This window comes from Rhinolophus sinicus, linkage group LG13 (genome assembly GCF_036562045.2).
Source record: "Rhinolophus sinicus isolate RSC01 linkage group LG13, ASM3656204v1, whole genome shotgun sequence".
In the NCBI taxonomy this organism is placed as follows: domain Eukaryota; kingdom Metazoa; phylum Chordata; class Mammalia; order Chiroptera; family Rhinolophidae; genus Rhinolophus; species Rhinolophus sinicus.
Window position 1 is genome coordinate 37,946,143 of NC_133762.1, and position 64,911 is coordinate 38,011,053.

At 47.3% G+C, this 64,911-nt stretch overlaps 2 protein-coding genes across 2 annotated transcripts in view; both read right to left on the reverse strand.

Annotated features, from left to right (window-relative positions):
• The window catches only part of BPIFA2 (BPI fold containing family A member 2), a 9,750-nt gene extending 2,266 nt beyond the window's left edge, over positions 1–7,484 (reverse strand). Inside the window, exons 1-6 of the mRNA XM_074317789.1 lie at positions 7,443–7,484; positions 6,470–6,639; positions 4,666–4,810; positions 3,904–4,011; positions 2,854–3,006; positions 709–790 (exon numbers count right to left, since the gene is read on the reverse strand). Coding sequence (XP_074173890.1) covers positions 709–790; positions 2,854–3,006; positions 3,904–4,011; positions 4,666–4,810; positions 6,470–6,626 — 645 coding nt within the window. The 5' untranslated portion in view covers positions 6,627–6,639; positions 7,443–7,484. The remainder of the gene's footprint in view (positions 1–708; positions 791–2,853; positions 3,007–3,903; positions 4,012–4,665; positions 4,811–6,469; positions 6,640–7,442) is intronic.
• A 25,052-nt stretch (positions 7,485–32,536) lies between these two features.
• BPIFB4 (BPI fold containing family B member 4) lies at positions 32,537–60,136 on the reverse strand. Its single transcript, XM_019715874.2, has 16 exons — positions 60,031–60,136; positions 58,998–59,060; positions 58,196–58,709; positions 57,113–57,217; positions 56,161–56,304; positions 53,187–53,250; positions 52,664–52,724; positions 51,452–51,543; positions 49,570–49,773; positions 48,120–48,173; positions 45,453–45,623; positions 43,167–43,234; positions 41,358–41,400; positions 39,558–39,621; positions 37,455–37,531; positions 32,537–34,159 (listed from the first exon to the last, which is right to left on the reverse strand). Exons 1-16 carry the CDS (start codon positions 60,134–60,136, stop codon positions 34,136–34,138), a joined length of 1,854 nt encoding a protein of 617 aa, XP_019571433.2. The 3' UTR covers positions 32,537–34,135.
• Positions 60,137–64,911: the final 4,775 nt, after the last annotated feature.

Sequence of the window (64,911 nt, forward strand, 5' to 3'; positions counted from 1 at the left end):
GAGTCAGCCAGCACTGCTGGCTACAGGACCACACTTTGAGTAGCGAGGTTCTAGTTCAGTGAATCACAGAGCCATCTGCAGGATTTTTCTTCCATAAACCCAGATTCCTAGCCTCCTTACAGAATGACTAATTCAGAATCTCTGGAATTTGGGACACACAGTATATACAGTTTTGTATGATGCCCAGGAATTCTGCGCATGGTACATAAGATTTTGGATGATGTGCAGATGAAAAACCTATTTTATAGGCCTGTGTTTATTTTTAAAATTAATTATATGATAAGTGATAGTGATTTCCGTTCATGGCAGGGATTTAAATTTCCTTTTGAAAATAAATGTATTTAAATACATTTAAGTAAGCAAACTCTGTTGATTACAGAAAAATATTAGCTAAAAAAACACATTGGTAATACATGGATATGGCAAGTGCCTAAAGTTTGGGACTCAGTGATTTCAGCTGTCAAGCTTCTGCTCCCCAGGCCTTCTCCCTACTACCCACCCCAGCCCTTCCCCCCAGGCCCCTCCAGGCTGAGTAAAGGAGGGCCAGTGGGCCAGTTCCAGCTGACAGCCCAGTGAGAAATTTACACTTCAGAAGGAAAGAGGACCAGAAAGCACAGCCAGGCCTGCAAATGTCACATTGACTCCCCACCACCACCACCACCACCACCAGACCTGGCTCTGGGCCCCCAGGAATGGAGGAGCACGCACCTGCTTCTCTATCAGGAAGGACACAGTCTTGCTCAGGAAGCTGGCCATCGTGTCTGCAACCTTTTTGGTCACATCACTGTGGCTGCAAAAGAGAGGGAACTCATCAAGCACGGTCAGGAGGGCAGAACAGCTAAGCAGCAGGGGTGGGAGAGGGTGGTAGATGGCAGAGCACCTTGAAGGCGGGTAAACAAACTCCAGGCACTCTGAGATGCCTTTATAAGCACAGTGTCTCTATCCATCACTTAGAACCCCATGTCTGACCAGCCGCTCACCCCAATACCTCATGAGAGTCTCATCACAACCCCATTCATTCATCAAACAATTATTTACAGAGCAGCAACTATGTGCCAGGGACCAAGCTAGGCAGGGACATAGGGATGGGCAAAGCACCAACCTGGTACCAAAACATTAAACGAGTCTTGTTAAGCCTGGCTCCTCCCCACCTTCAGCTCTCAGAGTAACTGTCATCTCCTCCGGGCAGCCCTCCCTAACTGCTCACCTCAGGGAGGGCTTTGTATCATAGTTCCCTGTTAAGTGTGCTTGAGGGCTCTTTATTGATGAACTGAATGCTTGCCTGTCTGCCTTTCCCTGAGGATAATATGCTCCGCAAGAACAGGACCCTTGTTGTTATCAATCAGTTCTACGGTGCTAAGAACACTACCTGCCTGGCTCATAGCAGGTGCTCAATACATTTTTAGCTGAAAGAATGAATGAAGTAAACATACAATTAAATGTATAATGGTAACTTGTGACAAGTACTCTGAACGGTGAGAGTAGACACCTTCGAGAGAGAATCGGAGGAAACTTGTTGTAGATCCTAAAGGATGAGAAGTTTGTGGAGTGGGGTGGGGGAGGTGTTCCGGGTAGCCAGAACACATGTGCACAGGTCTGGAGGTGGGAAAGAGCGAGTTAGAGGCACAGAGCAAAGGCCAGCATGTCTGGAGCAGGGTGAGCAAGGGGACAGTGTAGTGATATGAGGATGGAGCCAGATCATGCAGAGCCTAAGTGGCAATAGGAAGGGCTGGGATTCCATCCAAAGTGGAAAGAAAAGCCCTGAGGGGATTTGGAGCAGCAGAATGGAATGCCGTTTTACATATACACACACTGAGACCCAGAGGGCGTCCTGCAGGGCTCATGCTTGTGAATTTTCATCCCAGTCTGTCCAAACTAACATTAGGCCATGGAGCTTTTCTTTAGTTTTAGGGAGATCTTTAGGCAACATGTGATCAGATCCCTTGTGGGGGTAGGGTGGATTCACTTGTGCTCATGGCCCAGCCTTATTCCCTGCCAAAGCCAACCTGCCCCAGTCCTCAGCTTCCAGAACATTTCTCCTCTCCCAGCCACAGCCAAGGTTGCCCTTTCTCCCTCCACCTTCTTCCAGGAGCCAAACCTACTCTTTCAATCACATAGTTTAAGATGTAGATTTTGTGGATTAACAGGGATCAATGATTTAAATGAAGAGGATTAAGTTTTCAAGGTCCCATTTCAGAAATTTTCCAATGGGTGGAGAACGATTTGGATACAATCTGCAATTAGAGCCCGTGGTGAGCACGTACTCCTCTTCCTCCCTCCCAACTGGAGGCAGAAAGGTAAATATAGTTGTTGTTATTGTTGATGATGATGATGGTAACTGAGAACATTACATAACAATGAAGGGGTAATTCTTCAAGAAGACATAGCAATCCTAAATATGCATGCACCTAACAGTAGAGCTTCAAAAAGCAAGAAGCAAAATTCTGATAGCGCTGAAAGATGAAATAAGCAACTTCACAACACTCCTGTCTCAGTAATGGAAAGAACAAGGAGACAGAAAGTCAGCATGGATATTATTACTGAGAGCTTAGTATGTACCACGTTCTATGCTGAACACTTGTATTTTCTCATTGGGTCAGCTCAGCAGCCTATGAGTAGGTATTACTGTCATCTTCAGTTTACAGATGTGAAAACTGAGGCTCAGCGAGGTTAAGTTGGTTACAAAGTTATAAGATAGTGGCAGAGCTGGTATTTGAACCAGGATCTGTCAGATTACAGAGTCTAAACTCTTTTTCACCACATGTGCCACCTCCCAGGTATAGGGATAGGGCTGAAATTAGGGGTCCTCAACTCCTCTGAGAGCTCAGCTCTACTGAAAAGGATGGACCTTACCTGCCCTGCAAGGTGATCGAAATGCTGTCTGGGTCACTGCTGCATTCTCCCAGGACCACTTTGGAGACGCCAGTCTCGGCATTGGTTTCAATTGTGACACCAGTCAAGAGGTCCAAGGAAGCCTTCAGGTTGACTGTCTGGCGAACAAGAGGCCTGCAGGAAATAAGATTCACAGTGAAGACAGTTCTAGAAGGACCTTCACATTGCCAACATGGGTTCTTCCACCTGTGTGGACATTATCCAAAATATCTATGGATAATGTCAACATTGTCCATATTCTTTATGGGATTAACATATTTACATTAGGGGCTTCTTCTCCTGACTATGTGGGTTTGGTTTATATGAAATTTTTATATAGCACCACATTAATAATTAAAATTATAATAACAGCTAACATTTATTGAGCACAAATTGTGCGTTAGGCAGTTTTAAAAGGTATTTTACCTGTATTAATTAATTTAATCATTACAGTAATACCATGAAGGAAAAGTACTATCATTATCTCTATTTCAGAATGCAAAAACATTGGTATAGAGAGGTTAAGTAACTCTCCCAAGGTCTCAGCTAATGAATCATGGAATCAAAATGCACTTAATTTATAAAGATTTTATCCACAGGTGCTCATTTCCCTATCTCTCTCTTTTACACCAATTACTATACTTTAAAATTGTATTTTTCACGCGTGCCCTTTATGGTATACTATACATTACTGTATGCATTTATCTGTAATGTCTCTGCTATTTAAAGAGCATCTTGAGAGACAAAATAATGCTGGAGAAACTTTGCCAACAAGTTATAAGTGTTCATGTCTTCTCAATTTTTGCAAATTTTACAGTTAGATAAATGTTTTGATTCCAGATATATATCTTTAAAAACTTTTAAAGGTTAGAATTTTAGACTGGAAAGACCCCCTCACTTATAGATTAGGAGACTGAGGCCCAAGGCCACAAAGCAGTATGAAAAAGTGCCTGATTCCACTGTGGAGATCCGTCAGCTATGCTGCACTGCCCCCCACCCCACCCCAAATCCCAGATTCTCACGCGTACTCACAAGATCAAGGTGACATCAGCGGTGATGGGGAGCCTCAGGGCAAGGCCTTTGCCGTTAGGAGTCAATTCGGCTTTGACATCCACAATGTGGGCATTGCTGATTTTCAACCTGCAAAAAGCAGAATTCCACCTTGTCACTCCTCATGACAACCATTCGCTGAGCACTGCTTTAGCCAGCCTTGTGCTGGGCATTTGGGCCTCCCTACCCATGCCTACTTCGGTCTTTCCCGCAGCCCTCTTCAGAGGTTTGGTTGGCTCCATTTTATGGCATGGCATACGAGGATCAGACAGAGGTGATTTCCCCCAAGATTCAAAAGGGGAATAATTGCCAGAGCCATAATTTGAACCCAGAACTGTTTGACTCCACGTGTAGAGCTAGCGGGTGTGAATTCCAGTTTTCTCTCTCCTGAGCAGATTCAAGCTTTTATTCTCAGCTATATTTGGAGAAGAAAGTCTCATTACTTGGAAAATGGAATTCAGGCACCAGCAAATAGATGGAGGTGAGAATGAAGAGAATCTTCACCCTGACCCTAAAATTACAGAATGTGGAAGCTGGAACCTATGCAGTGCCCAGATTGGCCCTGTGACCCCACCTTTAATTTACTCAAGTTCTGGTGGACATGGCCTTAGACCAACCTTAGCTCTGGAGGAAAAACAAGGTTTGTCACCTTTCTGTCTTTCATCTTAAACTTACATATCCCCACCAAAGATATGTGTTCCATTTTCTAGGAGCAAAGATCTCCACCATGAAACACCAACTCACCCCAAAGACTTATACTTAGATGAAATGATGTTAGAAATGGCATCGTTCACTGTTTTTTCAACTTCCTGGAACTTCTGCTTGGCCAGTTGCCAAAGCTTGGATTCCTGAAGCAAGGACAACTCGATCTTCAGTTTCTCAAGGGTAGCTGAAAAAACAATTGCTATTTAGTGTTAGGCACCACTTATGAAGCAGTTACTATGCGCCAGGTACTAGATAAGACTATTTGCCTATGTTATTCCATTTAATCTTTGTAACAACTTGATGAGGTAGGTATTGATATTATCTACATTTTACACATGAGGAAATAAAGAATGAGAAGTTTAAGAAATGTGCCTAAAGTCACACAGCTACGGAACCCCTGTTCCTTCCGTACTGCCTTCATATTAATATATACTCATTATTCATCAACAAAGTCATAAATCAATTGACCAGGAAATTGATAATGATTGTACACCAGATTCTAGTAGTGACTTGGGGGACGATTGCTCTAAATGAGATGTCCACTCAAGTTTGAAAAACTAAGTCAAACGAAATGGGAGAGTAAACTAAAATACAGAAAATCTAGAATCAAGGACAAAATATGGCTCTAACTCATAAAAGTGGGAGTCCCAGGATAAACGCTTTGCAACAGGCCCAGAGAGCAATAACTCATACAGGAGCGGGAGGACAGAGTGTCTTAATGGGAGGTCTCCAGAGAAAAGAAGGATTAGACAGAATATATGACATGGCAGATGTAAAAGAGTGCATATTAAAAGAGTTAATGAATGATATGTGTGTAAAATAATTCAAGGCAATCACTAACTCAAGGAAAAACAAAAGACCGTACAAGAAAAAATATATAATCATAGCACTGCAACTTGTCTCTGCAAAGGACAATATCTACCTAGTTATAGCGATGCAAATAGAAAATGCCAACTTAAACAAAACTATGTCTGGTCCTATAACTCACTAGGTGACCTTGACCCAGACACTTCTGTTTCTGAGCTCAGTTTTCTCAGCAGTGAAATGAGAGACTGGGTCCCTTCTGTATCTTTGAAGGTTGACTGAGCCCTGACAAGATTTGAAAGGCAGTCACTTACAGAAGTTACTATAAAGGATGCTTGTCAATGTGCTGTTAATATTTCCAGAAAATGAAAAGAAAGCAAAGTTATTTTAAGAAATCAGAATAAAAAGGCGATGCAATTAAATATAAAAGTGGGTATACAGTTACCTAGTCTAGGTAGAGTTAATTTCCAATTAGTTAACACAAATCAATAAAAAAAAATTAAACAACCGGACAGGATAATATGCTAAGAATATGAACAAAATGTTTGTTAAAATATGTAAAAAGCTAAAAAATATTTCTTAAATGAGTGGATTCTTCCATAGAGAAATGTAAAGTGAAATGAATTACGATCTTTCATCTATGAGACTGGCAAAACCCTTAAGTTGTCCATACCAGTGTCAAGGGAGTAGGAAGAAAAGTACTGTCATCGACTGTTGAAGAAAATGATAATTTAAGGGATCCTTTGTCAGCATCTACTATAATTTAAAATGTGCGTGCCTTTCCAACTTTTGAAATCTCACTTTTAGGAATTTATCCTATGCATATATTGGAAAAAGTTTACCATGATATAATATGTAAGAGGATATTTATTTAAACATTGTTTGTTTATAGAAAAATAATAAGTAAATCAGCCAGGAACTGAATAACCAACCACCTTTCCCAGGAAACCACCCATACAGGGCAGCCCCTGGTAATGCAGGCATAGCATTTAGAAGGCCGGCTTCTGGGTGCCACCTGTTATCAGCCTTGTTGACTCACCGTCCAATGTTTTGTCAACAGTCTCAAGTCCTTTATCGAGAGCAGGTCTCACATTGCTCACAATATCATTCAGGTTGTTGCCAAGATCCTCGAGAACAGACCCAGAGGTCCCCGTGAGCAGGCCGCACAAAAGAACAAATTTCCAAAGCTGAAACATCTTGTCCTGACACCTGGACATTCATAGGAGAAACAGGAGTGAAAGTTACCCGGAGGGAAAAGGAATCTTCAATGAGCACTTACCACTCTTACACTTAACATTCCTTTAAGACGGATGTGATTGTCTCCTGTTTTACAGATGGGCAGGCCAGGTAAGAAAGCTAGAGAAACTTGCCCAGAGACACACCCCCAGTGAGTGGAGGAGCTGCGATTGGAAAAGTCACACTTGACTACAAGCCCATGCTCTTTACACAAAGGTCCTTTCCACATGCTGGCTTCTTTGCCTGAAACATCTGTCTTTTTCTTTGCATTTTTTACCTAAATTACTTCTTATTGATTCTCTGGCTTTAGTAAGACATCACACCCTCTATGAAGCCCATTCTAGGCCCCTCCTCAGAGTTTAGGGTAGGGGGCTCTGTCCCACCACTTTCCTGCTTTTGTTCTCGGATCAGAGTCCTGCATACCAATTACCTGATGACCTGTCTACCTTTACCATTAGGCTGTGAAGTCCTTAGAGGAGGAACTGTGAGTTATTTCACTGCTGAATCCCCAGCCCCTTGTAAAAAGCCTGCACCTAATACAGTACAACAGATCAATAGTTGCTGAATAAAAGTATGAACAAATAAATGGGCACCATATCATGACCCTGCATTGCCCATCAGTTTGACACTTCTCTGAATATAATCTATATCTATCTCTTAATTTTCTATATTGAAAATGTTACCAATCCAAGCAGCCCTATCCCTCTGCCTCTTGCCCTCAAAACCTTCAGAAGACTGCCTTGTAAGGTACCATCAGGGGGAAGCCTGTCACTCACAGGTTTGGAGGAGGATGCTCACGGACACTTGTTCCTCTGCACGGTCTCCTGGGATTCTTCTAGGTGGTGGTGGCCCTTATATTGGTGGCTACAGGATGGGAGATTGCCCATGGAAGCAAGCCCTGGTTCTGGGGCCATCCAAGGAGAGGCCAAAGAAAATAACCCCTGTTCAGGGTGAGCAGAGAGACTTCCATCCAAAGGTCACCTAGGATGCTTGAATTGGAATGGATGGATATGGGGAGGACCTTCTGCCAAGACTAAGACCGATTCTCATGGAGCCTCCAGCTGCCAAATTGGTGGCCATTGTGGGTGAGGGTTGGGGTAAAGACTAAGAGTGGGCAAATTAGAGAATTGTTAGTGAGAACCTATCGTGATCATCCATCTTAATTCTGTCATCATTTGGAAACTGAGGCTCAGAGAGGGGAAGCAACCAGCTTGAGGTCACCCAGCAAGACATGGACAGAGATCAGACCAGAACTGTGACCTACAGAGAGTCACAGTCAGCAAGCAGAAAGGTCATTCTGCCCTATCCTTCTCGGTGTCTGTGTGCTTTCTACAGCATCTCTCACAGTGGAGCCAGCCTCCATTTGAATGGTTGCAATGATGGGGAGCTCACTACTCTTTAAGCCTACCTATTCCATCTAGTTGGTAGAGTTCCTCCTGAGAGTGAACAAAATCTGCCTCCACTTTACCTCCATATGTGGGCAGCAGTGAGGCCCAGAAAGGTTAAGCACCTTGCCTGAGGCTGCACAGCCAGTGTCAGGAGACACACACCACAGCTTTATCCCTGGTGTCCGTCTGCACACTTGCCCTATCCACTCTACTCAACACAGCAGCCAGAGGCATGTCATTCAGCTTAAACCTGAAGTCCCACCATGCCCTGTAGGCGCCTGTTTCATCTGCTCACTGCCTCTCCAAACTCATCTCCAACTTCTCCCTCCGGGCCCCTACCTGTCTTTCTTCTATTCCAGAAGATTCTGACCTCTTTCCTGCTTTGGGCCTTTGCATAAGCCATTCTCTCTGCCCAGGACTTTCCTCCCCAACTGTCCCTAACTCTTGTTGTCACCTCTTCAGAAACTCCCTGACTGCTGACCTGAGGTGGCCCCTCCCCATTATCCCTGATTTCAGCTCCTCGATGGCTTCTTTCACAGCAAGTCAACACAATTTGATTTTTTTTAAACTTTTTAAAAATTGATTTTAAGTGTGTTTTTCCAGGACCCATCAGCTCCAAGTCAAGTAGTTGTTTCAATCTAGTTGTGGAGGGCTCAGCTCACAGTGGTCCATGTGGGGATCGAACTGGCAACCTTTTTGTTAAAGGCACTGCACTCTAACCAACTGAGCTAACCAGTCACCCCCACAATTTGATTTTTTAAAAACTTGTTCTCCACCCTCAGCAAATTGTTACCACTCTGTGCTCTGAGGCTTTCCTCATATGTAGGCTTCAAAGACTCTGACCTGTCTCTAGAATGTTCCAAACCTCTCTCTAAGGCATCCTATGAAACCAGTCACTACTTGGGAAGGTGGTGAGGTCCCCATCACCAAATATGCTCAGAAATTGAAATAGATAACTGCTGAGCTCCTGTGGGACTTGACGTGACTATGAGCTGTGATTCTAAATTTTCTTGGTCTATTTGTTCAAAGACCACTGTGGCACATTTTTATGATTCTTCTTCTTAGGTTTTCTTTCTACCTGAGTCCAGATGCCCCACATGGATATCTTTCTCTTAGGCTTCCTATATCTTTCCTTTTCTCAGCCTCCCAATCTCCCAGGACCCTAATTTCGACGTGCCGTGGCCCCCTGGAGCCACAGAGTGCTGGGTGCTGTCTCTCAGCACAGACTACGCCCCGAACAAAGCCAGCGTCCCCCACTGGCACTGGCCGCCTGCCTCACACAGCCAAGCTCTGAGGTAACACTAATTAGAAGTTCTCATTACCTGGGCATGGGTCTGGGAAAGAGGAACCTATCCTCTCACATGCAGCTCAAAAGTCCTGCTATGTAAGTCGCCATTCTCAGGGTCACCCACGTCTCTGCAGCTGCACTGTCCCCAGCTCACATGAAGACAGGACTTTGCCACACCCTCAGGGGCCCCTGTCTACTAAAGCATTTGGGTGACCCTCAAGTCTGGTCTACACTAGGCAAAGCTCCCGAAGTGGGGAGCAACCGTGCCCCCTTCTTCCTGAGGTCCTCTGGATCCCACTGCTCATAGTGTGTGTGGAACTCTTGAACAAGCTCATACATACTCACACGTATGTGTATGTGCATGTCCACACACATGTGTGCCCATGCATGCAGGTGACCAAGGCAGCAAAGCTAGACTCATACACAACATCTCCCTGCCAGCAACGAGGAGAACTTTTTACAGAATCATGGAGACACGTTACCACTGTTCTGAGTGAAAGGACTCCCTACCCACAAAGGCGGATTTGGGTCTCCCCAGCTTGCCTGGGTCTGTTTTTTCCCTTAGATACTTTAGATGCTATTATCTGGCAAAGCCCATTGGAGAATGAAGCAAATACTAAAGAAATGAGAACATATATAATTCAAGTGCCTGGATATAGCTTTGCCCGAAGTCATATAACCCCAGATTTTTCACTTCTAATACATTTCTCCCTCCCTCTTTTTTTATTTTTGCTTAAGCCCCTGTGAATTGGATTCCTGCCACCGAAACTCACAGCAGTCCTGACTGACGCACCCATTTGTAGACTCACATCGGTCTCCTCCCTTCTGGTGGCTGCTCGAAGGTCATACACGGCACTTGAAACATCGCAGACACCAAAGCCAGAGGAGAGCTTAGAGTTTATTAATTTAACCTCCTTGCTGGGAGGTTTGGGAAACCTATAGCTCAGAGAAGGAGAAAGGCTCATCCAAGGTCACACAGTGACCTTCAACCCCTCTTGTTTTTCTCTTTTATTGCATAACTTTTCGTTTTGTTGGAATTTTCTACCCTGGGCTATAGCCTTAAAAAAAAAAAAAAGATTGAACAGAATTACCTAGGAAACTTGTTTAAAATACAGATGCTTGCTCTCCAACCCTAAATAATCTGGGTGGGAGGCTCTGGGACCCCAAGAGTGGCCTGTGTGCCCTGGGGGTTGCCCCCTGGGGGTTGTTGACCAGAAATGGGAATGACTGGACTAGATGACTCAAAGGTGCCTTCTGCCCTGAGTTCTATGAGCTGTGACCCCCATCCCAACATCTGGAGCCCCAGCTCAGCTTAGACACGATCCTCAGAACCCTGCAGCCCATGTGCACAGCACTTTACAGTGTAGCCTGACGGACCCATAAGAGCACACTGTTGATAATAACAACTGCCATTTATTTGGTACCTGCTGTGTACCAGGTGTTTTTCCTACTTCACCTGGTTTCATCCCCTTATAACCTTGCAGGGGCTGTTACTGTCCCTGTTTTTTGGATGAGGAGTGTGAGGCTCAGAAGGGAAGGACACCTTGCTCAAGGTCGTGCAGAAAGGAAAGAGCAGAGCTGGAAAGGAAAAAAATTAAAATCTTCCTCCTGGCAGATTGAGAACTGCTTGCTATTCCAGCTCATGGCCTTCTGGGGGCAGGAGCGAGTCACATTCTTCTGCCCCCAGTGCCCAGCACCCAGTAGGTGCCTGGTAGGGCCTGGTGCTTTAGGTACTTTCGCCATCAGTCTTCACGACAACCTGTGAGGAGATTTTGAGCCCCATTTTCCACTTGAGGAAACTGAGATTCAGAAAGGAGAGGTGGTTTGCCTGGGCCTCACAAGGACAGGAACTGGACATTTGGTTCCCCAGGGAAGGCCCTTCCCCCAATGTCACAATGAGGCCAGCTGGCAAGACAGGAAAGTCCTTGGGCTTCAATATCCTGTTTATCCCCCAGCCTCTGCTGTTTGAGTTGGTTGTAACGCCTGGTGCATTGGGCCCATGTCAACCTGAAACAGGCCACAGGAAACTCAGGTAGGTGCCCACTTGGCATTCAGGCACACTGGCAGAGAGCTCAGGGACATTCTGTGCCTGTCTCCTCTGCTCACCCACCTGAGACTCAGCAAGGACCAGGTGGGCCTGTCCTTCATACGAACATGGGCAGGGCAAAGGGTGGGGTAGGGCTGGTGGCTCGGGAACTAGCTTTCCTCACGCTGACCATGGTTCTACTATTAGAGCACAGAGCAGGAAGAAGGCAAAAGCGTAGGTCCCCAAGTCTGGGCTAGGACCTGGAGTACCCAGTTCAGTAGTTTTACTTGGTGGCATTGGACCAGTCATCAAGACTCTCTTCCCTGGCTGCCTGGCACCCAGTTCCACAGTGTCTGAGGCACTTCTTCTTCCAGGTGTCAGGCACAGAGCTGAGGGCTATGCTGAAATCTTGTGAAGAGAGTTTTTTCCACCCCAGGAACACAGCCCAGGGAGCCGAGTGTTATGTGGTGATTTTAGACCTGGTGTTGGCCCCAGGCCTCAGTTGCCCCATCTGTAAAATGGAGTCAACACCCCTGTGCCTGGATTCCAGTGGCAAAATGGAAATCAAAAGGGTGCCCAAGGGGCTCTGAGGGGGGGTGGTCAGAGCGTGGCTCTAGGGTTGGGTTCGAATCCTTCGTTCTCGCTGTTGTTGGCTGTATGACTGGATGAGGGGTGTCATCTCGCTGAATCTCAGGTTCCTTATCTGTGAAATGGGAAGAGCAACAGGACTTACTTCCCAGGAGTGTTGTGAAGATGAGGTGTGATAATGCTTGTGGAAAGGTTAGCACGTGGTAAGCCCTCAATACACGTTAACAACAATGATGGTGTTATAATTATTGTTGGTTTCTGGTCACTTCACTTCTCTCCACCTCAATTTTCCCACCTATATGTCAAAATTAAATGAGACAGGCATCCAATATGATTAGTGTTCAGTTAACAGCAACTACACTTCTCATTTTTGTGTGAAGTGAGGATCTGATGAGCTAAAATGAGTCAGGCCTCCGGGATACCAGTGTCTACCAATTCTGGCTCTGTTAGCTGCTGGTGTATGTGTGACCCTTAGTAGGCACATTTCCTGAGCTTCAGTTTCCCTTCAGGGCCAAGTTAGGGAAGTCTGAAAACTGTGATCTCATGCACGACTGTGATTGATTGCAGGGACTGGATGGAGAATGCTCCTGGGCTTGGAGGGAACGATCGATTAGTGATGTCTGCCATGAGTTCAGGGGAGAGAAGAGAGAAGCACCACTTTGTCAGTGCCGGACTAGGGGATCTCTAAAGGTCCCTCCAGCTTGGTGATGGGCACATCTACACTGCATGCTCGTGGACGGTAGGACTCTGGTGCTGGGGGATGGAGGAGGAGACCCCAATCTGGATTCCAGTCTTGGCTCTGCTAATAACCTGCTTTGTGACTCTGAGCAAGACGCTCGTTCTCTCATAGGGTTTCAGTTTCCTACCTACAAAATGAAGGGCGCACGCAGAATAGAAATTCCCTGCTAGACAGCTGACTCCTTGGGCTCTGAGAGGCAGAAAAGAGCATCAAGGGGCTACTTGCTGTGTTCCCACCATCCTGAGGGAGCCCACACTCTTGCTCTGGGCAGGAATGCCACCAGCTCCTGGGGCATGACCACTTCCTGAGGCACAAGAGCCCAGGTCACAGGGCATCATTCCCAGGGCCTGGCATACAGTACACACTCAATAAATATTTATTACAGCCTGCAGAAGCATTTTTCCCCTTATTGCGAATTAATTTTAAATGGACACATTACTTAATCTGTTCATTTTATAAGCCTGATTTTAGAGTTAGCATTGGAGATGTGTCCCAATCTTATCCCTTGTTGGCTCTGTGACAACAGACAAGTGCCCTAACCTCTTTGAGCCTCTGTTTTTTGTTTTTGTTTTTTACCATAAAAGGAGAATTAAAATGGTTTCTACCTCACAAGAGCTGCTGTGGGGACTAAATGAGGACATGTCAATAGAAAGCCCAGCCCAACCCCAGCTGGAGAAGGTGTTCCATGAATAATAGCTACTATCATTGTTATTATTACTGTAATAAATAGTAGTGAGTAGTGACCTAGCATAGAGTTTAGGAGCCCAGGGAAATCGGGAGGGTGACAGGGGCAGTGTGTGCAGTACTTACAAGCATGACAAGCCTGGGTTCAAATTCTGGCTCTGTCACTTACTCGCTCCATGACCTTCCTCAGAAACTCAGCTTACTCATCTGTATAGTGGGTGCAGTAAGTATACCTACCTCGTAGGACTGCTCTGAAGAATACACCAGTTAACATCTATAAACCCTGGTAAGCACTCTCTAACGATTTGTTATTCTCATCCTCCCTCTAGAATGTTTGAGTCCCTGCTGTGTCCTCAATGCCATAGCAATGCCTTGTTCAATAAATGCTCATTTAGTTGTGTTTATTATTATTATACATGGACTAGGGACCTTGCCCGTAGGTGACTTCCCTCAAGGGAGAGTGCTGTTGCTCTGTTTCCACATATTTCCATGCATTCCTGCCTCTCCACAGACATTTGGCTCTTCCTTTGTGACCCACCTCTCTTTTCCTCTCTGGTCCCTCCTTGTTGCTGGCGACCCTAAGTCTGTGTCATAGCTGAGAACGTGGACTTGGCTGACCAGGAGTGTTTCTCCCCTCCACTGGGTGGCCTTGGGGATCCCTAGCCTCTCTGAATCTGCTGTTTCTCTGTTCTGGGCGCTAATGCCAGGCCCACTGCTTCTCCAGTTTGCTGTGATGGTGCAATGAGAGGAAGCCAGTCTGGGGCTGGCACAATGCTGGGCTGCATTCGTGCCCCTTCCCGCCCAGACACTAACTCTCCAGACCCTCCAGGACCAGGGTGTGGGAGACCACGAAGGCTCTTGGTGGTGGGTGGAGAGGTTGGAGTTCTGAGAGGTCATCTGCCGTGTAGCCGGGCTCATATGAGTCATCCCGGAAAGAGAGGCAGTGGCAGCTCCCCGTGCATTTCACCCCTCTCCCCGCTCCAGGATACAGGCAATCTCTTGTGCGGAAGGGATTTGCCTCTCAGGGACAAAGGCCCCAGCCATGAGGGTCGTGGGATGAATTTCTCATTGAAAATCTCCAGCGAGGCATTAAAGATTAACTGTCTCAGGCATGGGACATGTTAATCTCGGTGTGACACCTCAGAGTAACTATTAATCCCCAACCGTGGCAGCTTCCTGGTTCCACTGAAGCAGCCCTTAAGCTCTGAACTGGTGTCTTTTTCCAAACATGGCTCAACTTCCTGGCAAGAAATTTCCATTAAGGTCATCCAGTCTCCTGAGACCAGAGAGGGCCAGCGAAGGGGCTGAGTTTGCACAGGGGCAGGGGCACAGCTGGGCTGAATCTCTGCCTCAGGACCCCCCTACCCCATTCCTTCCCCACAATGACAGACATATAGATGTGCCCCCACCTCCCGTCCACCAAATAAAATTTATTTATTTTACTATAAAAAGTCTGAAAGGACTGTCATTTTGTTTTTTAAATCAGTCAGGTACAAATAATTCACCCAATTTATAATAGGCCCTACTTTCTCACAATTGAGCTGCGTTCTCAGGAATTCTTGGCAAATAAGAAAGATCAAAAGAACAAATGTTTTCAAATATACTGTCATTTTTATGACGGCTGCATAGAACAATTAATAAAGTTGTCATAATGTTACAGCCTGAAGACCTTTAATTAAAGTTCCAGAAATTTTGACATTTCTGATTTTGGAGGTAACACATTTTGTTTTTTCAACTCTCAAAAATTTTCCTAAGCCCTGAGCTCTGCGTCTAGAACACTGATTAGGTTAAACAACTCCCTCAGGTCCTGGCCCCTAGAAAATGGGGAGCTACTTCCCACGGCCTGACTGATGGACAGGGGGTCTTGTCCCCCCACCACTCCTAGGCTGGGGGCTTCTTTCTCCTGTTCCATGAAATGTTCCCTGAGCACTTGGCCCAGTCTCCCAGAGAGAATTCAACACACAGTTGGAAGCGTCTGGCTCTTTCCCTGAGTATTTGAGGTCTGGACACTTTATTTTTTTTCACCTTGGGTCCCCCAGAGTTGACATAGAGTCTGGTCTAAAGTAAGAATCAAATGATGTTGGTGGGAAGAAAGAAGGAAGAGCAGATGGAGAGAAGGAGGAAAGAATGAGAGAGGAGAGAGGGAAGAAGAAAGAGGGAGCGGGAGAGGGAGGTTAGCTGTGTCCCACCAAGCCAGGAGATATCTGAGGGTAGAGACCACATATTTCTGAGGTCCCAGTGCCCAGTGCAGGACCTGGCTTGACTAACTGGCATTGACTGACCGTCTATCTGTCTGACTGACTGACTGAATGAATGAATGAATGAATGAATGAATGGGCAAAAGAGTGAGATCAGCAGCCCCTTGACTTGAGCAAGCTCTAAGTCCCTCCTGGCCTAGCTGAGCTCCCAGCACTGGACCTCTTCATCTGTCCTCACTCTGCGTCGTACTCCAGATCCCTTCTGCAAATTGATCCAGACCTCTCATCCCTCTATCTCCTCCCTTCATTCATTCCCTCATTTGTTTATTCATTTAACAAATGTAAATTATTTTGTTCTGGGATCATTCATCCATTTGATAGTCATTTATTGGGCACTTCCTGGGTGCCATGTCCTGTGTTAGGGTCAGAGATGAGTGGATCTTGGTCCTTGTCCCAGACATGGGCCACTGTCCAGGGTAGCAGATGAGACACTGTGATCAGCTCAAGACTGGTAGGAAAGCATCGTCTCGTCGTTTGCTCCTTCAAACAACTGAGACAGGTAGTATCCCCGTTTTATAGACAAGGAAACTGAGGCACAGAGAGGCAAAGTGAATCACCTGTGGTCAAACACCTATAAAGTGGCGGAGCTGGGAAGTCTGGTCCCAGAGTCCATGTTCTGAGCCCCTCACTTTATACTGTCATTTATATCCTGATAATTGGCAGCCCCCGTGGCCCGTGTGAGCCCTTCAAAGATAGGAAGCATTTTGATTCATCTCTGTTTTCCTAGCATCACCCAGGCCAAGGCCTGTATCAGAGGAAGCACTTCATAACAGTGCGTTGGTTGAAGACATGTGTGTTAGTCCTTTCTCCTCTGCTAAATTAGGTTTCCTCAACGTTAGGTATCGGGCTCTGCTGTCTTTGTGTCTCTAAAAGCCAGCCTACGTCCTGGTTTGTGGTGGGTCCCAACAAACACTATTTTTAATTAAAGTGAAAAGATTAAGTTAATTGATAGGCTGACCAACTGGCTGAATAGACGAATGTAGGGGATGAAACCCAGAATCCAGCAAGAAGAATGCAGAATCCCATCATCTGTCCTCCCTCTCTCTTCCTTCCTTCCTTCCTTCCTTCCTTCCTTCCTTCCTTCCTTCCTTCCTTCCTTCCTTCTTTCCTTCCTTCCTTCCTCCTTCCCTCCCTCCTTTCTTTCCCTCCTTCCATTCTTCAGCCTCCCATTCTTCCATCCATCTGCTCATCCCATCACCCATTCATTCATCACATATTAAATATTAATGGCGCTTCTGTTCTGGCCCTGCCCCATGCCAGGCTCTGGGCCCCAGAGAGCACTCACATGTGCGTCCACCCTCGACCCCACCAGCAGTAGGTGGACGCAAACATACATACTGACAATAACTTTCCACAAAGCAGGTAACGTCCTTGAAAATGTCTACTTGTTGAAAACCCCATGCAAATGGTCAGAATTTTCCCTCTTGCTGCTTCAGTGTCTCTCCCTGGCACAGAGCCCAGTTCTGAAGAAAACCCTTTATAACCACTGAATTGGTTTGAATTGAGTACTTTGGGACTTGAAAGAGGATATGATATGACATTACGGTGTAGCTGAAGACAGATAATAATGAAAGACAAAAATTGGTAAAATTCCCAAAGTTGGGGTAGCTCTGAGTGTGCTTGTCTTGCAGGGGCTTTTGGTAATTTCAAACCTCAATTTGAATCCTAACTCTGACGCTTTCTAGCTTTGTGACCTTGAGAAAGTTACGTCTCTCTCTGAGCTGCCATTCCTCATTTGCAACATAGAGATCATGATAGCCCATTTGCTAAAGTTGATGTGAGGATTAGATGAGATTTAAGCCTGGAAAGCAGCCCAGTGCCTGGCACATAGTAAGAGCACAATAAAGATAATTCAACAGCGCCATGCCCGGGGGGGAGGATTAAGGGTGGGAAACAGCACAGGGTCTCGCTCCTGACCTTGCTTCTTACCAGCTGTCTGATTTTAGGCTGGGCAAGTCAGGTCTCTGAACCTCCTCTCCAATCAAGTGCTGATCCTGGCTACAAGGGACTGGGGGTGCATTAATTTAAAAGAATGCAAAGAGTCCTGGAGTGTTAGGTGGAAGCCATTCAATTAAAATGGGGGGAGAAAGTATGAAGAAAATAGCAGCGCTCCCTGCCTTTCTTTGCGGGACTCAGGTCTTGTGGGATCTCGACTCACCACCATTCTCAGGCTTCTCTGTGTCTTTTGGACCATCCCCAGGGCCTGCTCTCTGGCCTCCCAGACCTGCTTTGCATCAATTCCTCCCAGTGCCCAGAGCCGGGATGTCACACCCCACAAATCTCCCCATCCTTCAGGGTGCCTCTTATGTGAAGCCCTCTTTGACTCACCCAGCTGCCCCTTCTCACTTTCTGCCATCTGGTTTTTGAACAGGTCTCTTTCTTGCTTATACACACACACACACACACACACACACACACACACACACACACACACATGCACACACACACACACACGATTGTCAACTTTGGGAGGCCAAGGTCTGTCTGGGATTCATCTCTTATTTCTCACTATGGCCGACACAGAATGAGGTGAAATGTGTTTGTCAATTCCATCTGTCAGGATTATTTGGGTTGCTTGTAATGGAAAACACAACCCAAACTGACTTAAATGTAAAAGGGAACCCTTGCCTCATGTAACTTGAAGGTCCATGAATTTCAGGCGTGGCTGAATCCAAGTGCTTCAAAGGAATCTCCCGGACTATGCTTCTGTCCATGACTTGGCTCTGCTTTCTTTTTTATTGGCTTCATTCTCAAAATGACACCTCCCGGCCCCCAAGGGGCGGCAGAGACGGCCACCAGCAACTCCAGGCCCACACCCTCTTTCTTTTTTTTTTTTTTAGAAATCAAAACTCTATTTTATAACTACAAGAGGTTATTTTTTTAATGCACAACAACATATTTATCATTTGTTTTTGTTTTTCTTAGTTTCAGGTACACAAAACAAAGTAATAGTTAGACACTTATCATTTATATCCCTCACACTGTGTCAACCCCCCTCCCCCCATCCACTATCCCTCTGACATCGTACACAGCCATTATATTATCTTTTAACGACTCTAGCAGAAAGAAGTTATCTCATTGGTCCAGCTGGGGTTGCATGCTGAGCTCTGAACCAATCACAGTGGCCGGGGTGAAGGAATACACTGAGTGGCCAATATGAAAACATTATACCTGCAAAGAAGGCCGAGGTGCAATGGTCAGAGGGGCAGGAGGACAGGCAGGGGAGCATGGCCAAGGGAGGAACTGGTTTCAAGGAGGGGGAAGGGGTGTCTGTACTGCAGTCAAGTAAGATGAGGTTGACAAGTTTCCACTGGTTTCCTGAACATGGAGCTCGTTGAGGATCTGGTGAGGGCTGGGTTGTGGGGTGACCTTCGGAAACCAGGTGGGTGGAGGGCTGGACGTATCCAAAGCAAGCGTCCTGCTCCAAGGGTGACCCGTGGACCAGTAACAGCAGCCTCTGCAAAGGGCTTGTTGGAAATACAGAATCTTGGGCCCCAGCCCAGAATCGCACCAGAACCTGCATTTTAACAAGGGTTCCAGATGGTTCTTGTGCATGTTCAAGGGTGAGAAGCACAGGTCTGAGGAACTTGGCTGTGAAGGGGAAGAGAGAGGGAAGAAGGGAGCTGGAGGGAGTGGGGCATCAAGCGAGGGACCTTGATTCTTCCTAAGAAGAAAGAGACTAGACAGAGTTTAGTTGTGCGTTCTTAACAATGAAAGAATTTAACTTTTTGCTCACAATTTGAAATTTCATTAATATTTTGCAGGACACTATTTTAAATTTGCATAAGTCAGATTAACATCAAACGTGATCTGAATGTGTTTATTGTCTGAAGGAATGAATGTCCTGGTGGGGATGTTTCCTGACAGCCTCCCACTGCAGATGCTTTGGCAACTGGCGGTGTCCCCAGGGTGATGGGTTACTGGACCTAGGACACCAGGTACCGTGGGCCCTGCCCAGACTTGGGCGAGCATGCTGAAGTTCGCGCCACTTCCCTCTTCTCTCCCTTCTTTGCCCCCCCATCTGGCTCCATGTGACTCTCCTCCAGGCCCACAGGGCCCTCAGGTTTTTCACAAGGATGGTTCTGGCAAAGGAGATTGAGAAAACAAAGCTGTCATGTGTGTGACCGGCCCAGCATGGCCTTGTGAGCCACCAGAGTCAGCGTGTCTTCAGGCCATGGGCCCCCATGACATGAGGGAGGCCTAGAGAGGACAGAGCTCTGGGGCCACTTTGTGCAGGGTGTGGGGAGACCCTGTGGGGCTGGGGCCCCCCTCTCACTGCAGGGCTCCCCACCCCCCAACCCTGGTACCTCCAGGATGTGGTCTCTTGTCTGTCCCATTGTGAGTTTCTCCTCAGGGCAGCCATAGAACCAGATTGGTGACAAAGGACCCTTGTGTCATGTATCCCAATTTCTTAAGGTTTCAGTGGGGAAACTGAGGCCAGAGCAGGATGGGGTACTCAGCAAGGACACGGTAGGGCAGTTGTAGGCCAGAACAAGAACCTAAGACGTCTCTCTTCACGGGGGCCCTGGACACCCCGCATATCCTTCTGCTCTCTGTCAGGAGGCCTGGGTTTGAATACCGCTTTGCCTCATTCTAACTGTATGGGAAGGGGCTAGGCAGCCAACCTCTGTAAGCCTCAGTCTCCTTATCTGCAAAACCGGATATTAACAGCCACCTCCTAGGGTGGTTGTGAGAACCACATGAAGTGATCCACGTCAGGTGTATAGCACAGGGCTGGACATAGAACAAAAATAGTTACTAATCATAGTTAGTAGACTTTAGCTATTTGTTTATTTTATTCTATGCCCAGTTTTCAAATGGGGCCACTAAGGCACGGAGTGGTTAAATATCCTAGTAGGTTGAAGACCTGGGGTTTGTGGCCAAGAGTTCTGACTCCCCAGCTCACACATTTGGTCATAAGCACTTCTCTGAGCTTCAGTTTCCCCATCTTTAAAATGGAGCTAATGAGGGATGGCTTTGAAAATTAAACGAGATCATGAAAGCAACTCACTCTGCACAATGCCTGGCATAAAATGTACTGCTTTATTCAAATATCTTCGTAGTCTCAGTGTAAGAAACTTGGATTAGCAGCGTCATGGCTCCACCTTGTGGTGTCGTCTGGGAACTGCGCTTCCATCACCCAACCCCTACCCACCCTGGGAGCGAGCCCTGCCTGTATAATCCTTGTCACTCCTTCTACATGGCGGTGGAGCCCCAAGGCTTTACACCTGTTTGGGGGACCTTTGAGAAAAAACTACTTCACACTGATGGATTTGGGGACAATAGGAGTGGGTATGAGAAGAAACAACTTACTTTTAATCAGCCAGTTAATTAATGAAAAAGGCTGGGAAGCATTTGTCCTGGAAAAAACAGAAAGCCCACGTTAATTGAGCACCTACTGTATGCCAGGCTCTGTGCCTCTCATTTAATCCATGCAATGACATTGTGATACAGGGATTACAGACAAGGAAGAGGAGACCCAGAGATGTGAACAGCTTTGCCCAGGTCATACAGTGAATTGGTGGCAGAGCTGTTCCTAAAATCTGGGCTCTTGACACTGACCCTGGACAGATGAGTGCTGGGAGGCAGGGGAGCTGTTGGTCCCAAAGTTCCTGAAGTTCCTATTTTGTGGAACAAAGCACATTCCCCCCAATTCAGGACTTTCCATGAAATTCAGGACTTTCCATGAGTCAGGGGGGTGGCAGGCTTGTGTTAACCTTAGAGGAATCTCAGTTCAGAGTTGAGGCCACCATGTGTCCCAGCATTCTGGGACCCCCATGTATTGTGATGCCAAGAAATTAACTTGATTGTTTGCTTTAAATATTTAAATCAAGGGCAAAGGGAACAAACCACTAGTTTTTTAGTTTTTTTCTCTGTGCTGGACAAAAAAACAGAAATGTTCTTATCTAATTATTATCCTATATTTCCTGCATACCAAGATACCATTGATTAATATAGACATTATTTAATGTGTCACTAAGAAATTTTTTTTAACTGCCAATTAAACTATGGCACATGTGCGGACAGTCCCAGAGAGCAGTTTCCAGGCTCTCGGCCTCACGTGGAAAGGTGAGCGAGAGTCAGAGAGTCAGAGGTTATTAGGTGGCCATCCGCTGTGACTAGTTGGCCATCAGCTGTTACCGGTTAACCATTAGCCATTAATATAACTTCCGTGGCTACTCTAGGGGGTGGGTTGGTTGGCAGAGAAGTGGACGGCAGATTGCGTATCGTGTGGCTCCTGCTTCCTGTGTCTCCAACCCAGCCGTCAGCGAGAATATAGTGGTATGACTCCCCTACCTATGGCTCCGTGGGTGTTCCTTTCCGGCCTCACCATGTCCTGCGTTCTTGTGCAGGGAGCGGGACCAGAGGCCCTGCGTGACAGCATAGTATTGAATATAAGACACATGCCAATTTTAACAATGTTACCACGTGGGGAAAGGTACGTCTTGGAAGTGATGATCTATGATAACCTCATGTGAGTACAATAACTGTCCTCATCTGATAGGTGAGAAAACTGGGGCATGGAGAGGGACAGGGGACCTGCCCAAGGTTCCACAGTCAAGCAGCAGCCGCGCTCGCCTCCTCCAAAACCATGGCACATGCGCCCTCTCGATGGCACAGCTGTGGGTCCGTTTGCCTGGCTGAGGCGGCTCCTGTGAGCGATGGGGTAGGGCCACCATTGAGCTAGGCTCAGATGTGAAGAGACGGCTAATCTCAGAATCCTCAGGAGAGAACCAGCTGCTCCTGCTGGAAAGTCCAGGCAGTAATAGAGCTCAGACAACGGGGGCACTTGGGAAAGAGAAGAGTGTCGGTTCTTAAACAAGAGTGGACGTCTGATGAAGAGAGAGGGAGAGAGGTGGCAATGGGAAGGGAGGACAAGAGGAGACACAAGAGATCAAGTTGACTGAAAGGAAGACTCACAAAACTCAATTCACATGTCCCTGTCACTCACTGCCTTTTCCAGGTGAGGGAGATTATTCCCAAATTGTTGGAAAATGCATTGTAACCCCAAAGCCCCACCATTTTCTAGCATGAGAGAGTAGCACATTCCCAGCTTGGCAGGTAGTAATTCATCCACCCACTCTTATCTCCTTCTCGCCTGCTTTACCGTCATCTCCCATCATCAACACACCTATCCACCTAATGTTCTCTGCCTTCTTCCCTCCCCCACTGCTTTTCATCCATCCATCCTCTATAGTTTCCTTTGTTTCTCCCTTCACTCATTAAATTAATCCATATATTATCTATTCACACATCTGTCCACCATCCATCTTCTCAAACACCTAGTAATAGACCCTTCTTTCCTTCCATTCATCCACTTACTCATTCACCCACATATGTACCCTTTCACCCGTTCACTCTTGTATCCCACCACCCTTCCTCCCTTCTTTACTTTCATTATTTTATCCATTCTCCCTTCTTTTCCATCTATCCAGCCATCATCCCTCATCTTTCCAGCTTCTCTTAAATTCCCCTCCTTCCCTCCCTTCCATCATATTCTGTCCATACTTCCTTATATTGATCCATCCACTCATCCATTCATCTATCCGTTCATTCTTTCATACGTGTTTTCATTTTCGTATTTTACCATTCATTCATACTTCTGCCCTTGGTTCCATTCACCCATGCTCGTCCTTTTCGTCTCCGGTTCATACTCCAACAAAGTATATATGGAGGGCCTACTCTTGCCCAACTAGGAACTATGGGACAAACACAAGAAAGTATACAATGGAGTCCCTGCCCTCAAGGAGCTTCTGTTCTGGTGGGAGAAGCAGACAATTACCACACAATATGATGAGAGTGGTGGACAGGTGTGCCCAATGTCGTGGAAGTTCTGAGGAGGGACTCGTTCTACCTGGAGAGACCTGGAAAGACTTTGGGGAGGACAAACCATTGGAGTCACATCTTAAAGGGGTGCAGAAATATTCCAGGTGCAGAAGGAGGGTGTGGAAAGTCATTTGGAACAACCCCATGATGTCTCACAAGGGCCTGGGTTGTATGGGGTGGCTGAGATCCACCATCTGGAGCAGCATGAGGGGGGGCAGAGGAGAGAAAGGCTGAAGCAGTTGCAGGAAAGACTTTGACTGCTGGCTTTGGGCGTTTGAACTTGATGCTCCTGGTAACGGACAGCTACAGAAGATTCTGATCAGAGGTGTGATTTAGAAAACTCTCTCTGGAAGTCATGAAGGGGAGAAAACGAGTGGGTGGGGTGGCTACTGCGACAGTCTTCGCAAGAGAGCAGCGCTCAGGCCAATAACACAACTTACTCTTCAGAATGCTCAACTGTTGATTGATGATGCGGAACCAGAATTGGAGCACTGGGCACAGCTGAAACACAGATGAACAGAGGCTTCTGTGACTGGAGACTTGGGCCACCCTTCCTGCCCAGCCCAGCCTCTGATTGACTGTGTAAAACTAAATGATTCTGTCAGAGTCTGTCATAAGCACAACACAAACCTCCCTCTTCCACAGTTGTAAAGTGCACACCTCGGTCCCTCAGTAAAGGTCCCTTTCTCTCCCATTCTCCAGCAGCAGGAACCTGGACAAAGGATAGGACAGCAAAGCTCTGGGAGGCTGAAGAGCCAAAAAAAAACAAAAAAACAAAAAAAACCTGCCTTCCTTGGCTGCTCCTCTGTTCTTCCAGTAGCAAAGCCTCCTTCAGCTAATCTCCAGGGTCTGCCCAGGCTCACTTTGTCAAACTCCTTTATCATGTTGGGTGAGGAATTCTGCAGGATCTGCTGCAGCATGACTTTTAGCACTGGAGAGACCAGGCTGGGGAAGGGGAACAGGGACGTTTGAAATAGCAACAATTATAGCTAATATTTACAAAATGTTTCTTCCACTCCAGGGACTCCTCTAAACACTTGGCATATATTAACTCAAATTACCATAATAGTTAAAAGCACAGATTGCTTGAATCAGCCTCACTACTTCCTGGCTGTGTGACCTTGTCCAATTTACATAACCTCGCTGTGCCTCTCATGTGAGATATGTAAAATAGTTGCTGTGAAAATTCAATGAGTGAAAGAAAGAGGTGGGCTAGAGGGCATTTAACCCATCAATAGGGTGTCTCCCACCTCATAAACAGGTGGTGTCTTTCATTCTTTGTGACTTGATTTAAGGCACTAGACGGCATTTCCTCTTAGAAGCCATGTTCTAAAATAGAGGTTGCAAAATGTCAGGTTGCAGGCCGAATGAGGCCCACAAGTGTGTTTTCTTTTGCAAGGACAGTCTTAAAACTTTACAGTGAGCTTTCAGAACTTAAAAATCAGGAGACTTCACATAAGAATCCAAATTCCAAATTTAAAATACAGAAAACTTGACAAGACTGGGCCCAGCCTTCCCACATGGCCACAGTCCACTGGAGCCAAAGAGGGGCTGCCTTCTTCAGATGAGGCATATGCTGTCCAGTTTGCCACAGTCCCCACTACTCTCTATTGCTTCCCTAAAATTGAAATTGAACTTGTATGTTGTATTTCTCTTAACCGAGGCCCTCTTACTAATTTATGCTAACTTCCTAGCCCTCACAGGCATATGAGTTTGTGATCTCTGTTCTAAGGCATTGGATTCAGAATCTGGGAACTAGAAAGGATTTCAGATACCAGGCAGTTGGATTCTCAGGCTAGCTTGCCTGTCTTTTAAAACCCGTATTGAAATTGCACTGTAGTACTCCTTACTTATAGCATCTCTCTGTAACTTACAGCATCCTTCTCAACCATGAAATAATGACCTTAGAGATCATCAGTTAGGTGGCGATTGAGTTCCCAGGCCAGACTGCAGACACTTTTTAAAGAATGAGCTGCTTGAAATACAGCATTGCAGAATCTGATCAACCTTTAGCTCATTGCTCTTAGATTAAGTAAGCATGCCGTCTTAGACCTCATCTAGTGAAGCAAGCTTAAGTGTTCAGGGTAATCCACAAGTCTTTTTGATCCATCAATGTATCTTGTCACCCTTCAAGCCACCCATACTTCTCCCACTTTTCCTCCCATTCGTCTATCCATCCAACCATCTACTCTCCCTTCTCTTTCTTATCCTCCAGTGTATCTCCAGAAGCAACACTGCAGTGGCTGGCTCAATATTTGTTGAAGAAACAAATGAGCAATGACAGGTACAAGGCGTCTTCTACGCCTGCAGAGCTCACATCGGCATAGGTACTCAGTTCCAACGTAGTGTGAGATGTGATGTGACCAAGATCCACCCAGGGTCGCTGCCCAAGACGAGGGGCCATGCAACCCTCTCTATAGGCAGAACCACTTTCAGAGAGGTGTGCTGCTAGTGAGAAGCTATCCTCTTGATTAGAAACCTAAGTTCCTTGAGGGAGAAACTTGGGCAGAGGTTGAAGTAAAAAGAGAGATGCTATGGAGGTGTGGTCTGCTGGTATCCAGGCTGTGGCCCCCCACTGAGCCTGGTAACCACCACTGTGCCTGGCACTGCCCCTAACTGCACCCTGCGCGGCACGCAGCACTCCCCACACAGTGTCTACCCTACTCGCGTGTGGATCCCAGGGAAGACAGGCTGGCAATTCTGTGGAGTGAGTGAGACTTGGCCTGACCTCATCTGGGACAGTGCTAAGGGAGGCCTCGATGGTCACGTCCATCGTGGAATCCCTCGGGAAGCTGAGCAGCCTGGATACACAGCAGTAGGGTCATGTGAACTGAGTTTCCAGGGAAACTCCAGAAGAGTACTAAGTATGAGTGGCCTGGAAAGTCCTGGCCAGGGCACACCTGGCCCCAGGCCAGGCCCAGGGGCAAGTCACTAGGCTCATTTTCTCTACCTGTGCAGTGCAGGCAACCCTCCCTTCCCAGAGCAAATATTTAGGCCTCTTCCACCAGCTTCCCTCAAACTTGAAAACAGGCTTTGGCACTTGTGGGTGAGAGAGGTGACCCATACACATATTTTTTTTAAAATGATGTCTGCTGTTCAGTATATATTTTTAACTTAATTTGTTTTTGAATATATGTAAAAAAGTAAGTTAAATTCTTTGGTTTAATATATTTTTGCATAGGTAATACAATTTCGTGGTTCAAGATCCGAAAGATAGAGAAAGTACACAGGGAAAAGCCTGCTCCCGCCAATGCACCCAGTTACCCAGAAACCCTGTTAGGATATGTGTGAATACATCCCCAATGTTTCTTATGCCTCCTTCCAGAAATATTATATGCACATCTACATACATGCAATTTACTTTAACTTCTCTGAGTTTTTGCTTCCTGTTCTATGAAATAAGCATCCTAGCAGTACCTACCCTCTGAGGTTATGGTGAAGACTATATGAGATAATTCATAAAAGCCCTTAGCATGGTGGCTGGGATATCAAGCACTCAACAATATTAGTTATCTTTTTATCAGCAGCATCATCTCTTTGGAGGACAATTTGGCCATACTCGTCAAAAGCTACAAATTACACTTCTGAGACTTTCTAAGTAAATAATCAGAGCTATAAACAAAGATTTATTAGTGAAGGTGTTTACCACAGAGTTATTTATAAAAGTGAGAACTGGGAACCACCCAATTAAAAGAATGGTTCAAATGTGTCATGGTACATCACTGTGATGAAATATTTATTGCCATTCAAAATGGTGCTGACAAAGTCTGGAGAGAAGCAAACTGAAATGTCAATAGCCATTGTTTCTGGGTTGTGAATTTGAGTTTACACTTTAATTTGTTCCCCCAAGTTTGTTACAACAAAACATACAAAAAACGGCAGGAAAAGAATAGTTGTACTCTCACACCTATCTTACTGTTAGCCATCTCTCAAAAGCCTCTGTGTTTAGGCAGATATTATCAGGAGTTCCTGGCCAATGTAGAAGTAGCCAAAGGACGTTTTGCTAGTTATTTTAAAACTGCCAACTATCTCCAGGAATTTTCTTCTATCTCCCCTTCTCCAGCCATGCACAAGTTACTTACCCTGGGAAACTGATAGTGGGAAAGTGGTGTGAAATCCAGTCAGAAGTTGGATAAAGAACAGACCTTCCATGATACTGGATAATGTCACCATCAATGATTTTGAGCCTGCAGAATCAGAAGAAAGAGGGGAAGTGAAAAGGCAGGAATTTCCAGTCTTCTCAATTCAACACTCAAACTGCAATGTGGCCTCCATTCTGGGCCCCTCCCATCCTTAACCTAGATTTCCATTCTAAATCCCATTCCTACTGATACGAGACCAGGAAAGCATTAGCCAATAACTGAGATTTTTTTCAGTTCATTAAAATGCTAAAGGAAAATGTAGACAGCGAATTTGAAGTTGTCGGATGAAGGATCAGACCCGTGGCCCATGTGGGGTAGATCTGGGCAGGGACAGGAGCTGGGAGACTTTTCTGGTCCTGAAAACCAGGGAACGTGGTCCTGAAGCAGGACAGTGACATGGTCTGAGCAACTTGGAGGGGGTGGCTGTGGCAAGTCCGGGTCTGAGGGCTGAGGGCAGGTAGAGGGAGGACAGAGAGAGCTGTGAGGGTGCAGCCTGAGAGACGGGGTGGGTGGGAGGGAGTGATGCAGAATTCCCCAGGGGGCAGATGCATGCTCAGGCCAACAGGTGAGATGTCAGTATTCAAGTGGGGCAGAGCGGGAAGCAGGGTCCAGAAGGGTCAGCTCAGGGCTCAGAACAAGGGCTCCTTGGAGCTGAGCCCCGGGGCTCCCCTAAGGCAACTGCCAGGCTTATTTTTTATCAAGCACAGGCCATGCCAGTTTCCGCATTTGCCCTTTTCCAAGGCACCTCTTGACTGGGAAAGGACTGGGGCTGGGAGTTGACAGCTGAGCTGACTGTCACAGTTGGCTTGTGCCTCAATGCAGAGCAGATGGACAGACTCCTGGGGCTTGGGGGTTCCCTTGAAATACTCTACAAATAGGTCATACCCAACTGGGTTCAGAGCTGAGCACCTATAATGTACCCAGCACCCCACACCAGGGTTTTCAGGTTGACTGTATCCTTGAGTCACAGACACTAAGTTCACCCCAGAATCGTGTACAGATCCTTTGAGAGCAGGCATGCGTACCTTGCTGGAGTGCCTGTGTCCGGTCAGACAGCCTGAGGTGTGGCGGAAAGAAGGCAGCAGCTGGTAGCTCAGGGTGGCCCTCTGTGCCTGTGCGCAGACCTCAGGGCGTGCTGGTGGGGAAACTCCGAAGTCCAGGCCTCCGACTGGGTGGGCACGTTCTTTCACTTTTCCCAAACCCTCTGGGCTTCCCTACGTCTGTACCTCCACTCACTGTGGTGAAGTGAAAGAGAACAGGTTCTAAAGTCCAGTGTAGGCCACGTTGTCCTTCCTCCACTTAGTTGCTGCTGTGTGAACTTGGGCAAGTCACCTAACCTCTCAGAGTCTCACATCCTCATCTGTGACGTGAGGAGAATACCTCTTTATCCTCCAGAATGGCTGCAAGGAGTTCACAAGATAATGGGCGGGAAATACCTGTCACTGCTCCTGGCACTTGTTAGGCATTTAATACCTAACAAGTGGAGACTACTCTGTCCATCCTCCTTCCTCTGTCAACCCTGACCTGTGTGAGTGGGTTTAAACTCAGAAGGTCAATTCTCCGCTCCATGCTTTGCCTGATCCAAAGACCAACCCAATACTGCCAGAAGTCACAAGGTTATTTTTATCCAAGGAGCCTTGGGGTGGGGCTGTAGGTCCTGCCTTCTCTAAGATTCCCAAATGGCTTTGAGAAGACTGGGGCCAGAAGCAGGAGGACGAACAGGGCAGAAAAGGTTTGGGGAAGTTTGTACTCAAAGAGGCTCTCTTGGGCTGGGATGGTGCTGGCCCAGGGGAGGGAGGGCCACACTTAGAGAAGAAATACTCCTGCAGCTGGAGCAGCACGGAGTACGGGAGCCATGGCCAGGGAATTGGGTCCATCATGTGGTTCACTGCTTTGCAGGTGACATTGTTTTCTTGTGAGCAACCTTCCAGGTCACCCACCAATGGATGTCCCACCAAATGGACCAAATGGACCACTGGAGTATAGAGATGACCGCGACCTCCAGGCAAAGCCAACATGCAGAGAAGTGTGTGGGGTCTCTCTGTTTCTGTCTCTCTCTCTGTCTCTCTGTCTCTCTGTCTGTCTGTCTCTCTCTCTCTCCAGCCATCTTCTGGCTCTATTTGTTAACCCCCATAAGACCACCACTGCCACCACCCCAGCCATCACCACCACCCCCATGACTAGAATAGTGTTTTTTCTAGTAGTCAACTTACAACTGAGCTTTTAGGTGTGGGGTTGAAGGTCAGGGTAGTGAAGCCAGGAAGGAATGATGTGAACTTCAGAGGCAGTAGTCACTCACAGGGCTCCATGGCATTGTGACAAGCCATTTCGATGAAGCTGGAAGGGACTTTGACTAAATGAGTGTAACATAAGTGACACTATATGACTTCCAAACCTACATCATAAAAAGGCCATGCAGCTTCCATTTTCTACCCTTGGGATGCTCGCTGTTAGAACCCAGCACGTGTACTGGCCACGTGTAGGTGTTCTGGCTGACAGCCACCATCAGCCACCACATAGGTGAGTGAGGAAGCCTCCAAATGATTCCAGCCCTGCCATCAAGGCACCCCCAGCTGTTTTTTCCAGCTGAGGCCACAGACACACTGGAGCCGAGATAAGCTGTCCAGAATCTGGGAAGAAACTGAAATTGTGTTTTATGCCACTGAATTTTCAGGTGGTTTGTTACTCAGGGTTAGTAGCAGAAATATCAAGTAAGTGAATTTTTTAAGGGGTTTCTAGAGTGTTTTTTGTCAACTACAACGGAAGTAGGACATTCATGGGGTTCGGTGAGAAGTCTCATTGAATGTCCTGTCATGATATCTGCGGCCACCCAGTGCTTCCAGGGCCCCCCTCACTCGCATACAGACCTGGAACCCCTGCAAGTTTGAGAAGCATCCTTGGTTTATCAGTGAAGCCTCTGTATCATCCAAAGCTGGTGGAGGTGCTTAGTAGAGGCTCTTCTCCCTGCTAAATTTAAAACAACCATTCATTTGGTTTTGTCGTTGTCACCTCAGGATGCAGTGATGGTCCGAGGCCTTTCATGGGTCAGCAGCACAAATCCCATCAGGCCTCAGGCCTCTGTTAGTACCTGTCACTGTCCCAGAAGTCCAAGCGTTCTAGACCATCTATTGTCCTTTGGACCCTCAACCCCATGTTACTCCATCCAAATTCTAATTGACCCAACTCTGTCTCTTCTTCCTGCTCTAGTCTTCCCAATCTTTCCATTTTCTCACTTTGAAAGAATATTTGAGGATGTCCTTTGACTTTTAAGAAATCATAGCCAATGGAAAATGAAATGAACTCTATAACCCTAAAATTTCCCCAAAGGTTTTCAAATCTTTTCAAAAATTGAACAGCAGAAAACATTAAACGTGTTGAAGGATGTGGGTGCATTTCAGCGTCTAGGAAGGGGGGTGAGGAACCGATGGAGGGCTCCTCCCCCACCAGAGGACCAGGGTACAGAGGGAGCTGGAGAAGGGGCTGGGGGTAGACCCTGCAGGGCTTGTGGGCAGACGTCTGGATTTTGCTGTGGGTGCCATGAAAAGCCCATGGAAGGGCTCGAATCAGGAAAGGGCGGTGATTGAATGTGCAATTTAAAAACCCAACACTGTGGCCACTGAGTGGAGAATGGAGAGTAGGGGAAAGAGGGGAAAAGGGAGGAGGCTGGAGCAGTGGTCCAGGGGAGAGGTAATAGGAGCAGGAACAAGGTGGAGGTAGGAACAGAAACAAATGGGTGAATTCATGAACATGTATAGAAGATGGTTCTAACACAGTAGAAGCAGGGCTAGCTCAACCATGACCCACTGGCCTTGGAATCAAGTTCTGGGCTTTGTCCCCATATGCTGCCCTCTAAGGGGGGACTTCCTCCCCACTAGCCCTTCTCAGGGCAAGCTAGACAGGAAGTCCCACCCTACTTTTCTCTGAGCCCTTTGAAGCAGCTACGGTTTGGGTGTTACCAAGGAGACCAGGGAAGACAGAGACCCCAGACTGGAGGAGGGGTGATTGACTGGAAAGGGCCCTAGAGGGGACTCTAATGATGTGTTTCCTTCTCAGAAAGGTTTTCCCTGACCACCCAATGGTGCCTCCCCCTCCCCGGCCCCTCCCTGATGTGTCCCTGTTTATTCCCTTTATAGTCCTCAAGACAATCTCAAAATAGTCTCTTTGTTTACTTACTTACTTATTATTTTCTTTGCCCTTATTGTTTAAAGTCTATCTTGTGAACTAGAATCCAAGCTTCATGAGGGCAGAATTGGTAGGCACTCGATGAATGAATGAATGAATGAATGAATGAATCATGCAGTCAGGAATCCAACATTGAACCAGACAACCCAATCGTTTAGCCCCCTATGTTTAAGTGAAAAGTAAAAAAAAAAAAACGTGGAGGGGGAAAAAGCCTTTTTAAAAATCACTGGAAGGGAAAAGAAATATCTTAATTGTGTAAAAGGGACTTTACAAGTCACAGTGTTAAGCACCTCAGAAAAAAATGATCTCATTTAAATATCCTCACACTCATCTTAGAGTGTAATAATAATAATAAATTGTGTTTATTATTATGTTACAACACATTATATTAACACTGTAATATTAATATAATATATTATGGTTATCGTGATCCGTTTTACAAATGGGGACATTGAGGTTCAGAAGGCTAGGACCTCATGAAGTTAACCAAGTAACAGAGATGGAATCTGAACCCATCCTCCTAACTCCAAAATTCTTGCTCTTTAATGACTTCCTGGTGCCAAAGATGTGCCCTGTAATGTACAAGACTGTCCTGCTGGCAGGGGAACCGCTCTGTGGAATGTTGTCTGATTGTTTTTAATATGAAGAGCCTGGCTAGTTCTCTCACTACCTGGTGGACAGGGTTCCCAGGAGCCTTGGGGTGGGGGTTAGGGGAGGGTTGCTCTAAGCAGACAATACATGGCCAGGGTCTAGGTTTCACTGAATGTACAGTCACTGGGCTTTATTTAGAAAACAAGGACATGCTCATAAAGAACTGACTTGGGAGCCTTGTTGTTCATTTTCTAGGCTGCTCCTGCATCTGTGCCTCCCCAGCTTGGACCTGCAGGCATGAGGTGCCTTGTCTTTCTGCAGAATCTCTATGGCAACAGGAACCTCAACCCCCCTTCAGCACAGGTCCAGCCCCCACCTACCTAGAATGACATGGGAAAGTGTGGAAGGCATTACTTATGCTCACCAGCATACTTGGTTTTCATCCCCTTCCTGGGCATCAGAGAGGATCACACTTGCCTACCCCTTGAGGTCAGACAGGGTCATGTGACCTGCTTTGGCCAATGAAATGTGAGCAGAGTGAAGTGCCTCTCTTTCTAGTAGAAGCATTGAAGTGTTGGTGCATGATTCTCTCTGTTTCCTTTGTTCTGGGGACTGCACAGCTTTGGGGCCAAATCCAGCCTAGGGCTTCCCTTGCAACTTATGAACAGAGGCAGTGTGGTGAATGGTTAGGGCATGGGCCCTGGAGTGAAATCATCAGATTCAAACCCCTCTGTCTCACTTTGCAGCTGTGTGACCTTAGGCATTTCTCAGTGCTTCAGTTTCTCCATGTGCCAAATAGGTTCTGGGACCTACATCACGGTGCTCTCCTGAGGTTAAGCGAGATCGAGTCCCAAAACCTCAGAGCAGAAGTCAGCAGGAATAAGCTCAACAAACATGAGCGCTCTGGAGGATGGGGCAGAAGGCAATCTTTGCCCCTTTCACCTCTCCTCTGGGACCTGGGATGCACCCATTTACCTTTCTGGACCTGAGTAAGTCACACGCTGGGAACCAGAAGAAGAGGGGAAGGAGAGAGGGAAATTGAAAGCTGAGAAAGGAGAGGAGACCCTTGTCATCATGGCACACAGGAATTAGGCTATAAGAAATCCCTCTGGCAGTGGAAGCCTGATGATTTTGAACTTGAAGCTTCTGAGTCCTGGTCCTTCCCATGTTCTGAGGAGTGGTGGGGAAAACTGAGGCAAGAGGTATCAGCTAAGTTGAGCACTGAACAAAGGCAGTGAGAACTGAATTCAAGCCCCCTCCTGCCTTCTCAGGGCTCTCAGAGGTATCTAATATTTTTCAGTCATAAACTGAACCAATTCTCCATCTAGTTGTAGCTTCAACTGCTAGGTGCCCCCAGTGCAGCCATGGAGGGAAGAAACACCCAGATACTGAGGGAGGGTCCTTCATGGAGACATGTCCCGACTGCAGGGAAAGTGGAATCTTTTATTGAAAGCGTAAAGTACACAGCGTAGAGTCCAGTATGGAGTCTGAGAGGCCTCTGTCCTCCAGGTGGGCTCCCTCCCCCTGGGGGCTGCTGACCGTGGGGTGACTGTGGATGGGATTGTTTGCCAATGGGAGCAACGGCTGGATCTTTTCTCTGGATGGGGACAGGTGGGCAGCGGGTCGGAAGGCTGGGGAGGGACCTCTTGTGGGAACTGAAGGGACTTGGGTCCAGGGACTGGGTCAGGCCGAGCCTTTCCAGGGCTGCTTCTGCCTTTTTCTGGGGATGCAGCTGCTGCGTCTCTGCTTCTGTCCTTCAGGCGCTCAGCACGAGGAGGTCCTTGGAGGGCAGAACAGAGAGCCCAGTTAGTGGGTGGGGTGGCTTCTGGCCGCAGCCTCAGCAGTCACCTGCCTTTGGATCGAGCAAGTCCCATTTCTGGGAAGCAGTAACTCTGAACAGGGAGATGAGTGGGATCCAAGGGACCTGAAGATCACCCCAGCCGTGCCATTAGCTTGTCCTGTACAGGGGACGTTGGGCAAGACACTTCCTTCCCTGGCCCTCATCTCCTTCTTCCCCCAAATAACAAAAGTAGGCCTGAGCCCCTCACCACACTCTTCTAAAACTCAGTTTTCATAACTGAAATATCAACAGCAAAACTAATAATAAAGTAATAGATTTGACCCATAGACCAAAAGAAATACCCATGAGTCTGCACTGACATAAATGAGTAAATAAATAAATGAGGAAGAAGCGACAGCTTTTTCTTACAGCAGAATTCCAGCTAATACATGTAAAAGGAATTACAGAAATAGAAAATCATTATTAGGCAAACACCCCAGTAATAACTTGCAGGCAAGAACCATGAACGAATGCAAAAATTAGTGGGAGAAAGTGTGACGAAAACCAGGATATTTGTATAGTCTGAAAGTATCTACCCAGGAGATATTAATTACAAACAGAAAACTTGTAACTTAGGGGCAAACACCTGTCAGGAGTCACCGTAACCACACGATCAAAGTCAGCGTCTTCAGGAATAAGACGCGGACACCATGGGCCCCAATATGGTGCACTGAGAAGGGCACAGCATCACTTTGGTGGCGTTCTTGCCAGAAATAGAACCTCAGTTTAATCATGAGAAATATCAGTCAAATCCAAATTGAGGGACATCCCCCAAAACAGGCCAGACTCATCAGAAATGTTAAGGTCGTGAAACACAAGGAAAGCTGAAGCACTGTCGTAGATTGGGGGACACTAAGGAGGGGTGACAATCAAATGCAAAGTGGGATTCTGGATCCTGAACCAGACAAAGGACATTAGTGGGAAACCTGGTGAATAAGGGCTGCCGATTAGCTAATATAAGAGCTTAGTACCGATGTTTATGTCCTGGTTTCGATCATTGTACTCTGGTTATATAAGATGCTAACATTAGGGGAAGCTGATGGAAGAGTATTCTGGAACTCTCTGTACTATTTTTGCAATTTTTCTGTAAGTCTAAAATTATTTCAAAATAAAAAATTAAAATAAATGATTCATAATAATAATAATAATAATAATAATAATAGCTACCATTTACAGAGGTCCTACAAGACCCTCTGAGTCTTTCTTTAAATCAGTGGTACTCCATCTTTCAGACCCAACACCCCATTTTACATTTTATTACAGGTCCTTGTGTTATCTCTTTTATTATTCTGAAATAAAATTCATAGATTATATGATCTACTTACACATCTATTTTAAAAACCAGTATAATTCCCTTACTGGAATACAAAGAATAAAAGGTAAGTAATTTACAATAAAACATGTATTTTGAGCTGAACTACTCAAGCATGATTATTCAGGAAAGAAAAATTCATCCCCACTAATGTCAACAAGACCCTCGGGTTGGGGAGGGGGGTGGTAATACAGCCCCAATTGAGAACCACTGATTTGAGCGCCATTATTTCAGTGCAAACCCTACCTCTCACCAGCTGGGTGACCTCGGACAAGTGGCCTATCCTTTCTGATAGCCAGGTCTTACACCTATGACGTGAGGGCAAGCATCATCCAGGGTCGTGGTAAGGCCCAAAGTCATATGAAGCAGTGCATGGGGCACCGCACATGCTCAGTAAATGGTAGAAATGATGATGATAACGGAGATGATGATGCGTTTGTGCCAGTCCCGTTCATATTTCCTAACCTCCTTATAAAGACAAATAATAACAGTTAACACTAAAATGCTGTATCTCATTTAATTTCTCACCAGAAACTCCATGAGGTAGGTATTGTGTTTCCCCATTTTCAGAGGAGGAAACTCATCTGATGGGTCAGAGCAGTGCTGAGATCCTGCAGAAACTCAAGACAAGGCACCAGGACCAGACCCCTGTGGACTGTCCCCGAGCCTGCATGTGACACCTGCCCACACTGCCCATCTAAAGCCAATGCCACCTTCCTTGTTTGCTCTGCTAAGGTGGTGGGAGGTCACCCCCTGAGCCAGGGCCAAACTTGGCATGAGTGTGTGGAGCAGTGCAAATGGTGCCACCTGTTGGTAAGGAAATGTCAGTCTGGGGCAGAGGCTCATTGGTTCCACTTCTGGGAATGTGTTTCAGGGAACCAAATCCTGAATCCAGAAATCGTTTCATGCACCAAGATGTTCACTGCAGCATTCTTTATTATAATGAAGGCATTGATAGTGATGGACGCTTCTAGAATGCCTACTATGTACCTGGGGCTGTACACAGCACTTTACACACAGAACCTCATTTTATCCTAAAAACTGCCCTATAGGTAAGTACTATGGTTAGCCCCTTTTTACGGAAGAGAAAACTGAGACCCATAGAAGTTAAGTAGATTGCCCAAGGTCACCCAGCTGGAAACTGGCAGACTCAGGATTTGAACTCAGGTCACTGGGCTCCAGTGCCCTCATTCTTTTATCCCAGTGCTCTACTGACCCCCTGATCAAAGCCATGTTTAAAAATAAAACTCCAGAAAGATGAGAATGAAAAACAGGAAATGATCTAAGTGGTAATTATTTCTGGGTTGCAAATATATATATATATATATACATATAAAGATTTTATATATACATATATATGTGTATATATATATATATATATATGTGTGTGTGTATATATATATCTTTTCTGTATTTTCCTGAGCACATGTTTTTATAGCAGAAACAAGACCACCTGCATTTGAATTTCAAGGAAACTGCCACGATTATAATCAGCAATTACTTCGGTAATATTTACCCAAAGGCCCATCTCCCCACTGGCTGGGAGAGCTTTGCAAGGGCCAGGATTATACATGTTTTGTTCACTGCTGTATCCCCAGCCCCTTGTTGGCTGGCACACAGTAGGTGCTCAATAAAAGTTTTCCAATAAACAGCATCACACTTCAACTTTGGACACACCCCTTACTGCTCTGAGCCTTAGTATTCCCATCTGTAAGATGGGGCAATGCCATCTGTTGTGAGGACTAGATGAAATCGTGGATGTGAAAACTTCATTTGAGGCTTAACAGCTTTATTTCTTGTTCCTTCGGCCCCATCCTTTGAAGGAAGAGGCCCCTGTTGCCCCACCCTTCCCTTCCGTTTTTCTTCCTCCTCCCAATTCCTAAGGGTGGAGGGGAAAGCAGACAAAGTTTTATCTCCTCTTACCTCCAAGACGTCAATGTCTGCATTGCTGAAGTCGATGTTAAGGATTTTGGGGAGAGGGACACCAGAGCCCAGCACAGCTGTGGGAAAAAACCCCAAAACAGTCAGGCATAGTCAGCGTGGCCAAGAGGTGTCAGCCTATGGAAAGCCACCAGTATTTACAAGAAGACTAGACATTTCATTCAAGCCTCTGGGTCTTCGTGCTTGTACTTCCTCTTGCCCAGAGCACACTCCCTCATCCTTGCCCGCCTGCTGAGAGCTGAGCCTTTCCCAAGACTCTGTTTGGATGTCTCCTCCTCTACGAAGCTTCCTCCACCTCAGGCCAAGCAACTCTGGGCTCCTGTTGCTCCTCCTAAACAAACAACTCATCACAGAAATCACAAAGTGATAATTCTGTGTCTCAGCATCCATCGCCTCTACTAGACTGTGAGTTTCTGCAGGCAAACACTGTGTCCCCAGAATCACCCAGCCCTGGGCCAGGCGCTGCAGAGAGAAGAGAAGCTTGCTGAATGAAGGCATGGAAGGACGCACATGGGGCCCCAACAAATGACGGCTATGGGATGTACTGTTCGCTTTTAGATGGTCAGAGCCTAGGTAGACTGCTAGTAATGTTCTAGAAAAAAAAAGTACGATAGAAAGAAGAGGAAATGAGGAAGTGAGGCAGGAGAGGGTAGGTGGGGGGAACTGGATTAAATTAATTTTAAAAGACTTCCTGATTCCAGCGGGACGTTTCAGAGAGCTGGGGACATTGTGAATGTACCCCAGAGGAATATATTCAATGTTTTCCAAACTTGCTTTCCACAGAAACTTTTTCTCAGACTATTTTATGGGACTAATTTTCCCTGGAAACCTGCTTTGAGAATCATGGACTTAATCCAATCTCTCACTTTTGAGGATGGTAAATTGCATTATAGTGAGACTGAGAAACTTGCTGCCAAGTTCAACCACCTATTAGTGACCCGGCCAGGACACATGTCTCCATCTCTTGCCTCCTCAGTCAACCCAGCCAAGCTCAGCGCCTGCTGTCATCCTCTCCCACTAGGAATGTGCATGGGCTTTGTGACCAGCCCTTTTCCTGTGATTGAGATTCATCCTCCTCTGGCGACAGTTGCCATAATAAGGATCTGTTTGACATCAAGAGCTTTCCAAACAATCCTCGGCTGCGACAGCTGACACCAGCCCCTCTTCCTCTTTTCTTCCATGAAGCAGAAGTGGGGAGAGAGGTTAGGGCCAAGTAGCATGAGGACTTGGGGACAGAGGTTTTCAATCACAATGGAGTTGGTTGCCCAGTTGATGGAGCAGCTGTCCCAGCTTCCAGATGGCTCCACAGTTTAACAAGTAACTTCTGGAGAGGCAGAACCAGACTCTGTCTTTCTACTGATGAAGTTGGGCAAGAAAACCCTCTAACTGATAATGTGGCTGCCTAAGAGGTGGATTCTGGGTTAGGAGGTTGGGGATATCGATGAGAACAACTTTAGCTTTATCTGTACTGATTGAACTTTTTACAACAATAATGTGTACATGAAGTTCCTGTAAAAATATACACGTGATTAAAAATAAGTCAGGAATGTAACAAGGTGAATATACTTAACAAAACTGAACCATACACTAAAAATGGTTTAGAAGGTAAATTTTATGTGATGTGTATTTACCACAACTGAAAATAAACACATAAAAAAATAAATCAGGAAATACCTTGGACTGTACTGGGAAAACAAATGGAAAAAGAAGAGTTTAGAAGGAAATATTCTCAGATGTTGAGATTAATATCTCCTGGAGGTGAGATTTTCCTTTTTAAAGTGTTCTGGACTTTCTAAAATTTATATACATATAATTTTAATGTACAGTCAGAATTTGACACAGGTAATCAGGAAAACAAAACAATCGGTGAAATAAGAAAAAAATAGAATAAAGCAAAAGCAGCAGATAGGGAAATTGTTAGACCCTTGGGGCAACATTTGCATCAGAAGCTCAAATAAATAAGCTTAGAATGAAGTTCTCAGAAATACTAGTGAGGTAGAATGGCTGTGTGTCAAATATGCCCAACAAACCAGTAACCACCAGGTTAGGCCATGTGCCCCAGGAACCCCAGGCACCCTCTCTCACCATTCATTGCGGGCATAAATGCCAGGTTGAAAATCTTCCCAACCAGCACCTCCATGAGGCCAACCTGAAGGGAAAGAATGAGAACTCAACCTAGGCAGTGGTTTGCTCTGATCCAAAGGGCTGAGGTTTGCTCTGATCCTATGGTCCAAGCGGAAGCTACAGAGCTGCTCTGGGGGAATCTGGGAGCTGGCAGTCAGACATCCTGTGACTCCAGCACCACTGAGCTGGACAGCTCCAAGGCACAGCTGGTCCACCTGTTCTCTGTCCAGATGGGAAGGCTGAGACCCAGGGCAGCGCCAGCGCTGGTCCAAGGCCCATGGGGAGGCAGGGACTAAAGGAGGGCCAGTTCTTCCCCAGGAAGCACAGAGCACGGGGCCTCTAATGGCTCATTCTGAAACCACGACAGTGTTACGGAAGGCCCTTGGGCCCGGTAGACAGCACTGCCGGTTTCCATCCCAGCTCAGCCTTCATGGGCCTCTGAGAAGGTTCCCTCACTTCTCTGGCTCTCAGTTTTCTCATCTGAACAATGAATCAACAAGCTCAGCTTGCAAGGATGCTGTGAGGATTAGGAGCAGATCGTGAAAGTGCCTGGCCTTGAGCCTTTTCGTATATGATTTCTCTTAATTTCTCTAAGCCTGGGTTTCCACATCTGAAAGTGGGAGTGAATAATCCTTCCCTCATAGGGTGGTTGTCAAAATCAAACTAAGTTCCAATATGTAGAAAACCTGCTGAAGCGTAGTGCCATGTGGTACTACAGTGACAAGAGCACGGGGATTTACTTACATCTCAGCGCTGTCTCTTACTAGCTCTGTGACCTTGGGCAAGTCACTTAACTTCTCTGTATTTGAATCCCTTATTTGGAAAATACGCTAATAATTGTACCTAAATCATTAGTTTGTTGTGAGGATTAAATGAGAAAAAATTTTTTTTAAAAATAACAGCATAATCGCTTTTGCTTCACAAATATTCACTAATTTCACATTAAGTGTTGGCATCTTTTTCTACTTGGAGTCCAGAGATTCTCGTTCTAGCCCCAGCTCTGCCCCAACCAGCTTTGAGTCACGTCACTGCCCTCCTCTGGGCACCAGTCTCTCCATCTATACAATGAAGCTGATCCCAACTCCATGGGTGGTAGTTGTTTGGGTTTAAAAAGCTCAAAAATGTGACTTTCTCTGCACATGTGGAAATCACCCAAGCTTGTCCTAGGAAACAAGTGTCTGTTTCATTGTCAATTTATGAAAGAAAAGAGGGTAACTTCTAAAGCCTTAGGTGGGGTTGGGGACCCAAGAACGAACAGAGTTGAAACAGACTAAACTTTAGAATATGGGTGTCTCAGATTAGGAAAGCAGGATTCCAAACATGGGGGTGAAAGGGAGGTCAGAAATAAATCCAAGTCTGTTTGTATTACAGATGAGGAAACTGAGGCTCAGAGTGGGTTGGTATTACCAAGGTCCTAAGGGAGTCAGTGGCAAAGCAGAGCTGCCTGATCCAGAGAGAAAGGGGTCCCATAGGATGTGTGTGTGCCCTCCCCACATCCCCACCCTGGAGTGAAGAATTTGGGCCAAGGGGCTTCCATGGGGTCAGTCAGTTAAAATGTGACAGCCCCACAGGTAGAGTTGGAGCTGTGAGTCTGCACTCTGGCCATCTCTGGCTTTGTGGGCCTGTTCCCCCACCTGTGAAATGAGGCCTGACAGCACTGATGTAAACGCTTTGGAATTCAGAAACCACCCAGGCCCAGCCAGCCTCACGGGGATGCCGTTCCAAGAAGATCTCGCTCTGGGGCTGGACCTTGGTACTTACATCAAAATTGCCCACGTTTGAGGTTCTAAGGTTGAGGCTTGTCCTGCAAATAAAGTAAATAGCCAGTCAGAAGTAGTGAAGGCCTGAGAATCACAAAGGGCTGGAACGTCACTAAGCTATCAGAAGCCCCTCCTCAGCATCCTCACAAGGACCTCTCTTGACCGGAGGGGAATTAATAAGAGCAATGCTGGTCTCCAAGTGTTGAGCAACAACCAGGTGCCAGACACAATGCCAAGGCTTTATATACCACATACTTAAGGCTCAAATCATAGCTGCACCAGCGACTAGCTATGTGTCCTTGGCCAAAGTACTTAGCCTCTCTATGCCCCACTTTCCTCCTCTGCAAAGTGAGTGGCTGCAAGGACTAAATGAGATCATTCAAGTAAGGCCCTAGAGCCTTGCCTGGTTCCTGGTGAGTGCCAAGCACATGTTGGTGACCATCACTGCCTTGTTTAACCCTTTCAGCAACCCTGTGGGAGAGGAACCTGAGGTTCCAGGGTAAGTTGCCATGGCTACAGAGCTCGGGAGGGAGAGCCCAGGATTTGCACCCTGAGCCTGTGCTCTTGGCTGCTGTGCTATTCTGAGCAGGAAGGACCGAGGCCTGGGTTCGAGGTTTCGCTCTGCACTGTGAGGGCCTCAGTCTCGCTGCACCTGAATCTCACCTGCAAATCGACAGTCCTACCTGAGAGGCCAGAACAGACTTGCCTGTGGGGCAGTCTTTGGAGCCGTTTGGCGTCCAGCAGGAGAGAAACAAATGTTTTGTTACCTGAGTTCTACTCCCATGCCTCCTTCCCCCTCGGCCCCTCTATCTCCAACACCCAAGCTCTTTCCTGCCCCTCCAAGGTTGTCCGCACTGGTCTTGCTGCTTTTCATGCAGTTGGAACCTTCTCCTCTTCCAGGCTGTAGGTTGAACTTCACCTCCTTAGAAACTCCTGGATGGTTCTGATGAAGTATCATTATGAGTACCTCCCATTGTTGGGCTTGCGAAATATTTGTAGTAAGAAGAAAACCTTACAATGAATGAGGCACGTCCTGAAAATTTTATATACAATCTCATTTATCTTGAGGTGAGAATAATAATATTTACTTACTGCTATAGGCTGATGTCAAGAATTAAATGAATTAAAACACAGTGAAGGCTTAATTCAATGCTTGGCACATAAAGCATCCAATAAATAATATTATTATTATGAGCCCTATGAGGCAGGGGCGATTATTCCCATTTTCAGATGAGAAAATTGAGTTTCAGAGAGGCAAAGTCACTTGGCCTACATCACACAGCCAGTCAGTGGTCTCACTGGGATTTGAACCATACTGCCTGGCTCCAAAGCCCATGTTTGTAACCATTCAACACAGCTCTAGGTTAGACAGACCTGGATTGGCTCATAGCCTCTCACTATCCTCACTGTGTGGCCCTAAGTAAATAAATCCACCTCTCTGTGCCTTACTTTTCTCTTCTTTAAGATGGGAGAATGATAACCCTGACTCCGCAGGACCATTGGGAAATTAAACAAGACAACACAGAGAATTACCTCCTGCAGAGCTTGGCCAATTGTCATCGCCGCCATCATTGTTATTATTGATGTTACATTGTTGGCAGGAGGTTTTTCCTATTAAGCTCAGGCTTCACCCGCCCTGACTGACTCGTGTCACTGCCCATTTTCACCTTTGCAGCCTCTTGGATTTATCCAGCCGTGACAGCCACACCAGGAGACCTCTACGTCCTTGCTGGTGCCCCTCCATGAGCTGGCACCAGACACTGCTGCACCAAAGAAGCCTGTCGGACCACAGGAGCCATAACCCACTTACTTGTCTAGCTTGGCGTCAATCATGAGCTTATCGTCCTCCACGGAAAACATGGCCAAGAGTTCTGTGTCCTGGAGGAAAAGGAGGGAGAATGAAATGTCGCTGCTGTCATATACTGACTGGCCATTGCCAGGCGTTGGCTAGGTGCTTCGTTAACACTAAACGTAATAGCCGGCTATTCCCTGAGATCATAGTCAAACCCTGTTATAAGCCAAGACCCCCAACAGCCTTCACCATATAATGGATAGCTCCCCTCCGGAGGGAAGGGGTTAAGAATAATAAATTTCTCTAACTAACTGTTGTTCACCAGTAAATCACAGAAAGGGCTGAGTGAACACTTCACAGAAAGACAACTGTCACAGGAAGCCAACAATTGGCATGGGTTGTTGCTCTGAGCTGTCTCAGGGGGCGTGGAGTGGCCTGCAGCCTAGGAAACAGGCTTCAGATGCGTAGATGGGGTTGGGCATTATCACTGTCAATCATAATTGCCCCGCCCCATGGAGGGAATAAGAGGTTCAGACTCATCCCCCTCTCACAAACAGAAGCTTTGTTTTAGGAAAATCCCTGTCTTCCTTCAAGATAAAATAAAATAAATTGGTGTTATGAAAAAAAGGAAGCTCCCAACAAATGCAGGAAACGTTATGGGTAATAACAATAATAACAATCATTGGGAAGATGTAGAAGGGGCTCTAGGTATATATGGCAGGGACCTGTGTGGGCATGGAAAGCATTCCATCCATCCCTGAGAAAATGGCATTTGAACTAAGGCCTGGGGACTTGGCCAGAGTGTGAGAGTGGTCCAGGGAAGAGCATGTCCAAAAGGCCCGGGTCTGGAAAGAGGCTGGCATTAGAGGACAGAGAGAAGGCTAGCGAGCGAGGAGGTGACAGGACTCCAAGAGCCTGGAGTGGGATGGAACTAGACCAGGCAGCGTAGTGGGCTGGAGAGGACTTGGGGCTGCATCCTGGGGGCACACGGAAGGGTTCTGAGCAGGATCAAACGAACATTTGGACGGTTGATGGAAAAATCTCCACGCAGTAGGGAATAGTTGACAAAGGACTGGATCGGGGCAGCCGGCTCCACTTTCTGGGTGAGAATCAGCCCTTTTAATCTCTCATTTCACGATGAGAGACCCCCGACCCACACACACTGGGGCTTGGCATGCTCCTAGACTAGTGGTGGCTCATTTGGTCTTGAGCCCTCGGAGGAGAGACTGGGAAGACATAGAAGATGGGCCAGAACCCAAATGTCTGAGTCCAGAGCTTTAACCCTGGAGGGGGAAATGACACCTCATACAACACATTCCTTTGACAAATATTTACTGAGCACCTAGTATGTGCTGGACCCTGGGCTAGACTCTGGGGATCTGGCAGTGAAGAAGACAATTCACACCTATGCCCCCAAATAAACTAACAAACAAATGCATTTTATAATGTCAGGTTAAGGGTATTAACAAAGTAAAGCAAGGGAGGCAGAGACAGAGAGAGAGATGGGAAGGGTGGAGATATTTTAGACCGGTGGTACAAGAAGACCTCTCTGAGGTGGAGAGATTTGAGCGGAGACCTAAAGGAAATGAGAGAGTGAGCCATGCAGCTCTCTGGGGGAAGAGCATTCCAAGCAGCAGGAACAGCTTGTGCAAAGGCCCTGGGGCGGTACCGTGCCTGGCACGTTGGAAGAAAGATTGAGGAGCTAAAAGGTGACCAGGGGGTGATCTTGAAGGACTTTGTGGGCCAGTGTGAGAGGATTCATTTATGTTTCATAATTGAAAGCAAGCCTTTTGAGAAGGAGAATAACATAATTTTAAGAGGATTCTTCTAGAAGAAATAGTTGTGGAAATTGTATTTGTATCTGTCCCCTGCTAGGTACGAAGGACAAGAGGGCCAGTGCCATCTGTCTAGTTTCCCCTTCCTCCAGCATCCAGTAGAAAGCATAACACATAGTAGGTACGCAATAAATATTGCTGATGGATGACCAAAGCCTACTATGCCACGCACTGTGGTACAACCCATGCGAATAATAATAGCTGACACTTCTGGAGCCCTTACAGTATGTCAGGTACTGCTCTGAGCATCTTATTAATGTCCCACTGCCATTCCCATGTGGTAGAGAAGAATATCAAGCCCAGAGAGGGGGAGTGACGTGCTCAAGTTCACATAGGTAGAAGACTGGGTTTGAATCAGATCATCTGGCCCCAAAGCCAAGCTTGTAGTCACTATGGTGGGGAGTGGGGATTTGAAAGCATCTGTGGACTGTGATAGACCATGTGGTTACCCACACCCCCAGATACTCACGACATCAATAAGGCAGATAGTGGTCTCGACGTCATTGGGTTGGGACACCAGGATCTCAGAGGTGGCAAACACCTTCACCAGTGCCTTGTCCTTCTGCAGCGTCACTGAAGGTGGGTTTGGCACCTGGATCCTGATGGTGAGTGGGTGGGACTCGGGGTACTGCTGGAACACCTGTGGGTGGACACCAGGCTGGAGTGAGTGGGGCCCTGGGTATTGGAGAGTCTCACACTGGCTACTTTTGGACCCAATAACATCACTTAAGTCTTACAAACCACATGCAAAGGCTCCAACCCACTGCTGGATTTGGGCAAGGAGCTGCCCTCTCTGAGCCTCTCATATATGATTATTGTGAGAATTAAATGAGATGATGTCAGCAACGCTTCGAGCTCAATGCCTGATGCACAGAAATGCTCAAAACCTGGTACCAAGTGAGATGGGGTCACCTGGACATTCACGACATCAATGAATTATCACAACAACTCCATAGGGTATTTTTTCTCCATGTTATAGATGAGAAAACTGAGGCTCAGAGGGAAACGCCAAGCAAATTGTCCAAGGCCAGCAGGAGAGTTGCGATTCCAGCCCAGGTTTGTGTCACTCAGAAGCCCAGGCCCTTTCTCCCTCCCACTGTCTCTAGACGCCCCACCTGCAATGAGAAAATCCACAATTCAGGGTGTCTCACCGTGAAGTCCTGGAGCAAGACACAGCCTGTCTCCTGCCCCCACCCCCAAATTTGCTGGGATCTCCAGAAACCCACGTTAGGAGGGATCTGAGCCAGTTTGTTACAACGGCTAATTTGCTAAAGGGTAACTCAGCAAATGACCGGTTTCCCATAATTGCTAAATAACTTATTTACCAAAAACTTTATTGTAAGGAACAATTTTCTTAAATATATTAAATGAGCATAAATATAAGGGGAAAACCACAGAGTTACTTTTTTAAAAATCCATTTAAATGGAAACTTCCCTATGCAATGCTGCAGTGTGGGTTCTGGTCCTAAGAAGACTCTATTCATTTTCTTGAACACATTCAAAGCAAAGTCTTCTGGGCAGGCTCTTGGTCTATTGACAGTTTTAGTAAATTCATCCAATTGGCCAGTCAGTGAATTCACACGTTCGCAAGTTGGCTTTCAAACAAATCAATGATTTGGTGAACTGGTTTTTCACAAAGGGGTTTTTAGGATATTTCCCCAGAGGGACGTGGTGTCCCAACCATCCCAACCCCAACATACAGAGTCTCCAAGAATTAGCAAACCTTCCTTTCCAGGGACCCTGAGAGGTTACCTTGAACTCTTGCCCCACAGCATCAGGACCCCGAGGATGCCCATCCCAGCTCTGGTCTTGCCCCAGGACTCCAGCTCTGGTCAAGCCTCTCCTGGTGACTCCACCCCAGCCTGAGTCTCCAGGAGACATTCCCTAGTGTCTAGCCTGAATCCCTCTGCTGCAGACACAGCCCCATTTCAAGGCCTGAGTTCCTGCTCTAGTCCAGCTCTGCTGCTATCACATCCTGTGACCTCCCTGCACCTGTTTCCCTATATGTAAAAGTGGTTATCCCTTCTAGCCCCGTGGATGGGGGACGATTGAAACCAAATGAAAGAGTGAATTCTTAAAAACTTTCATAAACTGTAAAGTGCAGTGCTCATAAGAAGCAGACCAATAAATAAAAGGTCCAGTGAGAGGGGTTTGCCCGCCTACTAGAGCTGACACTGTTTATGATATTAGGTCATGGTGCTCTGCCATTCCTCTTTCCACCACATGAGGGCGATAGTGACCACTTGTTGACTTTGGTCTCTCTTCCGGCCTCCTTTGAATTCCACCCAGAACTAGACAGGACAAGTAGACAAGACATGAAAAATGTCTCAAATGGCTGTAGATCACAGCGATCTTTCAAATCTGTATAACGCTTACTACGTTAAGAAGCTCTATGCTGCCAGAAGCGTGGGAAAAGGACTGGGATCAGAAAGGCCTTTGTTCCAACTGTATAACGGCCACTGATCTGACAAGAGCGCATTTGCTCGTTAAAAAAAAAAAAAAGAACTTGTTATTATTTAGAAGAACAATAATAGTTAACATTATCAAATGCCTACCCTTTGCCTGGGTTCTAATCCCAGGTCCGTAGCCACCCCGTGAGGGGAGAATTGTTGCTTCCATTTTCCAGGTGAGAAAACTGAGGCTCAGAGAGAAGTCATTTGCCTAAGGTAGTATGGTTGGGATGTCTGAGTGGGAATTCAAATTCATGTTTGCCTGCTCCAAAGATCTGACGTTTTCCCTCGAAGCTACCATGTATCTACATGTGCCCTATGTCAACATTTCCTTTACCCTCCGAGATGAGTCTGTGGAATAGGAGTTAGCAGCCTTTTTGACAGATGAGGAAGCTAAGGCTCAGATATGTTACGACTCTTGCCCAAAGACACACAGCAAGGAAGTGGCCAGGCCAGGGTTAGACCTGTGCAGGCCAGTCCACTGCTAGAGCTCAGGAGCTTTCCACCTCAATCCTCTGTGCCCCCTCTCATAAGGGTCTGGCCTCCAAGCTGTTGTCAATGCACTCCCAAGGAGGGGGTGTCAGAGCACCCCACCCTCGTGCTGAGCACCTTCCCTTCCAGCGCCGCTCCTGGGAGGAGGGTGAGGCTGAAGACAAGGGGACACACCCGCTTTACGCTTTACGTACCTTGGGAATCAGGGCTCCCAGCGTGGATGTGGTGAGTGGAGGAAGCTCTTCAAACTGCAGGATAAGAAAAGAGTCATGTGAGTCCCTGAGGCTATGGGATCAGACAGGAGTTGCTAATACAGTGATTAACTCCTATGCACTCACGGACAACCAGCGGGTGCATTGTCTCCCCCTTAAGATACCTTGGGAGGCCCTACCTATCCAATAGCGGCCACCAGGTACCGCAGCTGTTCTGTGGTCAAGTGGAGGCCAGCCGCTTAAGCTCACCACAGGCATGACTTAGCCGGCAGGAGGCAAGACCTGACTCTTGGCCCTCTACAGATGTCACCCTGTGTTAAAACAAGGTGAGCATCCACGCGTGCATGTACATAACCCAGCGTCCACTAAATGCATGATTCTGCCATATCCCTGAAACACCTGTACTATTCTTTACTTAATATCTTCTTTAAATCGGCTTACTTTTTAAAACCTCAACTACTAAAAAGTGGAAATCCAGTGTCACTTTACAGAGATGGCAACTGTGAAACTAAATGCAACAAAAACAAAGCAATGCCATTACGTTCTGCACGGAGGGGTATGGGCATGGGTTAAAAAGACGACACTTAAAAGTGCAAGAGAGGGTTAACTACATACTGGCACAAAATGGAGGCTTTCCTCTGACTGGAATCAAAGATTGACATAATTTGTGTGGTGGTTTTTTGGAGAACATCTTGTTCTTATGAGATACATACTGAAGTTTACGGAGTAAAATGTTATAATGTCATCAAAAAATTGTTAAACAATAGATAGATGATAGATAGATAGGTAGATAGATAGATAGATTAGTTGGATGGATGGATGGATGGATGGATGGATGGATGGATGGATGGATGGATGGATAGGTAAGTGGGTGGGCAGATGGATGACTAGAAAGAGATGAAGAAAGATGGCAAAATATTAAATGGTGAATCGAGGTGAAGGATATTTGGGCATTAATTATTCTATTTTACAACTTTTCTGAAGGCTTGAAGTTTCTCGAAAGAGAAGGTTTGGAGAGAAAATGACTCCAGAACTAAGAGTATTTTATTCTTATGTATCTTTTAGTTACTTAATGTCAGTGTTTATCAGGTGAAAGAATTCTAAACATTTATATAGAGATACATATAAATGAATAGATATTATACTTTTAAAAAGGGATTGGAATACAATTAAATAGAATTGAATAGGGAGAAACTGTCTCATCATATGATTTGCTGTTTGTTGATCACCATGTCTGTGAATCACCTAAAATCCTCCTAGGCACCATGCACTGATATAATTGACACACATCCATGAATTGAAGATGAGCCAAAGGGGGGCCAGTCTATAGCTCTCACCTTAAAGCAATTTCCCCAAGGCCCTGGGGTCTAGAGGATAAATAGGGAGCTGTTGCTGCCTAGCCTGCCCTACCTCAGACGGGGCCATGACTCACCATGCCGTCAGTGATGTCAATATCCAGTGCCCCTTGCTTCTGTAGGAGAGTCAGCACCGAGCCCAGGAAGTTGGCAGAAATGGCCAGTTGGGAGTTGGTGTTGTCGCCCATCGGGGGCAATTCTGGCATCTTTTTCCTGGGTGCCATGGCTGGCCGTCCCAGTGGATAGTCGATGAGGCCCCCTCCAACCTCCCCAACCAGAGTCTGGGGCAGCAGAGAGGAAAAAGGTCACGAGCAGGGGCGCAGGGAGCAGATTAGAGGAGGGAGGCTGAAGGCTGGGGTATGGCCCTGATTCTGCCTCCAGCCAGCCTTCCTTGATTAAACCTACTGGGTCTGAGTGACTCACTTACAACCCCCAGCTCTTCTTCAATTTGTGATGGAATGGAACTTCTTGCAGTTCCTACTTTATGACCATTTTAAACTGAGCCATTCTGCAAAGCGTGATGGAATGGAACTTCTTGCAGTTCCTACTTTATGACCATTTACAATTATAGCCATGGTATATTACGATATACGTTAAATACATGTATGACATCGATTCTTTGCCCACCCCCGGCTCTGCCATAAAGAGTCAGTATGTTTACGCACCCATGCAATACACTTTGGTGCATCTACTCTCTCCAGACCAGACTCCTCCCCATGGCCTGCAAGGTCCTGTACTGTCTGCCCCAGCGGGCCTCTCCCCCTCACCTTGAGCCACTCTTTCCCTCAACCACCCTCCACCGTGCAGCCACCGGGCCCTTGTCAGCCCCTGCCACCACCTCAGCACCCCCACCACGACTCCTCCCACACTCTGTCCCCTCCGCCACACTCCTCTCTTCTTACTTCCCGTTCATTTGGCAACTCAAGTGTCACCTCCTTTAGGAAGCCCTCCATGACTCCCCTGGATACGTCATATCCCCTGCTTTAGACTCTGATAGCCGGGGACCTTCTTTCACGGTGCTCACGATCTATAACTGTACATTTGTTCGAGTGATTCTTGGATGGCCTGTCCCTCCAAAGGACTGCAAGCTCCCTCGGGACAGAAGTTTTGCCTTAGGCACCACTGCAACTCTAGTCCCAGCGGCCCGGCACACAGCAGGGAACAAATAGCTCTTGAATGGCTATGTGTTTATGAATACGCTAGGTGTGCATGTATATGTGTGCACAGGCATGCAGTGTACATGGGAGCATGAGTGTGCGCTTGTAGCTCTACATGTGATGGAGCAAGTGGGGAAGCACCCATGTTCATGCAGCCCAGGGAAATACATGTGCGCGCGCGCCCTGTGCCGTCAGGGGCCAGATTCAGGGGTGTGCTGGAGCCAGCTCACAAGACCTGATTCCGCACATCTCTTCCCACCTTTATGTTCAGTGAGTCATGTTGGTAGCTTGAAATTGGCCATGGTGGGAGTATTTGTACCATGGAAATCAGCACATGCTACAAATCAGGACTTTTTCCTTTGAATCATGGAGACTCGGTTGTTAATGGTTTCCAGCACACTACCGGCCAGATTCATTTCTCCAGGAAACCCAAGTTCATAGCCACAGCTCTAATAGCTAGAAGCCAGATTGGGTTAAGATCCAAGGTTCACATTTATTAGCTGTGTGACCTTGGGCAAGTGGCTTAACCTTTCTGTGCTTCAGTTTCCTCAATAAGAGTGGCTACCTCACATGGTTGCTGTGAGGTTAGACCAGGAATGTGCCTGGGACACAGTAAGGTCTTGGTACATGTTGGCTGTGATTGCATTTCTAACACTCCTCCTAGAAAGTCCTCACGTACTCATAAAAGCGTCTTGTTCAAATGTTGCTTCCTAGGCATTCAGCAGAAGCTCTGGGGGACTCTCACTGTTACCCCTGCCTTGGACAGAGCCACCTCCCCTTGCTCGGAAGCCCAGGCACTCACGTTGAGGTCCAGCTCCAGGAATTCTCCAGTCACAAGTGGGAGGCTGGAGAAGGTATACTGAACACTTCCCAATATCCCCAGAGGAATCAGAGCTGCAGGCAAAGTGGGGGGTCACAAGGAGATCCCCTTACACTCCCAGAGACCTGCCTTCTTTGTGACCCAAGGGGAGGGGGCAGCAAGGCTCCAGCTCCAGACACCATGGAAAGAGCAAGGATTCTGTGTTCAAATCCCAGAACTGCTTTTTCCTTGCTGTGTGACCTCTGGCAAGGCACTGCATCTCTCTGAATCTCAGGTTCCACCTCTGTAGAACAGACTTAACATAACTCCTTGGACTATATTGGGGGTGCGGAAATGAGATCCTAGATATTGATAAGCTTTATAAACTGTGAAGTGCTGTGGACTCGGGAAGAAGTTTTAAGTTTCTACAACATGGTACTTCTTTGGATCTGGCCATCTCCCTGACTGCTTGTGATGAATAGCCCCACCGCCTGGGCTCCTCTTCCCTTGTTTCTGGCCACAAACAGAGAGAATTTTACTTGTCTGGGGAGCCATCCTCAAACTGCCTGGAGTCACAGAGAAATGGGAGCAGCATCAGAGAGGGCTGCCCTATAAGGCTGTAGAGGTTGTGCACTGCACAACTCAGGTGCCGCCATTATGCTGTGCTCTATATGAAAGGAGGTCCCTGGAATCATGCAGTGCAGGAACTGCACAGCCATATGGGGTAGGCTGGCCTTCAGCAATGTTCCCTGGGTCAGGAGGTGGCATTGGAGCCTGGTGCTGAGGACCTGGACAGTCTCCATGGTGTCTCCTGCTACTCATTCTCCAGTCCCTCTAGGGGTTGAAGCCGACCTCTTTGTTTTAGAGATGAGAAAATGGGATAGAGTCTCTCCAAGTGCAAACATGCCAGGGCAGAGCCAGGGCTTAAACTCAACCTCCTGACTCGCAGTCCAAAGCCGTAGCCCCCTGGGGCCAGTGGGGAGCCTCCTTCCCCTGAGACTTGGGGGTAGTGGTGATTGGGGACAAGAGGAAAGGCCAGGTAGACTCTCTCTCAGGGCGTCAGTCACACAACACACCAAGGGCCAGAGGGTGGGTCTGCCGCCCCCACCACATTGGGCCCTCCTTCCAGACATGGCAGGAGGGCCTTCCATAGGCTGGGCCCCAATCACGTGCTAATAGATGTTGGCCGAATGAAGCAAAGCAGGAAGGACTTACAGTCCACAAGACCCAGCTGGTCATTGACGAGACCCAGCACCACGTCCACAATGGGGCAGAGCTGTAGGGGAGAGAAGGCGTGTCATTCTGGTGACAGGGCAGAGGATTGGGCAGGGGATACATGAATAATAACAACGATGGCTAATGTTTACTGACTTGCTCTGTGTTTGGCACTGTCCTCCCCACAGCCCCATGGGGAGGCGCTCTCATAATCCCCATTTTACAGATGGGAAAACCGAGACTCAGAGAGGTGATGTGATTTCTCACACAGCTTGGAAGTGCCCGAGCTGGGATTCAAACCCAGAACTGTGTGATTCTCAAGTTCCACTTCCTTATCCCTTTATTAATCTGTCCATCCATGTTCCTTGGGGTCCTTCCCAGACCCAAGAACATGCCCCCGCCCCCTGGCTCCCTCCATCCCTCTGGGTCACCTGCACGCCCACAGGGATGGAGGTTGGACTGTGGCCCTTCTGTCTGGGGTAAGTCTGTGCTTCTTCCTCCCCATCCCAGGATAGGTTCTTACCAAGTCAGGGAGGACATTGGCCAGGACTCGGTTCACTAAGTTGTCCACGAGGTTGGGGAGAAGCCTGAGGAGAGAGGGGCGGGATGAGGAGCGTCTCGCGAATCTTGTCCACACTCAGGGTCCTAACCCAGGCTCTGTCTGAAGAGCGAGAACCTGCTGGTGCTGGAAATTATTCTGACAGCTGGAAGGGCAGTGTACCTTCACCTTAGATCTGGCTGGACAGGCTACCCAGCCAAATTGCTTGGCTATCCATTCATTCATTCACTCATCCATCCATCTATCCATTCATTTATTCATTCAACAAACAAATGCTTCTTGAGCTCCACAATGGGCCAGGCCCAGGCTGGGATATTCCTGATTTGTAACTGCAAATGTCATTCCCTCCTGCACATCTGCTCCTTAATGGACTCTTTGCTGCAGCTTTGCATAATCTTCCCAAAGGGAAAATGAGTGTATTACTTTATCCAAGCACTTAGCATGGTATCTTGTGCATAGTGGATGCTCAAGAAATGTTTATGGAGGGGAGAGAAGGAGAAATACTGGAGAAAATTTGTGCCCATGGGGTCCATAAAAGAAAGCAAGGTGCTGAGATTGGGAGATATGATTCATTCTACAGACAAGGAAACTGGGGTCTGGAGAAGTGACCCAGAGCTAGTACTTCAGTCCATTATCCAGCTCTTAACTCACTCTTCTAAATAATTAGTTAAGGGAGAAAGAGATTATTGATGCCTAAACAAGACACACAGATGGACAGACAGACAGATAGACTTGTAATGCAAGTACTTGTTTCCTGAGGCCCTGCAGTGATGTGAAGACAAGGGAAACATGGCTATGCTAACACAAAAGTACAATTGACAGCTTGACCCCTTCAAAATCGGTCCCCCCCAACCCTGCTGAACACTTGCCCTGCTATGCCCCCACCCAGGTTGTAGCTGACTGCCCAATGTGGGGCCAGTTTGACAAAGCAAAGAATTTTTTGAGATAAAATCCTAATTAGAACATTTCTCCCAATCTTATTAGGTATTTTGGTCTCCTTTGTAAGTGGATTCGCACCTCAGGAGGCCTTGTCTTGGTTCCAGTTCTCCGTGGATGCTTAGGCCCGTGAGAATGCACATGTGTGTTTATCCATGTGTGCGTGCATGAGAATGTGTGCACGCACGTGTGTGTGTGTTGGGGGGAATCGTTTGAAATTAATGTATATATATTCATGGCACAGAATGTTTTCCCCTCCTGGGAAATCATCCAACAGACCATTGGCCCACATGTGAAATGTATGTAAAAGGCTATTCATTGTAACCATATTTGTCAACGCAGACGATTAGACATATAGCAGTATCTAGCAATACGGGCCTGGGCCGGTAAATGGTGGTTCGTCCAGACAATGGAATATTATACAGCTGTAAAAAGTTAAGCAATGGATAAAGAAGTTGTGGTATATATACACAATGGAATACTATTCGGCGGTAAGAAAAGATGATATAGGAACATTTGTGACAACATGGATGGATCTTGAGAGTGTAATGCTGAGCGAAATAAGTCAGACAGAAAAAGCAGAGAACCATGTGATTTCACTGATATGTGGTATATAAACCAAAAACAACAAAAGAACACGACAAACAAATGAGAAACAGAAACTCATAGACACAGACAATAGCTTAGTGGTTACCAGAGGGTAAGGGGGGTCGGGGGTGGGAGATGAAGGTAAGGGAGATCAAATATATGGTGACGGAAGGAGAACTGACTCTGGGTGGTGAACACACAATGGGATTTATAGATGATGTAATACAGAATTGTATGCCTGAAATCTATGTAATTTTACTAACAATTGTCACCCCAATAAATTTAATAAAACAAAATTAAAAGAAAAAAAAAGTTAAGCAATGGGGCAGCTCTCAATGTTTGGATACAGAAAAATCTCCAAATAGAGGAAAGGAAAAAAGAAAAGTGCAAAATGGTGTTTATAGTATGTGCCCATTTGTGTTAAAAGGAGGATGAGGAGTGAAAGTCTACATTTGTGTTTGCTTTGTTTGTACAAAGAAATTGGAAGGTGAGCTTGGTGGGAAGGGGGCAGATGGAAGGCGGGCTCTTCACTTGTGCCTTTTTGTCTTTTTATGTCTTTGAACCATGTATTAGCAACTACATTTCCTGGTGAAAATGTGAATTTAAAAATCTGTGAGGTTTCTGTGTTTCCCTTCCCTTCCTCTCCTCACCAGGGGCCAATTTTCTGTGTCTCCACCCACCCTGGAGCAGAAACAAAAACTCAGAGAAGCTCACATGAATCCAAAATTCTTGAGTTCAAGTTGCACAATGAGTTTTTCTGCTCCCAAAGTCTAGATAAAATGAGGGCTGGGAAGACTGAGCCAAGAGATTGATAAGTTGGGAGGGGAAGGAGTAGATGGCCAGAGGCCTCAGAGAGAAAAGCCAAAGAGAGATCTGTCATGACGAGGACCAGGGAGTGAAGAGAAAGGGACTCAGCTCTGAGTTGCTCTGATGTGCCCTCATCTAAGACCATCACCTGGGTGCAGCGTACCGGCCAATACACGCACACTTGAAACCTCTCTGGTCAGAGGATGGGGACTTGGTCACTTTGTAGGGAGGGTGTAATAGAAAAAACTTACCCCTTGACCAAGGTTGCAGTGGATAGAACCAATTGGGAAATTTTCTGATGAGTTGGGTTGCCAATGGACACAAAATGTGTATTCAGAAACTCTTAAAATGTACCAGATTCCATACTGGTGTTTTACATTCATTATCTCTTCCAAAGGGGGAAAGAATTACCCCCATTTCATAGATGAAGAAACTGGAGCTCAGAGAGGGCAACAGAGTTGCTCAAAGTCACACAGCAAGGAATTGTGGAGTGGAGGTTTGAATTGCAGGAGGATGCTTCCAGAACCTCTGCTCTTACCCATATGGTTTGCCAAAGACAGACCACTCCAACGTCCCCCAAGGCACTCCACTGCCTGCTGGTACTCACCCTCGCAGCAGCTTGACTTTGATCCCCCCCAGGAGGGTGTCACATCGCTCGATGACCAGCCGAGGGTAGCCGGTGCGGTCCATGGTCAGCCGGACCTTGGCTGTGATGTTGACTTCCACGGCGATGTCCAGGAAGCCAATGAGACTGGAGGAGACCATGGGGCCAGGGAAACAGAGTCAACTCCAGCCTCCAGGCAACTTGGCCCCGCTCAGACCTACCTGGCACCTCGCACCCTGACCTTTTGCTCTTACCGTCCCTGCCCCTTGCTGTCACGCCTCTATTATGCCCCTTGCTCATCTCTAGGGGTCCCAAGCCAGAAGACTTCCCTGGTCAAGTTATCCGTGAACAAATAAATCTATGTCCCCCCTCAGTCTGTGAGAGCTTCAAAGGCTGGGAATAGGGGTCCATAAATGAACTCTATGTATACATTTTGGTTTCCAAGGTGACCACCAATGACCTAACTTTATAGACATGACCTCAGTCGGCGGGGAGACATCAATGCGAAAGTCCGCCCTCTGAGGTCCTCTGATAAACACGTACTACGTGGCAGGCACTATCCGGGAGGCACCTGCTTGCCTTCCCTCACTTGTGGCCGCAGCCACCTGGAAAAGGAGTTGTCATGATGCCCATTGCAGGTGAAGACACAGGCTCAGTGACATTAGGGCACTGGCCTGAGTTCACACCGCTTCAAAGAGAGTCGGGATTTGAACCCAGGCCACCACCTGACTTCAGCTTCCCAGATCTTAACCATCACGCAGCCTGCGCTCACTGCTGACAGGTACTGCAAGAGCCCAGAGGTAGAAGCCATGCACGTGGTGGTAACACATTAGACCTTAATAGTCTTTGCATTACAGAGAAAGAGGCTGAGGTGTAGGGAGGGGGAACGAACTGCCCAGGACCTCCAGCCAAGACATGGGGTTCTGGGGTCCCCTCCAGGGCCAAGGGCACACACCTCTTCCCATTGATGGCCACACGGGTGTACAAGCTCAGGTAGACACCCACGCCGGGCAGGAGCCGCACGGACACCCGAGGGAGGGTCAGCTCCACGATGCGCAGCCTGCATGGGACAGAGAGCAACAAGAGAGCAGTCACCCCCACTGCCGGTCACTCCACTCATGTGGGAGCACCCTCCCTCCCCCACCCACTTCTCTGCACCCCATTCAGTCGTCCTGACTCTAAAGAGACCAGAGGTTTGTGGGAAACACAGAGAAGTTAAGGACACAAAAAAAATTAAAAAATGCCACGACCCATACTTCCACTGCCCAGAGACCCACTCTACATTTCCATATATTTCCTTATGATTTTTTTTTTCAATTTAAAGATACTATTCCTTTGGCTTGTTCCTGCCCCTCTTTGCTTGGTTCCCTCCTACACATTCTCAGATTTCAGCTCAAGGTCCTCTCTTCCTCCAGGAAGCCTCCCCTGATCTTCCCCACTATACACTTTCTCAATTCTCCATGAACTTCTTACCACTGTTGTAATCGTATGATTATTTCCAGGCTTCTTTATCAATGCCCATATACCCTACCAGCCTGCAAGCTCCCTAAGGACAAGAGTTATTATGTCTTTTCTTGGTTAACTATGGGCCCCCGTCTCCAGTGACAACACAGTGCCCCAACCATAGTAGGAGTCCTAAATATTTGTTGAATTAAAGGTGAATAAGAAGAAGCTGGGCAAAGCTGAAATTATAATATATATGAGTGATTTCAGGTCCTTGGGCTTTTTCCACCTAAATTATAGTACTATGCCATTCTGCAGATGAGACAATCAAGACTCAGAGACAGAAAAAGAACGGCCCAAAGTCACACACAAATATAAAATGTGGAGCTGAGACTCAAATTCAAGACTGTTTAATGACAAGACCCCAAACCATACAATTTGGGATTCTCAAGATGTCCAGTCTTGAGGCCAAGCCCTGAAGTGTATGGGGCTCTGAAGACTGTCCCTCCTCCCACTCTAGGCCTCTGGGGGTGATCACCTCTGTCTGGAGGTTCATCACAAGGGGTTTGATAGGGAGAACCCAGCCCCTCCTTACCCTGTGATTCCCTGCACGGTGTTCAGGATGCCGCCCTCGCCGAGCACACCCAGAATGCCTCCTCCTCCGAGAAGTCCTCCGTCACCAAGGAGACCACCTCCGCCGAGCAGGCCCCCTTGGCCCGGCAGGATGCCTTCGGCTGCCAGCATGCCCCCACTGCCCAGCAAACCACCTGGGCCCAGTGCCCCAGTGGCTACACCAGGTCGTATCTCTCCTGGCCGCAGCTCTCGCCGGTGAAGCCTGCCCATGGTTGCTGCACCTTCAGCTGACCTGTACTGCCCATGGCCCCTTTGGCTGCCATATGCATTCTCAGCGTTGCGGTAGTCACTATTTCCGAGATCCCTGATCTTTCCATCAGATTCAAGGATCTCACCATATCGGTATTTAGCCCCCAGCTGAGCAGTGTTGTCATTGGTCTCGATGTGACCATACTTGTAATTACCACCAAGCTGGTGGCCATTTGTAGGGGGGGCGTCTCGAACATGGAAATCGTTGTAGGGAACACCACCAACACCTCGGGGGAATTCAGTGCCTCTGTAGTCATCGTAATAGTGTCGGCCACCACCCAAGAGACCACCACCACCGCCACCCAGCAGCCCACCACCACTGCCACCCAGCAGCCCACCACCACTACTGCCACTGCCACCCAATAAGCCTCCTCCAACTCCACCCAAAAGGTCACCGCCACCCCCTCCACCCCCACCACCAAGCAGGCCCCCCAGAAGACCACCTCCCCCACCACCTCCGTGTCCACCAAGCAGGCCCCCCAGGAGAGGCCCACCACCGTCACCACCAGCTTTACCCATGGGCACCTCTCTCAGGGCTGAGTGGAGAGCATCGCTTTGCTGCAGGGTGCCCGAAACAGCTGCAGAGAAGCAAGGGTGTCAGTCAGGGGTTCTTCCCTTGCTTCCCCTTTCACCCCCAGGCACCATTTGGAGTACAGTTCAGCTCGCTGGGCCCCACTTCTCCCATAGGTGAAATGCCCAGGTCCAATGGGAAGACTCCTCCAGACCAATCCAGCCCTGACATCCTGGTGAGCTCCTTAGCTGCTTGCTGTCTTTGACCTGCTCGCCCTTTAACTGGATCTCCATGGTGTTCAGCCAAACCTGGATAGAATTCCTTCCTCACCCGCCCTTCCTAGGATTCCACACTTCACAGCTTATAAAGTCTACTTCCTCATGCATATCCCAACTGATTTCTGGGAAATAGTCAAGGCTAGAATTATTGTCCCCATTAGATGGATAAAGAAACTGAGCCTTGGGACACTCCGATAGGAAATGATCTCATTCTTCAGTCTCATAATAGCCTTGGATGGGAATTGGGGCTGGGAGAGTGTCCTTGTTTCCCAGATGACAAAAGTGAGGTCCCAAGGATTAGAGGCAGGAATAATTATAGCTCCCGTTTTTGAGGGCTTTCTATGTACCAGGAGTTGTGCTAAGTTTTTAAAAGGCCGTCTCATTTAATTCTCATATCAGTCCTCTGAGAGAGGGATTGCAATTACTCTCATTTTGCAGATGAGGAAATTGAGGCTCAGAGAACTCAAGTCACGGATATAAGGTCACGCAGTCAGTATTTGAACCCCAGGAAGACTCTTAATCACTGTTCTCTACTGCTTCATGTATAGAGTCCCCAATATGGTATCTGGCACATAGTAGGTGCTCAGGAAACAGTCGCCAAAAGGAAAAGGAGACACTAAGGCCCAGAGAGGAGAAGTCACCCATCCACCTAGTGTAGAATCTGCCAGTGAAGAAGAGGGTCTTTGGGAACTTCGGAATTGGCTGGACTGCCCTGCCCACCCCATGCCACCCCCTACCCCCCTGCAGGGCTGGACTCACCATTGCTCAGCACTTCTTTGGTAACCCTGAGGACGGTGTTTGTCTCTTGGGGGATGCCACACACAGCAACCACGGACAGAGCAGCCACATACCAAGCTGTCCACATGCTGGCACTACTTCCCTGCTGAGGAGACCTTGCATCAGATGGCCGTCGCAGCCATCACCACCCTGCCAGCAGGGGGAGCTACGGACCCCTGCCAAGAGTCATTAACAGGATCCTGCGACCCAGAGACTGGGGAAATGGACCATGGGTCACACAATGGGGCCAACTTCAGGATTTCTGATACCACCTTTTGGGTTTTGCAGACTGAAATAATCTGGAGATACAAAGCAGACCGATGAACCAAACTGTCCTAGAGCGTGGGTATTTAATTATCGCTCAAGATGAAGTGTCCAAATGGAGCCTCAGGGAGAGAGGTCACAGGGATTCCAACAAAAACAGCAATCTAATAGCAGGCAGGCTCTGGGGAAATGGCTCCAGCATCTACCCATCTGTTCACCCACCAACCCATCCATCCTTCCATCCATCCACCCACTTATCCATCTCCTCATCCAATCATCCATCCTCTCCCTTATTCATCCATCTATCCTTCCATCCCTCCATGATCCAACCAGCCAGCAAGCCAGCCATATATCCATCTATCCATCCATCCATCCATCCATCCATCCATCCATCCATCCATCCATCCATCCTTCCATGAGTGCATCCACCTGCCACCCTTCCATGCATGTAGCTTGCCAGCAAACACACTTTCCCACCTCTTTCTAGGACACAGTTCTGGTCCTTAGGCAAGAGACTTTACCTCTTTGAACCTCTGCTTTCTAATCATAGCACATTGTTTGGGGTATATAATAGACACTCACTATAAGCAGCATCTATTGTTACTGTTTTGGGACTATTATTTCAGACCTCCAAGAAGTAGGTCTTAAGTTATGAGATAAGGGGCTGAGATTTGAGGGATAAAGCTGCACTTTGGGATGAGCTGGACAGCCTCTACTATCTTTATCTGTCCCAGTCTACCCATTTACCAGCCTCAGAGAATCACCGTCTGGGCCAAACTGTGAAATTGTTCGTTTCAATCCTCTCCGTGTATGCACCCTCTTCCTGTTTCCCTGCCTCCATTTCTCTTGAGGTTCACTAAGGCTCCAAGGTTTTCCCTACTTCCGTTTGCTCCCAGGAAAGTATCAGAGGCACTCATTTACACTAGAATATGAAGGACTAATATGTGTAAGAATTTTTTTTTCTGTCTTTCTCACCTCATCCTAACCCCACTATCCATAGTTCTGTGTTCAAAGAGGTGTCTCCACTTTCAGTTAAAAAGATGGGCACCAATGAAGGGATTTCTGGTATCTGCAAGCAGCAGGCCTCCGCCTCCCCCTGCCAGCCCAGACACTGAAACGGTAAAGGGCTCCTTCTTACCCCCGGGAGGTCCCTGCAGCCGTCTTGAGAGGTCCAGTTCACCGGGCCCTTTGCTTTGGGCTGAGTCTGGTCACAGGCACCTTATATATCAGCTGGAATTTTGAGTTCAGACCCAGAGGGGGTAACACTGTATAATTACAAGAGGCCAGAATCCAGATTTGCTCTGCAAATCAGGCACTGAGCCCCAAAACCACAAGGGTTTGTGGTTTGTGTCTGATTCCAAGAACTGTGTTCAGCCCCGGATGGTGTCACATGATCTGGGGTTTATCAGCCCCTGGTCTGGATACATTCCTGGAGACCCCAGCTAGGTGCCCCGATGAGTAAACTGGAAACACCCCCAAATACATTTGATTTCCAGCTTTAAGGCAGGCACTGCCCACTCCAGATGACCTGGGCAGGCAGGTTATGCCCAGACTAGACTCAGCATCAGGCTGACCCAGGTTCAAACCCTGCTCAACCCCCAACTCAATGCATGACCTTGGGCTACCCACTTCCCTTCTCTGGGCCTCTTGTTATTTCCATCTGTTAAATGGGTATGCTATCTGCCTCACAGGACTGACTTGAGGGTTCAGGGAGATGTATATGGATCTGACTTCAAATTTGGGGCTGGTGTGAAGAGAATAAGCAGCGGGGCTTTTTTTGACCTGCAGGGCTTTCTTCCCCCAGTAATTCATTATGAAATGTTCACACATATACTGTAGTTGAAATAATTGTACAGTCAACACTTATATACTTGCCACCTTATACCCACCAGCTACTTCCACCACTAAAATTGTGTTATACTTGTTTTATTACATATCTATCCATCTCTTCGTTAATCCACCTTTTTTATGTATTTCAAAGTAAATTGCAGGCAACAGTACATTTCCCTCTAAACACTTAAACATGTATATCATTCTGATTCTTGTCTTTCGATGTAAAATTTACATACAGTGAAATTCACAAGTCTTAAGTGTTTATTTGTTGAGTTTTGACAATTTTATACAGCCATGTAGCCCAGACCCTGTCTCAATGTAGAGCGTCTCTGTCACTTCAGAACATTCCTTCCTGCCCCTTCCCAGTCAGTGCCTGCTCCCATCCCTCAAAGCCAGCCACTGCCCCCTCCAAGACCCACTGGGACACAGCCCAGACCTCTTCCTTGGCATTCAAGGTGGATCTGCCTTCCACACTCAGTCCTGACCTTGCCCCAGCCTCCTGCCTCTGGGCCCTTGCACCTGTCATCCCTGTCAGCTAGAATGCCCTTCTCCAGACTCCACTGGTCAAACTCGTGCAGAGAGGTCAGCTGCTTTGGGAAGATTTCTGTGATGACCCCCAACCTTGACCCTCCCTCTGGACCATTCAGGGGCCTCTGCAGCCCATACTGAGATGATGGTACTCTGGGAAAACCAAGCAAAGCAGGCCCAGCACCCACTCCTGGACCAGCACAGCACAAATGCCGGTGTAGTTAACGACTGAATGAATGCTCTTACTTCCCGGACAGGGAGCTCTCTGAGTCCTTCTTGTTTCTCATCCCCCAGCCCCAGCCTAGGGCCGACCTCTGTGTTTAATTGATGCCACCTCCTCCCTGCCCCGCTAGGTTTCCCTGTGAACTCCTCTGGAATGAGAGGGCATTTCTCTCTCCCCACCAAGGCCCGCTCTCAAGTCAGGCTGAGAATAAATGTGTTTCCCTGAGCTCTGCAAGGAGATGTTTCCTCCTCCCTCCCTGGAAGCAGGCACGGTTGACGTCAAGTTTGCCGATGTCACCACTGGCTCCTGGGCCAGTCCCTCTCTGGGACCCAGTTTCCCCATCTGTTTTGGGCACATTAATGGAACAGGCTCTGGAGCTGGATGCTAGGTTTGAATTCTGCTGCCAGTTTTCTTCAAGTTCTGTTTCTTTGGTTTTGAGTTGGTGACCAGGAATGACCTGGCCTCAAAAGGATGTTGTGAGAGTCGAGTGACTTAATTATGCACAGTGCTGAGAATAGGGGCTGGCACACAGTAGGTGCTCAGGAGATGGTATCTTTATCCTCATCAACCCAGGGCCCTGCTAGCTCCTTGTGGCAGCAAGGCTGTGAAAGCCGTAGAGGGTATGAGGAGGCACCTCAGCCCTGGACCTGGACCACTTTATCCCCCCACCATCTGGGGGGCTTGGAAGACCCCCCCACCATCTGTGGGGCCCCAAGAGTTATGCACACCTGTTTCTACCTCCCACCTGCTCTATGCTCCCCAGAAGATCATTTTTCCTCCAGGAACTCAGTGTGGCCATCTGAGAAGTGGGCATAACTGCACTTCCCGAGCAGGGTTTCAAGGATTCCATAGGAACCATCCAGATTGTGCCTGAAGCCTCATGGGGATTCCATAGGAACCATCCAGATTGTGCCTGAAGCCTCATGGGGGCTCAGTAAACAGCAACCCCCTTTCAGCTCCCCATTGTCTGGCACTTAGTGTGATATAAGTGCTTGTTAAACAAATATATTACCTTTTAAATTGAAATACAATGCAAAGAGGGCAATGTGCCTTTCCCCATGGGGATCAATGCACATAGTAAACTGTAGAGGGCAGTGCACACAAGAAAGTGGTTGTCAGTCACTGGAGGCTCTGTGCCCATCCTCAGTCCTGAGACAAGCCAGGCCCTGGTGGCCACGAGGCTGGCCCGCCCTCTGGGGCCCCAGGAGGATTAGTGTAACTCTGGCACCAGAGAGATCACCTGGGCTTAGCGTCCAAAAGGCACCTTTGTCTGCAACTGGAAGGACAAGGCTCTGGGAGGTGACTCACCCAAAGGTAACTCAGCCAACAGGGACCCATGGGGGAGGGCTCACGCAGGGGGCCACAAGGACCAAGAAACAGAAGCAGTCCCACTACCAACTCCTGCACTCAGCCTTTGTCTCCCTCATGAACTGTCAGCCTCCAGGGTCAGAAGCTCAGCAGAGGTGTTCCCTGCTCATCTTGTTTCATATCCCCACCCTAAGTACGACGGTTCAGAGCCTGGGCTCTGGAGTCAGGGGCCTGGGTTCAAATCCTGACCTCATCACATCCTGGCTGTGTGGCCTTGGACAAGTCACTTAACCTCTCTGTGCCTCAGTTTCCTCAACTATAGAATGAGGGTAAAAACAGTTCCTAGAAAGCAGGGTTGATTCAAGAAGTCAATGACATGATGTATCTAAAGCACTTAGAACTGTGTCTGGCACTTAGTAAGCATAAAACAAACACAACCAGAATTACTTTCATAGCATAGCAGTGGAAAGTGCAGGCTTTGGAATAGGGTCAGAAGGATCTGGTTCAAATCCTGGCTCTGCCTCTTAGGAGCTATCCAATTCCATTTCTCTGAGCCTCAGTTTCTTCACATGTAAATAGAGTGATCATACCCACTGATTTTGGCCACTATGCAAATTAAGTGAGCTAAGGGGGTGTTAAGCATCTAATGCAGTGTCCAGTATAAATGAGTGCTCAGTGGAGGTTAGCTGCTCTTATTGTTACTCTGT

Excerpts from the sequence above, each read along its gene's own strand:
- BPIFB4 (XM_019715874.2), bottom strand. The coding sequence starts at position 60,136 with ATGTGGACAGCTTGGTATGTGGCTGCTCTGTCCGTGGTTGCTGTGTGT. Across the intron at positions 43,235-45,452 it reads CTATCTGCCTTATTGATGTC|GACACAGAACTCTTGGCCAT; the intron begins GTGAGTATCTGG and ends CTTTTCCTCCAG. Across the intron at positions 34,160-37,454 it reads CAGACATTGACGTCTTGGAG|GACCTCCTCGTGCTGAGCGC; the intron begins GTAAGAGGAGAT and ends CTGCCCTCCAAG.